Source organism: Canis lupus, chromosome 13 (genome assembly GCF_048164855.1).
Source record: "Canis lupus baileyi chromosome 13, mCanLup2.hap1, whole genome shotgun sequence".
Classification (NCBI taxonomy): Eukaryota; Metazoa; Chordata; class Mammalia; order Carnivora; family Canidae; genus Canis; species Canis lupus.
In genome coordinates this window covers 18367144-18428091 of record NC_132850.1, presented here as the reverse complement: position 1 = coordinate 18428091, position 60948 = coordinate 18367144, and the positions used below count along the sequence as shown (strand labels likewise).

The 60948-nt window shown below is 40.4% G+C and overlaps 1 protein-coding gene and 2 long non-coding RNA genes across 5 annotated transcripts; 1 reads left to right on the top strand and 2 right to left on the bottom strand.

Annotated features, from left to right (window-relative positions):
* Positions 1-9069: 9069 nt before the first annotated feature.
* Positions 9070-25213, top strand: LOC140602702 (uncharacterized). Its single transcript, XR_012005604.1, has 3 exons — positions 9070-9301; positions 21525-21581; positions 24631-25213. It is a non-coding gene; the product is annotated as an uncharacterized lncRNA (long non-coding RNA).
* On the bottom strand, positions 9823-11675 carry LOC140602146 (uncharacterized). Its single transcript, XM_072771546.1, has 2 exons — positions 10799-11675; positions 9823-10664 (listed from the first exon to the last, which is right to left on the bottom strand). The coding sequence occupies exons 1-2, from the start codon at positions 10937-10939 to the stop codon at positions 9858-9860; spliced, it is 948 nt and encodes a 315-aa protein (XP_072627647.1). The 5' UTR covers positions 10940-11675; the 3' UTR covers positions 9823-9857.
* A 7261-nt stretch (positions 25214-32474) lies between the features above and the next one.
* LOC140602701 (uncharacterized) lies at positions 32475-35020 on the bottom strand. Of its 3 annotated transcripts, none has more exons than XR_012005602.1 (4): positions 34330-35020; positions 34034-34105; positions 33502-33577; positions 32481-33069 (listed from the first exon to the last, which is right to left on the bottom strand). It is a non-coding gene; the product is annotated as an uncharacterized lncRNA (long non-coding RNA). The 3 variants fall into 3 exon arrangements; XR_012005603.1 differs by having other exon boundaries at positions 32485-32775; XR_012005601.1 differs by having other exon boundaries at positions 32475-33577.
* Between the last annotated feature and the right edge of the window lie 25928 nt (positions 35021-60948).

Sequence of the window (60948 nt, the reverse complement as noted above, 5' to 3'; positions counted from 1 at the left end):
AAGAGAGAGAGAGCGAGAGAGAGAGCAAGCGAGAGCATGTGCAGTGGGAGAGCTGCAGAGGGAGAAGGAGAAGCAGACTCTCTGCTCACCATGGAGCCCGATGTGGGGCTCAAAGTCAGGACCCCGGAATCATGACCTAAGCCGAAGGCCAATGCTGAACCGAGTGAGCCACCCAGGCTCCCTCAAGTAATTTCATTATCTCCTCCTGATACCCTCTGTCCTAAGAGAATCCTTAGGATGAATCAATCCTTAGGTTGATTTTCCTTTTTCTTTCTCCTCCCATTTCCTAACTCCAGTCTTGGTGGGAGAGTTACACTGTTAGAATATAAACAAAAACCTATTTTGTGTTTAGGTTTATAAACTATCAATGCAGTTGCACCTGTCTTTGTATCATTTATTATTGTTTATTAGATCACAGCAAGGAAGTTCCTCCGCTATGGAGGGAACCTCAGCTCACACGTGGGTAATCTATGAAAGGGTTTGGTACCAGATTTCCCAGTGACTGTACATGTGTGTGTTTGCTGGGCTGACTGTTGAGAACTCATGTCACCGTGTTGTCATTCAGCCTGGGTGGGATTCGGACATAGAGGAGTGCAGTCATAATCCCACAAATGCTAGCCTGTCACCGTTACCTCCTCAGCCAGTCACATAAAGGGATCACATGCATTCTATCAGCAAGAAAAGGGACACTGGAAACTATCACCGGACTGCATTCTTTATTCAAGACTGTTGTAAGTAGCTTTACTGAGGAGATAGTTAGCTGGCAGCATTCTGACATTCATTTTTATTTTTTTATTTTTTTTATGATAGTCACAGAGAGAGAGAGAAAGAGGCAGAGACACAGGCAGAGGGAGAAGCAGGCTCCATTCCCCGGGAGCCCGATGTGGGATTCGATCCGGAGTCTCCAGGATCGCGCCCTGGGCCAAAGGCAGGCGCCAAACCACTGCGCCACCCAGGGATCCCTGACATTCATTTTTTTTATTTTTTTAATTTATTTATGATAGTCACAGAGAGAGAAAGAGAGAGAGGCAGAGACATAGGCAGAGGGAGAAGCAGGCTCCATGCACTGGGAGCCCGATGTGGGATTCGATCCCGGGTCTCCAGGATCGCGCCCTGGGCCAAAGGCAGGCGTCAAACCGCTGCGCCACCCAGGGATCCCCCATTTTTAAATTGAAGTATAGCAGACATACAAGATTATTTTGATTTCAAAGGTACAACATCATGATTTGACAATTTCATAGTGTCATGAAATGCTCACCTTCATAAGTGTAATTACCCTCTGTCACCAAAGTTAGGATGATATTACTATATTTTCTGCGTAGTACTTTTTATCCCTGTGACTTACTTACTTTATACCTGGAAGTCTATACCTCTTTTTTTTTTTATGATAGTCACAGAGAGAGAGAGAGGCAGAGACACAGGCAGAGGGAGAAGCAGGCTCCATGCACCGGGAGCCCGATGTGGGATTCGATCCCGGGTCTCCAGGATCGCGCCCTGGGCCAAAGGCAGGCGGCGCTGCGCCACCCAGGGATCCCTGGAAGTCTATACCTCTTAAAGCTCTTCACCTGTTTTATCCAATATCCTTTGACCCTCTTCCCATCTGGCAATTACTAGTTTATTCTCTGTATTTTTATGGGTCTGTTTCTGTTTTGTGTTTTAGATTCCCCAAAGAAGTGAAATCATATGTATGGAATTTTTCTTTTTCTGACTTATTTTACTTAGCACGATGCCCTCTGGGTCCATCCATATTATCACAAATGGCAAAATCTTTCTACAACTGAGTAATAATCCTGCGTGTGTGTGTGTGTGTATGTGTGTGTGTGTGTGTGTGTGTGTGTGTGTTAGCGACATCTTCTTTATCCGTTCATCTATTGATGGATACTTGAGTTGCTCCCATACCTTGGCTATTGTAAATAATGCTGCAGTCAACATGGAGGATGCATATCTTTTTGAATTAGTATTTTCATTTTCTTTGAATAAATACCCAGCCATTGGGATGGCTGAATCACATGGTATTTCTGTTTTTAATTTTTGGAGGAACTTTCATACTATTTTCCATAGGGCCTGCACCAATTTACACTCCCACCCAACAGTGCACAAGTGTTCCTTTTTCTCCACATCCTCACCAACACTGTTTCCTGTGTTTTTTATTTTAGCCATTCTGATGGGTATGAGGTGATATCTCATTTTGGTTTTGATTTGCATTTTCATAATGAGGATTGTGTGGTACATCTCTTCATGGGTCTCTTGGCTCTCTGTAGGTCATCTTTGGAGAAATGTCTGTTCATGCCTTCTTTCCATTTTTCAGTTGGACTGAGTTATTTTTACTGTTGTGTTTTAGGAGTTCTTTGTATATTTTGGATATTAACACCTTTTGCGTATAGGACGTATTTATACCTTAATTTATATAGTAGATTCCTGTTTTATTTTGTTGATGTTTTCCATCGCGGTGCAAAAGCCATTTGATTTCATGAACTCCCAATTGTTTACTTTAGCTGTGGTTTCCTTTGCCTAAGGAGACAGATCTAGAAGAATACTGCTAAGGCCAGAGTCCAAGAGATTATTGCTCCTTTTTTCTTCTAGGAGTTTTATGCTTTCAGGACTTCTATTTAGGTCTTTCATTGGTTTTGAGTTTATTTTTGTTTATGCTGAAAGCATGTGGTCTAGTTTCATTCTTCTGCATGTAGGCTTCCAGTTTTTCTAATACTGTTTACTGCAGATATAAGTTTTTCTTATTATATCTTCTTGCCCCTTTGTCATAGATTAGTTGACTATATAAGTGTGGGTTTATTTCTGGACTTTCTATCTGTTCCTTCAATCTTTGTTAAATTTTGTGCCAGTACAATACCTGTTTCTTCTTTCTTTCTTTCTTTCTTTCTTTCTTTCTTTCTTTCTTTCTTTCTTTCTTTCTTTCTTCTTTCTTTCTTTCTTTCTTTCTCTTTCTCTTTCTTTCTTTCTTTCTTCTTTCTTTCTTTCTTTCTTTCTCTTTCTTTCTTCTTTCTTTCTTTCTTTCTTTCTCTCTCTCTCTTGCTTCCTTTCCTTTCCTTTCCTTTCCTTTCCTTTCCTTTCCTTTCCTTTCCTTTCCTTTCCTTTCCTTTCCTTTTCTTTTTTAAATTTTCAAGTATTCTTGATACCTAACATAGGGCTTGAACTCACAACCCTGAGATCCAGGGTCTCATGCTCTACTTGAGCTAGCTGGTTGTCCTGTAACTGTTTTGATTAGTATGCTTTGTAGCATAGTTTGAAATCCGGCATGGTAATATGTCTAGCTTTTTAAAAAATTTATTGTTTTAAATTAAATTCAGTTAATTAACATATGTTATTAGTTTCAGAAGTAGATACAGTTTATCAGTCGTATATCCCGTGCTCATTATATCACATACCCTCCTTAATGTCCATCATCCAGTTACCACATCCCACCACCTCTCTTCCCTCCAGCAACCCTCAGTTTGTTTCCTATGATTAAATTTCTTATGGTTTGTTTCCATCTCGGATTTCATCTTGTTTTGTATTTTCCTCTCTTCCCCTATGATCCTCTGTTTTGTGTCTTAAATTTCCCTCTATGAGTGAGATTTTATGATACTTATCTTTCTTTCATTGACTTACTTCACTCAGCATGATACCCTCTAGCTCTATCCATGTCTTGCAAATGACAAAATTTCTTCTTTTAAGATCTTATTTATTTATTCATGAAAGAGAGAGAGAGGCAGGCAGAGACACAGGCAGTGGGAGAAACAGGCCCCATGCAGGAAGACTGACGAGGGACTCTATCCTGGGTCTCCAGGATCACACCCTGGGCTGAAGGTGACACTAAACTGCTGAGCCCCCCAGGCTGCCCTCACATTATGGCTAAGGAGGGTTCCATTGTGTATGTCTATATGACATCTTTATCCATTCATCTGTTGATGGACATCTGGTCTCTCATAGTTTGGCTCTTGTGAACATTGATGGTATCAATATTGGGATGCAGGTGCCCCTTTGGATCACAGTACATTTATCTTTGGGGTAAATACTTAGGAATGCAATGGCTGGGTCATAGGGTAGCTGTCTTTTCAACTTTTTGAGGAACCTCCATCCTGTTTTCCAGAACGGCTCCACCAGCTTGCATTCCCAGCAACAGTTATAAGAGGGATCCCCTCTCTTCGCATCTTCACCAACCTCTGTTGTTTCCTGTTAATTTTAGCTATTCTGACTGGAGTGAGGTGCTATCTCATTGTAGTTTTGAACTGTATTTCCGAGATACCGAGTGATGGTGAACGTTTTTCCATGTGTCTGTTGGCCATTTGTCTGTCTTCCTTGGAGAAATGTCTGTTCACGTCTTCTTCCCATTTCTCAGTTGTTGGATTATTCTTTGGGTGTTGAGGTTGATACGTTCTTAATAGATTTTGGATACTAGTCTTTTAACTAATGAGACACTTGCAAATATCTTCTCGCATTCTTCGGTTGTTTTTTGGTTTTGTCGACTGTTTCCTTTGCTTTGAAAAGCATTTTATCTTGATGAAGTCCTTCCCAATAGTTCATGTTTTGCCTTTTTCCCCTTCCCTTTAGAGATGTGTCTAGCAAGACGTTGGCGCCTTTGTTCTCCTCTAGGATTTTGTTGCATTCCTGTCTCACATTAGGTCTTTCATCCATTTCCAGCTTTGTTTCTCAGGATTGAGAATCTTCTCATGATTGCTTTGGCGATTTGGAGTCTTTTGTTGTTTCCCACAAATTTTAGGATTGTTTGTTCTAGTTCTGTGAAAATTATTGGCATTTTGATCGGTCTTGCATTAAATCTCTAGATTGCTTTGGGTAGTATGGTGATTTTAACAGTATTATCCCAGTCCATGAATATGGTTTTTCTTTCCATTTATCTGCGTTGTCTTCAGTTCCTTTCATTAGTGTCTTAGAGTTTTCAAAGTATAGATCCTTTACTTCCTTGATTAAATTTATTCCTCAGTATTTTATTCTTTTTGATGCTATTGTACATAGGATTTAAAAAACATTTTTGCTACATTGTTATTAGTGTACAGAAACACAACAGAATTCTGTATATTAATTTTGTATCCTGCATCTTTACTCAGTTTATTAGTCTTAGTAGTTCTTGGTGGAATCTTAGGGTTTTCTATTTGTAGTATTATGTTATGTGCAAGTAGCGACAGTTTTTTTTTTCTTTTAGTTGGAAGATGTTTACTTCATTTCTTGCCTGATTGGTGAGCTGAGCCTTCCAATAATATGTTAAGTAAAAGTGGTGAGAATGGATATCCTTGTCTTTTTCCTGCTCTTAGAGGAAAAGCTTCTAGCTTTTCAACATTGAGTAGTATTCAGTTGTTGGTTTGTCATAGATGGTCTTTATTATGTTATATGTTCCCTCTACACCCTCTTTTAGAGACTTTTTTATCATGAATGGATATTGAGATATGGACAATATTTCTTTCTGCATCTGTTGAGATGATTGTCTGATTTTTATCCTTTATTTTGGTAATTACCTTGTTTTGGTAATTTACTTTGATTTATGAATATGGACCTACCCTTCCACATCAGGAACAAATCCCACCTGGTCATAGTAGATGATCATTTGAATGTGTTGTTGAAGTTCATTTGTTCATATTTTGTTAGCGATTTTTTGATATATTTTAATCAGGAAATGGGTCTATAATTTTGATGTCCGGTTATTGTTGGTTTTGTTGAATGAATTTGGAAATGTTACTTCTTCTAGTTGTTTTGAATTAGTTTAAGAAGAACAAGTGTTAATTCTTCCTTAAGTATTTGGTAGAATTCACCAATGAAGTCAGCTGGTCTTGTATTTTTGTTTGTTGGGAGTGTTTTGGTTACTGATTAATCAGTTAGTATTAATCAGCCTACCTAGATTCTCTATGACTTCGTGATTGAGTCATGGAGGATTGTATGTTTCTAGAAATGAATTCATTCCTTGCAGGTTGTCTAATTTGTTGGCTTATAATTTTTCATAATCTCTTATAATCCTTTGTATTTCCGTGTTGGGGTTGTAACTTCTTTCATTTCTTGTATTTCATGTATTTTATTTTATTTTTTTTTTGATTCTCTCTTTGTCTTGATAAACAAAACTGACAAACCTTTAGAAAGGCTTATCTTTTCAGAGAATCAACTCTTAGTTTCACTGATTTTTTTATTTAAATTCAATTTGCCAACATACAGTTTTTTGTTTTTCTAATCTCTATTTCACTCTGGTTCTTTTTAATTTTTGCTATTGATTCCTTTTTTCTTTAAATGGCCATTCTTTGTTTCCTTTCCTTTTCATTTTTTTTGGAATACTCCTCATTTAACTATTCAATTTATAAACTTTCTGTGTCGAGATAGTTTGAATTCTACACATTTTATTTATTTACTTATTTGGCTCAAACTATTGAAATTTATTTTCTCATATTTCTAAAAATGTCTGAAATTAAAGTTTTAGCAGGATTGGTTTCTCTTTGTGCTTTTCCCCTTGCCTTATAAATGCCTTTTTTCCTGTGTCTTCAGATGGACTTCCCTCTGTCAGTCATTAGGCATTTTAGGCTTTATGTATCTATTTTTAAAGATTTTACTTATTCATGAGAGACAGAGAGAGAGGCGGAGACATGGGCAGAGGGGGAAGCAGGCTCTCTGCAGGGAGCCTGATGGAGAACTTGATCCCGGGACCCTGGGATCACAACCTGACCTGAAGGCAGACTGTCAACCACTGAGCCATACAGTGCCCCGAATTTTACATTTTAATGTTTTTATTTGTTTCGTAGGGCTGCTAGAACAAATTGCCAAAATTTGGCAGCTTCCAACAATTGGAATTTATTCTCAAAGTTCTAGAGGCCTAAAGTTGTAAATCAAAGTATTGGAAGAGCTAAACTCCCTCCAAAGGCTCCTTTCTTCCCTCTTTCAGCATCTGGTGGGCTCCTGGTTTTCCTTAGCTTGTGCCAATTTCACTTGAATATTTACCTCCATCTTCACATGGCCTTTTTCTCAGTGTCCCTGTGTCCTACTATATCTTTTTTCTCTTATAAGGACATTGCTAATTGGGTTAAAGGCCCATTGTAAATCTAGGATGATTTTATTTCATGATCTTTACCTTAATTACATATGGAAAGACCCTTTTCCAAATAATTAGGCTCCTAAATTAAAGGACCGGTGGTTAAGTCTGATAAATGTTTAGCCCACCGGAGTGTTATACATAGATGTTATCTACTGAAGAGTATACAACTGTTCATCTGTATTCTCCTAGCACTTTTGCATCTAAATCTGTAAGCCTTCTGGAATTTATTTTGATTTAAGGTAGGATATAAGTTTATTTTTTATATAACATTATTGACAGATCACCCATTTAATAAGGATAGGATTTAAACCTATGACTTCGGGATCCCTGGGTGGCTCAGTGGTATAGTGCCTGCCTTTGGCCCAGGGCATGATCCTAGAGTCCCAGGATCAAATTCCACATCAGGCTCCCAGGGAGCCTGCTTCTCCCTCTGCCTGTGTCTCTGCCTATCTCTCTCTCTCTGTGTCTATCATGAATAAATGAATAAAATCTTTTAAAAAATAAATAAATAAACCTATGACTTCTTTTCAAAGTCAGCATCTTTACTTTTATGTATAACTACCTGTTTTTAGTACTTTAAAAAAGTTTGCCTGTGAGGCTGTTTTTGTCATCATACATCTCATAACAGAAAAGACTACTATTACAGGCTTTGTTGGTATTTGAAAGTATGATGGTAGCTAAAAATCCGAAAAGCGTTTTGTCAGCACTTGGCGCCCCAACCCCCGCCCTTCCCTTAAGCATTTGTTATTCCAGGAAAGGAGAAATGTCAATTGGAAAGTATGTGGGAGAGCATGGTTTGAGATGCTGGCTTACGTTACTGTGCCTGATGCAGTTGTGATTGGACACCTCGTGGACATCTGTAGTATATGCTGTTTAGTCCTGTTAAAAGGTATTTTGGGGTCTTTTTCAAATTTTTATTTACATTCTAGTTAGTTAATGTAGAGTGTAATTATGGTTTCAGGAGTAGAATGCAGTGATTCATCACATACGTATGACACCTGGTGCTCATGAGAAAAGTGCCCTCCTTAATACCCATCACCCAGTTAGTCCATCTGACACCCTTGTCCCTCCGTCCACTGTGTTTTTTATCTGTTGTTAAGAGGCTTTTATCGTTTGTTTCCCTCTCTCTTCTCATCTGATCATCTGTTTTGTTTCCTAAATTCCACATATGCGTGAAATTGTGTGGTATTTGTCTTTCTCTGACTTATTTCACAGAGCATAATACATTCTAGCTCTATCTCCATCAGTGCAAATAGCAGGATTTTTTTCATTGTTTTTAATGGCTGAGTATTGTATTGTGTATCTATGCACATCTTCTTTATTCATTCATCAGTCGATGGACACTTAAGCTCTTTCCATAGTTTGGCTATTGTTGATAATGCTGCTGTAAACATTGGGGTGCTTGCAGATTCAGTGTCCTTACATAGTAGTACAATTGCTGTGGGGAAGTTTTACTTTTAACTACTACTTTTCTACTTTTAATATTTTTTCCAAAGGTTTTATTTATATTGCATGGGGCAGTAAGCAGGGTGGGAGAGCAGAGGCAGAGAGTAATAGACAATCTCAAGCAGACTCCATGCTGAGCATGGAGCCCAACAGGAGGCTTAGTCCCATACCTATGAGATTGTGGTGACCTGAGCCAATATCAAGAGTTGAGCTTAACTAACTGAGCCACCCAGGAGCCCCTCTATTTTTTACTTTCTGAGGCATCTTCATACTCTTTTCCAGAGTAGCTGCACTGTTTTGCATTTCCACCAATGCTGTAAGAGGGTTCCCCTTTCTCTACATCCTTACCAACATCTGCTCTCTCCCGTATTGTTAATTTAAGCCATTCTGACACATATGAGGTGATAGCTCATCATGGATTTGATTTGCATTTCCCTAATGATGCGTCTAGTCTTTTAGTCATGTGGGTGCCTTCTTTGGAAAAGTGGCTATCCATGTCTTCAGCCCATTTCTTAACTAGATGGTTTTTCAGTGTTGAGCTTGATAAGTTCTTTATATATTTTGGATACTACCCCTTTATCTGATGTATCATTTGCAAATGTCATGTGGTATTTGTCTTTTCTCTTTCTGACTCATCTCCCATTTCTTTTTTTTCTGATTTTCTTATTTTTCTGATTTTCTTTTCTGATTCGACTCCCTTTGCATGTCTCGTTGGCTATCATGAAGCCTGTGGCGATGAAAACAGGCATGTGTGTATCGTTATCAGTTACCAGTTTCAGGCCTGGAGGACCGAACCACGTACAATGGGCAGTTATTCCTTGGTAGTAGAAGGTAAATGTCCTCTTTTCTTTCTGTTGGAATCCTCATTTAATTAAGTAAATACTGTCTGTCTGAAACCTTAAGGAACCATTTACTTTATTACCTGACACATGACATTGAGGGAACCCTATCCTGGATAATGAAAATATTTCATTTGGGGGCTTCACAGGATCTTTGTTCACTCAGGAATATGGCTTTGAAATAAAAATGATATGTTTCTTAACTACTGGGAGAAATATGAGTTGCTCTCGTGTCTCCAGCAAAGACAGGAGGCCATACCGAGGACGCCAGGCACACGTACATCCCAGAGGAGGAAAGGCAGCAGAGACAGAAAGGCAGTGGCTGCAGGGACAGCAGGGAGGAATGGTCAGTCGTCGGTTGTCCCTGTGGTGGAAATGTGGCCCATGTACCTTCTGGTCTTGCCTGTGCAACACTGGCAATGGACCTAGAGTACCACAATGTGTAATTTAAAAGCATCAGAGTTAGTTTTTGTCCAAAGTTAACTTATCCTTTATTACAAACAAAATGCATGAAGGAATTATAGAGGTTGATGACAACCACAACAAAATTAGACACAGTGCAATGAGAGGGGCGGGGAAGCCTTCCGTTGGGCTGTAGCCATGATGAGCTGCTGCTCGGTGGCAGAGGCTGGCTGCTCCAGTAAGGCAGGTGGATGCACCGGCCCTTCGATGAACTCGAGGGTGGGCACTGAGGCCTGCCTACGTTTTGGAGGGGCCAGGGGTGCAGGCAGCACCTCCAGTTGGGGACAGTGAATCAGAGGTGTGACCAACACCTGCAGTGGCTTCAACTCAACAGGTGCCATCTCAGCCCCTGGCAAGCACTCAACTCCAGCAGCCTTGACTGGCTCAATCACCTCTGGCCCTGAAGCTTCAGCAGGCCCCATAGTAGGAGCTGGGGCGGGCTCTTGAGGTGGTTTGGGATCTTGTTCAGGAGCGGAAGCTAGTTGCTCCCCTGAGATAGGTGGCTGCTGCAGCATGTGGGGGAGACGGATTGCATGCGCCAGGACGTGATCTACCTCCAGGGTGGCCAAGGTTACAGGTAGGTCCTCCTTGTCGGGATGCTGAATCAGAGGTGTGACTGCCTCATGCATTGGTTTGGACTCAGCAGCTAGCATCTTGGATCGGGCCAAGCACCCAGCTGCAGCAGCCTTGACTAGCTTGATCAACTCAGGACCTGAAGCTTCAGTAGGCCCCACAATACTAGCTGGGGCGGCTTCTTGATGTGATTCAGGGTGTTTCTCAAGGGCCGAAGCTGGGTGCTCCACTGAGGCAGGTGGCTGCTCCAGCATATTGGGTACCCTGATAGCCTGCACCATGGTGAGCTCTTCCTCCTGGGTTGCCAAGGGTGCAGATAGCTATTCAAGTCGGAACAGTGAGTCAGAGATGTTACCATCACCTGCATTGGCTTGGACTCAGCACCTGGCCTCTCTGCTCGAGCCAGGCACTCAAGTCCAGCAGCCCTGCCCAGCTTGATCACCCCTTCACTCACCTCGAGCCCGCACTGGCCTCTTTTAGCTGTGCAGGGCACTATCCCATTCCTCAAGGAGGTGGACCAGAGGTTCTGTTCCTCACACTCCTGCCCCATCTCCTGTGTGGAGTTCTGTAATGACAGTGCCCGGCAGCCAGGCATGAGGCCTCATCGCCCGGTCTGGCTGCTTTGGCTGGACCGCTACACCCAGCTGACTCCATTCCAGACACACCACACCACAGTCGGCACACATCTCCCCCAAGAAGAGAAAAGGGATGCAGCCCTAGGACCTTAGGTTAACTCGGATGGGTAAGAGGCACCTCAGGAATCCTCTTTCCACCCTGCCCACCATGACATCAGTGTGACCATGCAGGGATCACTGGGGTACCTGCTGCCCTGTAACCTCCTCCAGCCTAGGTGGGACCTGCCCACACATCCCTGGTCCCCTGAAACTGAAGAGGAGGGGATGCCTGCCCAGGATGGCTGGCACAGGTGGCCTGGCCTGCCCTGGGCTGCTCTATATTACCTTAGGGTACGTCCTGGCAAACGCCCTGAGGCATGGGCTGTGACGGTGGAACAAAAGTCTACGGCATGTGAAAGAGCCACAACCCTGGGCTTTCTGGAAGCCAGAGCCCCGGGAAGTTGGCAGGCAGCAAGAGAACATCTTTCACTAGCAGATGTCTCCAGCCAAGTGAACCTGATGTGGGGTTGCACTAGAATGTGGGTGCCTGGTTGCAGGGGTTCCAAGTTCTGTTGGGCTCTGTTGTCAAAGAAGTGACCTCACTGCCTGGGATCCCCTACCTGAGTCCACTCCTGGTTGAACCTTCGGTGTTGTCTTTTCACTTCTGTGTCTAATGGACATCTCAAATTTAACTTATGGAAACAAAATGATTCCCCTCCACCTCAGGCCCCCCGCCCCAGTGTTGCATGATAGACTTCTTTATTCCACTTGTGCTTATGTGAACCATCCACCTTGGAGATGTCCTGGGTTTCTCCCTGTCCACATCCCACATCCTGTCCATGAGATTCACAATATGAATTGTGCCCTTGTGCTATCCACATCATTCTTGCCTCGTTTCCTCTGTGCTGTCCGCATGATTCTTGCCTCGTTTCTCATGTCGTGATGTTTCTGAGCCAGCTCACACGAGGCAAGCTGATGTGAAAGTCCAAGGAAATGTTGTGAGCTGGTTGGCATCATTTTGGGAGCTTGAAATAATTAATAATTGTAGAACACTGCACTTTATGTATTTGTTTCCTATCTACTGTCTGTGTCCACCCCAGTACCTACAACAGTACCTGAGGCAGAGAAGGCCCAAAGATTTTTTTTTTCTAAAGGTACATTGTTGTTTTGGGGCCTTGTGCACAGATTTTGGGAACTTCAGTGATGAAAGTCACTAAGAAAGAGATATAGGCAGTCCTCCAGATTCCCTTTTAGATGCAAGTATCCCACATGTCACTTAAAAATGTCAGGTTCAATCGAAGCTGGGTCCTTCATTAGTTTCTCACGAGTAAATTTGCTCCCTGTTGCTAGGGCTGCAGTCCTAAACTTATAAATGTTGTTTCTCTCATCATAAAAATGTACTCCCCAGATTATAGTTGTTTATTATGTCTTGGACAAATTTCATAATTTTTCTTCATAGTCTATTGTTTTAGGAATTAGAATTCTTTAATCTCTGGGTTGTTTCATTCAGACAGTGATGCGTTACTATTTTTTGAAAAAGTTGTTTAAGATTTTTTGTTTACCTAATATGCTAAACTCTCAGCTCTTTGAGATCTTCTTTGATTCATTGTTTAATTGCCTAACCACCTAGCAAATGTGTTAGAAATTACAAGTATCTAGTAAAAGTATCCTGAATCTAATTCAATAACCAATTTTAGTTTTCTGTATTGGCCCATAAATTTACAGCCTCTTCAAAACTCCATTATATCATTGTTACATGTACTCTTTCATATTTGAAATACATTATTTCATAATTGCTTATGTAAAAAAAAGTACTGTGCCCAAGATTTAAAATTCTTTTTTACGAATGCATTCACATCATTCTTATAATGATGTACGGCATTTAATGTTGTAGTGAAATTGTTCATGTCGGTGTCTCTGGCAACTTTTCCTTCTGTACTTTTGTTGTTCCTGTTTATATCATTTGGATATCTTTTGAAAAGCAATGACATTCTTTAGACCCCTGAAGATTTCCCTGGTGTTTTTTATTTTTTTAGTGTCATTTATTTCCATCTATTTGACCTGTTGAATACATCAGTTAAACAAATGTTTGCTTATTTTACATAAATGGTTCTTTTTCTTGTTGTACAATCTCATAACTAAGTCTTAGATAGACTAAGATGGGCCTTAGATAGGAAAATTCTTCTCCCATCAGTCTACAAAGCTGAGCAAAGCGGGTGATGCTTTAAAACATAACCTGTTGGGATCCCTGGGTGGCGCAGCGGTTTGGCGCCTGCCTTTGGCCCAAGGCGCGATCCTGGAGACCCGGGATCGAGTCCCACGTCGGGCTCCCGGTGCATGGAGCCTGCTTCTCCCTCTGCCTGTGTCTCTGCCCCTCTCTCTCTCTCTGTGACTATCATAAATAAAAATAAAAAAAATTAAAAAAAAATAATTAAAACATAACCTGTTGTTTCTATAACTGTATCAGGCTCACGTGTTTTATATTTTTGCTTTTGTAGTAATTTAATTACCACTTTTGGAGCACTTGCTACTTAATCTTCATTAGAAATTAACCCTCCAGGCAGCCCCAGTGGCCCAATGTTTTAGCGTCGACTTCGGCCCAGGGTGTGGTTCTCGAGACCCGAGATGAAGTCCTACCTTGGGCTCCCTGCATGGAGCCTGCTTCTCTCTCTCTCTCTTTCTTCTCTCCATCTGTCATGAATAAATAAGTAAATAAATCTTAAGAACAAAGAGAATTTAACTCTCCACTGAGGTAAGCCAAAGAGCTTAGTAAATAAAAATAAATTCTAAAATAAATTCTAAATTCTGTATCTTTTGATCAACTTTAATTTATCAAATCGAGATTACATGGGGTTAAAAATTAATTTCCAACAGGGAGAGATATCTTTTCTGATAACAAAATTAACAAAAATAGAACATAGTCTTCCATCTTTACCTTTTTATTTGTTTAAAAATAATAATTATAAGTGTTTTATAGACTACAGTAGCCCAGCGAAGGATTTCTGTTTTCCACATTCTTCATATGCACATAACTACAAAACCTGATTTTATTTAATAGTATGGTTTACTCACAGTCTGTAAAACTATATCTACTGTGGGTGGAATAAGATTGTGCTCAAAGAATCCCAAAATCTTGCTTAGGTCTTTTTCTCCCCTTTTTCCATAACCTGGATCTGGGCTAGAACAGTTTAATAAGTGTTAAATGTCTGAACGGATGTGCAGATTTTGCCTTTTAGGGTAGTAGCAGCTCCTCAAAGAGAGAAGCTCTGTTTTTCCATTTGAGTTTACTTATACCTCAAATAATAAATGTGACATTGCCTCAGCAATTGCCTGGCCAAAAAAAAAAAGTTAATTTCATCTTTTGTTAAGTATACTGTTTAGCCTAAATGATAAAGGTAGGTCAGGAAAAAAATCAGTATAGATAGAGGTATTAGATTTCAGGAAAATGAACTTAAAATGGTTACACTCTTCATTACCCTCTCAACTCAAGTGATGGGCTAAGGAGCTTTTGTGATCTGACCTGTTTACCTCTTCATCTTCCCTTTCATTACTGTCTTTGTCCTCTCCCTGTTAGCTAGAGCCATGCTAAATTCCATCCAGTTCTCTGACTGTGTGCCTTGTTTTCTTCTACGTTCTTGCATGCCTAAATTCTGCTCATCTTCCAGAAATGCTTCTCAGAAGCCTTCCCCGAGCTTCCACAGGTGGACAAAGTGCCCGTCCAAGTGCTGAGTGTTCCTGAGTATGAGGTGTATCACCCCCTCTGCTGGGGAATGCAGTCTCTCTCTGGACCCTAGGTTACTTAAGGCACAGATGATTTCTTTTCCTCTTTCCTTCATGTAACATGCATTCATATCATTAGACACAGACAAATATTTTTGAGGAGTGACTAAATTCGTCTGGATGATACATTTAATATTTGTTTATATGTTTATCTTAGAATGAATTTTGGAATAGGTATTGCCTTATTTCTTACAGTCAACGTACGCTTCGAAAAACATGGATGTTAAATATGTTAAGTGATGGTAATCTATTTTGTAAGAAATACTGAAAACAAAATCTTAACAGGTTTTCAAAAAATTCCAATTTGTTAAAATGTGCTTAAAATTACAGATATAGAATCCTATGCTTAGAATTGTCGGCATGGGAAAGTATGAGAAAAAGCGATAAGAAGATGCTTTTTTAAGGTCCTCATTTGTAAGGAATGTGAGAGGACCCAGAAGGTACGCCTTCTGAATGAATGCTCAAAAAGCAGTTTTGAAAGTTAGCCAGTAAACATATTCAGAGTTTTGCCAACCCTGGAGGGTTGGCCCTAAAGCAATGGAGGGGAGATAGGACTAGGACAAGTCTAAGGGCATAGAGTCACAGGACTAATTGAAAGGCAAGGTCTGAAAGTGAAATACCAGAAGAAAGAAAAGCCAAGTGCTGGATGGATGACAGTGGAGTAAAGCATGTGGCTCAGGCCATCTGTGACCCATATAAAGAGAACAGGGTGCTCTACAGCCTTCAGGGGGCCAGGCTCAGAAGGCGACAAGAAGGGCAAAAGAGATCCCTGAAAGAGTGGAGGGGTTTTACTTCATTTTAGTCAACCTTCACTGTCTGCCTTGTAACTTCAAATGTCTAGTAATTGAAAAGAATCTGAGAGCCGTGAAATGAGAGTGACCTTTGGTTCTACTTATTGGGTTCATGTTGTTGTACATGTGTGTGCAGCCAACCAGCAGTGCTCATTATGTACCATATCATGTGCTAAGAAGGGTCTCTTCCTGAAAATCAGGAAAGAGGAGAAAGAACTAGTTTTGATAGCTTTCTGATTTGGAAAAGCTTTATAAAAATCATGATTTTAAAAAAATAAAAATCATGATTTTCGTTATATAGTAACATGTTTCGTTATACAGCTTCCTTTCTGTGTTCATTCTCATGAGGATTAACCATAGAGCGAGTCCTGTGAAATGAAGAATGGTTGTATTCTAATTTAATTCCTTGAATTTCTTGTTTCCTTGTTTTGAAGTGGATATTTTGGGGGTTTTTTGTTTGTATTTTTTATTGGGGTTCGATTTGCAACATATAGCATGACACCCACTGCTCATCACATCAAGTGCCATTCTCGGGGCCTGTCACCAGTCACCCCATCTCCCCACCCACTTCCCCTTTCACTACCTCTTGTTAACTTCCCAGAGTTAGGAGTCTCTCATGTTTTGTCATCCTCTCTGATTTTTCTCAGCGATGTTTTTATGTATTTATTTTAATTTTTTTAGGATTTTATTTATTCATGAGAGAGAAAGACAGAGAGAGAGAGAGAGGGAGGGAGGGAGGGAGAGGGAGAGAAATGCAGAGACACAGGCAGAAGTTGAAGCAGGGTCCATGCAGGGAGCCAGACATGGGACTCGATCCCAGGTCTCTAGGATCACAACCTGGGCTGCAGGTGTTGCTAAATGGCTGAGTCAACGGGGCTGACCCTAAGTGAAGATTTTACTTTATTTTATTTTTACCTTTTTTAACTTTTTTATTGGAGTTCAATTTGCCACATAACGCCCAGTTTTCATCCCACCATGTGTCCCCCTCAGTTCCCATCACCCAGTCACCCCAACCCTCACTCACCTCCCTTTCCACTACCCCTTGTTCATTACCCAGTGTTAGGTGTCTCTCATGTTTTGTCACCTTCACTGATATTTTCACTCACTTTCTCTCCTTCCCTTTACTCCCTTCCACTAATTTTTATATCCCCCAAATGAATAAGACCATATAATGTTTGTCCTTTTCCGATTGACTTATTTCACTCAGCATAATACCCTCCAGGTCCATCCAAGTTGAAGCAAATGGTGGGTATTTGTTGTTTCTAATGGCTGAGTAATATTCCATTGTATACATAGACCACATCTTCTTTTTTTTAATTTATTTTTTATTGGTGTTCAATTTACTAACATACAGAATAACCCCCAGTGCCCGTCACCCATTCACTCCCACCCCCCCGCCCTTCTCCCCTTCCACCACCCCTAGTTCGTTTCCCAGAGTTAGCAGTCTTTACGTTCTGTCTCCCTTTCTGATATTTTCTTTATCCATTCGTCTTTCAATGGACACCGAAGCTCCTTCCACAGTTGGCTGTAGTGGACATTGCTGCTAGAAACATCGGGGTGCAGGTGTCCTAGTGTATGACTGCATCTGTATCTTTGGGGTAAATCCCTAGCAGTGCAATTGTTGGGCCATAGGGCTGATCTTTTTATAACTCTTTGGGGAACCTCCACAGAGTTTTTCAGAGTGGCTGTACCAGTTCACATTCCCACTAAGCATTCCTACAGTGCAAGAGGGTTCCCCTTTCTTCACATCCTCTCCAACATTTGTTGCTTCCTTTCTTCTGTTTGGTTTTTACTGACATTCAAAAAATGTAAAACTTCAGGCTCATAACTTTGTTGCATTTCTAAATCCTTTCAACAACAAAAGGAAATTGTGTATTATGATTAGAAGTTTAAGTGAGTCCTAAACTATTCGAAGAAAATTCTAAAATATACATTGAGGTTCCACAAGGAAAAGATTGAGTTTAAACAAAAGAACCAGAGCTCATTCTTCCAGAAGGTTTGTTAAGTTGAATACAGAGCCCTTTTACAAGTATACTAGAAAAATAAGTAGTCCCACAGTATCAGTCAATTCATGTATAAATGACAAGAGAGCTACCTTTAGTGAAACTAACTCTAAAGTAGTTGACTGCCAAGCTGATTGTTAAATTGGTTATTAAAACAGGAGAAAAATCCCACACACTTAGAAATGAGGTCCCAGATCGAAAGAACTGGTAACTGTAGCTGCTTATAATCTAAGTTAAATAATTCCTTCACAATTTGAGTAGACATATATCAACATGGCAGTCTTATATGTAATTTATGGTGCTTCCCTAGAGCTTATTTTTGAGAGATGCTAGTGAATATGGAAGGAGAAAAATGAATGCTCAAAAAGTCCTATTGCCATCTTATACATTTGGGGAAACTAGGAATATGTCCAAAGAATATAGGTGTTCAATACTTTTATATATAGTAATAACTAACACCATAAAATAGCACCCGTTTAGATAGAATTGATGGTAGACGTGGCAGTACTACATCCTTTTCTACAATGTCTGAGCCTATGTAGTACTTAAGACCTTTCCTCCAGGCATGAACATTAAATATTGAATACTAAAAAGCGTGAAAATAATTTTGTCTTTGGAAGTAGTTTACGTGAAGTTTTCCTGCATGTCCCATTGGAGATTTGCGAGGAGCCTGCTTCTCCCTCTGCCTGTGTCTCTGCCTCTCTCTCCCTCTCTGTGTCTCTCAGTATTAAATAGATAGATGATAGATAGATAGATAGATAGATAGATAGATAGATAGATAATAGATAGGTAAACAAATAAATCTTTATAAGAACTAAATAAAATTATCATCATTATTTTATGATATTTATAAAATGCAGTAAAAGTTAAGGAAATCATCCTGAGAGGCAGGAAGCCTCTCTCAATCGGCCATCTTTTTAACATGTTTTTTTGTTTTGTTTTGTTTTGTTTTTAAAGATTTTATTTATTTATTCATGATAGTCACAGAGAGAGAGAGAGAGAGGCAGAGACATAGGCAGAGGGAGAAGCAGGCTCCATGCAGGGAGCTCGACGTGGGATTCGATCCCGGGTCTCCAGGATCGCGCCCTGGGCCAAAGGCAGGTGCTAAACCGCTGCGCCACCCAGGGATCCCTCTTTTTAACATGTTATACTTATTTTCCTCCCTTGTTTAAGGTTTTTTTTTTTTTTTTGTACGTATGCCATGACTTTTTTTTATTAGCTATACTTTTGAGGAAGAAGCTCTTCAATTTAGAGGTGCTGTATCTTTTTTTCGCCATAAATTCATTGTCTTCTAGAATCCCTTAGAGTGCAACAATCCTGAACTCCTATGGGATTTTTCACCAATGACCGATGAAAGTTGTTTTTTCAACTTCCCTGTTTTATTGAAGCAGGTCTGAAGACCAGGAAGAAAGCTGACTAGTGATGTGAATTGCAAAGTGTTGAGAACTAACCAGTGAATTGTCATGGTGCCTAATGACTCTTAAGCACAAAGGAAGTTTATTAATTATTTGAAATAAAGACAACACAGTCATTTGTAGGAGATCCTTAGCTAGAAAGTTTTGATATTCTTTGAAAAAAATTAATACAACAAAACCTTAGAAAGTTTTAGAAGAAGTTACAAAAACATCAAAACCTGAGCTGCACAAAAGAAAAGTCACTTATCTGAGGTCACAAATGTAAGGGAAGCAAGTAAGTGCAGGAAAGCTGGAAGCTTCTCGATTGGTCGTGGCCATAGAGAGTTTGGACAAGACAACAGGATGCCACTTTTATTTCATAGGGAAGTGTCGTTTGTGACTATCATTTGTAAATGGGTTTTCCGTTGGTTTTGGCGGCAACAGTGTTTGCCACTTCTCTGGTCTAACTGGACTAAGACATCCCTCACTCCTGTTACCACTGGTCCATGTTTGCAGTGCTGTTGGTTGGCTTTGGAAATGTGAACTTTGTGGAATGAACAGGGAAGTTTCTCTGGCACTGAGTGGAAAACAAGGAGCCCACACAAGGCTCTGTACGGATGGTGTGTGTGCATGCATGCATGAGATACTTTCATAACAGAATCTCTTATGAAATATATATATATATTTATATAAAATATACTGTATCTTACAATGAAGTGAACTGGGGAAGAGACAATTTTATTAAGAAAATCCTAAGGAAGAGGGGTGCCTGGGTCGCACAATCGTTGGGCTCCTGGGTGATGTAATCGGTTAAGTGTCTGACTCTTGGATTTGGCTCAGGTCATGATCTCATGATCTTTGGATCAAGCCCCGCATCAGGCTTCATGCTCAGCAGTGAGTCTACTTGGAATTCTCTCCCTCTGTCCCCCTACTCATGTGTACACACTCTCTCTCAATCTCTCTCTCTCTCAAATAAGTAACTAAATCTTCAAAAAAGGAAAATCACAAGAGTAAAGACATATATGGTACTGTACTGTATAAAGAAGTGGACCCATGCAATTCCAACACCTGTTGTTCAAGGAGCAACTGTATTCTTATCTTTATATCTCCCACTTATTAAGCCGTGATCCTTAGAAAGCCATCAGCAGTTGTCCCTAAGACTAATGACCTCTTTTTTTCTCTCTCCTACTCCTAGTCTGCATAACAGGATGCTGCCCCTGTCTACTGCATTAGTGGGAAATGATCTCTGAGGCAATTTAGAAGACCTGGTGTCTGTTTCCATGCTTGCCCTTTTCAAGCTGTGTCACCTTTCCTCACTCCGTGGGGCCTTTGTTCTTTTATGTATGCTTGAATAGTAGATGGTTGTCAAAGACTCTCATACAGTATAATCTAGTTGGAAAATTATGCATTTGCCACTCTGTATGAAGAGGTAAAACATGGGTGTGCAGTCACATATGACTTTGGATTCCTGGAGTGACCCTTGCTGTAGGCTTTGTTTTGCTAGAGCTCGTGTTCATCTCTAAGTTTCTGCCTTATAGAGGCCTGTGGGGTGTAAATGAGACCATATGTGGAAATTTCCGAGAGTGTCTACCTGGGAGGAAGTACATATGATCCCGGGTGGGGCTGTGGGACTGGTGAGGTGGTGGGGGTCTTGACAGCAGTCAGACTTGGTGCATTGAGGTTTCCTCTGCAGCAACAAGCAAAGTAGAACAACAGAGGTGCCATGGTCCCCAGTAGCCCCACTGTCCTATGTCTTCAGCATATCCCTAAATGCTACTGGGTACATACTTGGACAGTAATCATCCCAAATAGGTGGTCCTGAGCAAGCAGCTTTAGGGGTGCTCTGCAACCTTAGCATGTTTGGCGTGTTTCCCTGGGGTCATGAGTGCTATTTTCCAAAGAGAATACAAAAATGGAACCTGCTGTTTGTACCCATAAGCCGTGGCATATTGAAATTGGGTTGTATGGCATTGAGTTCCCTTTAGTGCCTATCAAGTAAGCTAACAGTCAAAACCTATTTTATTTTTACTGTTCTGGGCCTATTTCTTTAATGAATAAGTATTTTTTTTTTGTCCCTAAAGAGGCTTATCGTGAAAGAGGGAAAGGTTTTTGGCATCAACTCTTATGTTAAAATTAATGGAAAAAAGAGAGCCACATTCATGAAAGTATCTTGAAGCTGTAGAATATACAGTAAGAAATAATTTACAGAGAGATGAGACTAGTAGATTAATTAGATTTAGATACATGAAATAGCTGACTTTGTTTTTCTTATAAAAGCGAGGTTTTTTTTATTTCAAGGTAGTATTTTCCAGAGATACCCTGATTCATGCTTTATTCTATTTTGAATACCTGTTGATGGTAGTACTCAACTACACTCGTGGCTGTTTTGTTTATAAAGTCAGATGTTGAAAATAATCATCTTGGTGGACCCTTTTATTTTACAAAGAGTGTTAGGGTATGTATGTTTGTATGTATGTATTTATTTATATCTTGAGTTGTAGAATGTAGAATGTAGAATGTAGAATCATAAGTTGTAGCTTATGGTGTTTATTCTCATAGATTTTTCTTTTTCTTTTTCTTTTTCTTTTTTTCTCGCAGATTTTTCTACTGAAGCAACCAAGAAGCTACATCTCTGCTGTCCTAATGTCTTGTCTGGTAGCCCCGTTTCTGTCTTGTGTTATCTATATTTTGTATAAAAAATCATGTGGTTACCTTATGCATAGTATGTCTTCACCATAGTTCATGGCTGAATTTAGAATACTTAGAGACATCAAGGTCAGTTAGGATCTTTCTTTTAATTGTTCAGAAAATGGATGATGAAATCATTATGTAAGGGAAGAAAGATGGATGGGTAAAGGAGGAGAGACCCAGGGGATGTGGAGCTGAGACTTGCTCACTGTTGCCATGAGTGTGACTTGGCATGGTGAGGGTTGACTTTAGATTTGTCATTTGGATGCATCGTTAGAAAATGGCGTTTTATTAACCAAGATAGAGAACACAGAAGAAAGAGGAAATTACAGGGATTAGGGATTGCAGTATGGGAGAGAAGATGACACTTTCACTGTGCTGAATTTACAATGACAGTCGAGTATTCAGATTGGAGATAAATAGCAGGCAGCTGAAAACCAGAGTTGCAAACTTGAAAGATGGGTTTGTCTGTTTGTATATCATTTTTACGTGGTGTGGATTCGCCATATAGAGGAACGAATTAAAAAATGAGAACAGCATTTTTTTTTTGTCTTTGATACTCATTTTGAAGGAACATGAATGTGTTTGGTCAGGGTTTATGCTGTCATAGGAGGTGTGTGTGTGTGTGTGTGTGTGTGTGTGTGTGTGTACAAGGCATACCCATTCTTGTTGAACGTTTTGGTTAATCTTTACTTAAATGCAAGACCATATGATACTCTGAAGTTTTCATATTTATAATATAGGACATTCTCTCTGAGGTTTTAAATTACTAAATCAGATGAGGACCCTTGGAAGTTTATTGGAAGTATATAATATTCCCTTTTAGGATAGGTAGTGATAAAATCCTAATGAGTTGTCACTATTTTAAGATCTGTGAAGTTCCCTAATTGGTATTCATACAGGTATTTTTAATGCAAATAACTTCTTGCAGTCGAAAATGTTGTGAAAGAAATATTACTACACTCCTTCTGCCTTTATCTGGAACATTCTGCCTTTTTAGATATTTGTATATTATGTCTATTGCCCCTAAAAGAATAGATATGTTATGATTTATTACCTCTTCCTGCTTATAAGATACATTTTTTTCATATTTTAACATTTTTGAAATTGTGATGTGTTTACAGTCACCTGGGACATTGAGTTTTTTCACCTTTGGAAAAGATGTTAGTAAATCAATTATGTATCTCAAAATCAATACTCAGAATCAGAATCAAGTAAATACTACACACTAAATTATCATAATGCACTACCCAAGGCATTTACTATTGCCATGGGGCACTTTGATTAGTTGATTCCAATTTTGGCTCCTTAGTTATTTTGTAGTACTGAGTTTAGTGTTCAACCCCTGGCTAGAAACACTGATTTTTCTGATCTTCAGGTGATAGATTAGCACTGAGAATTTTTTAATGAACTCATGATTTCTACAACAATCTCTGTCTATCTGTCACCTACTTAGGGAAATGATCCTCCAATTGTTATGTGCTGACTTCCTTTCTGAAGCTGGGAATGTCTGTTCATCTTTGTATTTCCAGAGCGAACCTTGTGAGGTGGCACATGCTAAATGTGAGCATGGAAGTGGGCTGGTGGCTTGACTTACAACTTTGACCTGACCTATGGTTCAGTACCTGCTTTTCTTTTTGAGATCCAAGATCCTATGGACTCACTGAACCTCCACCTCTGTAGTGGACAGTGCTGGAAGGGATATCCAGAAAAATTCACTTGCTTTTATTTTTTATGCTTTTAAGATTGTTGAATTAAGACACTAATTAGAGAATATTTGGAAATTAAAGAAAATCTTTAAAATTCTAGCATAATCTTACTGCACAGCAATTGTCATGGTGAATTTTTAATTGTATATGTATTTATTAGATAATTTTGTCTACATTTACATATGGCATGAAATTGAAAAGTCATTTTTTCCAAATTATTCTGTAATGTTTCTTTAGTTCTTTTTAACTAAAACACCACATATTGATATATTCTTTCTTATAGAATTCTAATTTCACTTGTCTTTTTTTATGTGAATAATAGGTTTATATTTATTTTTATATTTTTTATTTTATTTATTTTTTTAAAGATTTATTTATTTATTTATTTATTTATTTATTCACAATAGACATAGACAGAGAGAGAGAGAGGCAGAGACACAGACAGAGGGAGAAGCAGACTCCATGCCAGGAGCCCGATGCGGGACTCGATCCTGAGACTCCAGGATCATGCCCTGGGCCAAAGGCAGGCGCCAAACCTCTGAGCCACCCAGGGATACCCTTAATTTTTTATTTTTAAAGATTTATTTATTTATTCATGAGAGATGAGAGAGAGAGAGCCAGAGGGAGTTATCAGTGAGTGTACATTATTTTGATTACGTTGTACAAAATAAAACTACTATTTCTTTCATAGAAATACAGCAGTAGGAATTATTATGAGTATTTGTAGAAGTATTGAATTATGTCTCAGTGGATTTATGTGAGTGTGACTTTTCCTAATTTAAGAATGTACATTCAAGTTATTGCTGTCCTTTTTTTACTTCTTGACTGAATGAAAAATGTTGATTTTCTTACTACAGAGTGCCAAATAAATAGGAAGATGAAGTTTTCTCTTTGGAGGGAATTCCAGTTTTACTTTGTACTTACTCCTTTTAATCTAAAAATTGAAACAAAAGTTGCGTGCTGAATCCCCATTGTTGTAATCAGTGACTAGTTACAGTATACTGTACTTGAGGCTATTAGGTCTACAAATGCCATCCTATAATTACATTATTATTATTATTATTATTAATCTTAAGGTTATGGCTTTGGAAGTTTTAACTGCTAGGTTTCTCCTTTTGAAAGTAGATGTGGAAGTCATAAAGGACTGGCCGGATTTGTTTATTGAAGAGGTACAGTTTTTTTTTTTAATTTCAGGTTTCAGAGTCAAGTAGAATTTGAGGAAAAGCATAATATATAGAATTGATCTTTTTATTCTTCTGGTGTTATTGGTGTTTCAATATAAATTAATGCTTGAATTGCTGTTACAGTCTTTCTATCTGAGTTTCCTGGGAACGTATCATCAGCTGTTCCTGCCTCCTGGCACTCGGTCATCTTCTGTGTGCTGTGGCAGGCTGCTGTTTATGGATGCCCAGCAGAGAATTACTGAGGCTCAGTTCTCCCAAACGTGGAGACCACTGTGGATTGGACAGCATGCCATCGTGTAGACTGTCCTCATCCATCCCACTGTATGCTCAGTACTGTCTGTGGAGTGGGAGGAAGTTATTTCTTCCAAAAGGTTCAAAGTTATTTCTTCCAAAGTTTAATCATTTAATATCACTTCAAATAAATTTGACTACTTGTAGGTATGTTGCCTATTGTTTGTGAGTGTATTTACACTTTGTGTAATGGAAACGTATTTGCTGTTCTTGTTTTTAGACTTATAGGTTTTTTATAGGGGAGAAAATGAGAATATGGACAAAATGGGAACACCTGGAAGTTGATACATTTAACATAGATGTTTTTTCTGCAGTAGAAACTCTTTAAAAAGCAAGATTTATGTTGAGGAATCAGGAAACATTGGAAACAACCAAAATGTCTATTTATTACCACCATATGATCCCGTTTTTGAAAAAAAAAGCCAAATTAAGAAATATAGTATTTATTGTATTATTTTATAATATTACAAAATATATTGTTACATTATAATGAGATAATATAGTATTTATTAGATTATATAAAGAATATGTACATATGTTGTAAAACTATCAAACCAACTGAAGGAATGATGAAATGATTCAGCATATATTTATCTTTCAGACAGTAGGCTATGAGATGAGATTAGGGGAAAGCACACAGCTTAGTAGTATGCTCCATACTTGCCTTGCTTACTGAATGTTCTTTACTCATTTAAAATATTATATAAAGAAAACATTTCTTAAGATCTGATTTAAAAAGGCAGCACATGGATATCCCAGGTGGCTCAGCATTTTAGCATCGCCTTTGGCCCAGGGCATGATCCTGGAGATCCGGGATGGAGCCCACTTCTTCTGTGTGTGACTCTGTGCCTCTCTGTGTGTCTCTCATGAATAAATAAAATCTTAAAAAAGGGCAACACAATAATTGGTTACTTTGTTGCCTCAGTGCTGTAACAGAATAGCAGAGAGTAGATTGGGTGGCTCATACACAGATATAGATTTTGGATGTCCATGGCCCAAGCACCTGCAGATTTGGTGTCTGGTGGAAGCCCACTTCCTGGTTCAGAGGCCACTGCTTTCTTCTTGTGTCTCCCACATGGCAGCTCTGTGGGCTGGGTTATTTTTTTACAAGGGTGAAAATCCCATTCATGAGGGCTAAACCCTTGTGACCTCATCACCTCCCAACCACCTCAGGTCCTAATACCATGAGGACTAGATTTTATCATGTGAATCTTTGGGGGGGTCACAAGGATTCAGTCTGTAACATGTTTGGAGAATCATATATGGACTACCTAGGAGGTGAGTGAAAAACTCACCTAGGAATATATGACTAATTTTGTCTTTTAGTATATTTATAAGTTATTTTAATGGTGTTACAGAAAGCATCCAATTATATGGAAATTTTTCTGATGTGGAACAGGAACTGAAAATTGCAATTCCTCACTAGCCAGTAAAAACTTTACTGTTGATCTCACAGGATAATTGTCAGAATCAGATGTAATACAGAATATCAGAAAAATTGTAAGGTTTAAATGCTATTAAAATATAACATCATTCCTATTCTGGTATTCTTTGCAAACATAATTATTTGATATTAGGAGTCACAGAACTTCTGCTTTGTTTAAAACTGTGTTCTTGTTCTCGACTGTTTCTAATAATAGAATGCACACCCTTGTTCTGTATTCATTACTTCAACACACTTTGGGTACCTTTGGGGAAAAAAAACAAGCACTGCCAGTATTGAGGAGTATCAGTTATGAATAAGTAAGCATTTAGAGTAGACAGGTGTCAGTTTTGTCTGGTTCAGGATACTAGTCTGTGGGTCTGTGTCACTTCAGATGACTACCATGCCACCTGGTTCAATCTCTTTGCTCAGGATCCTGCTTCATGGAAGGCTGGAGTTTTGCTAATTCTGTTCTTCTATAAGCATGTTAGGTTTTCTGTGTGTGTTTATCAGTTGGTGTATCCCTGCAACTGACATATATGACATACTTCTTGCTCGTAGGCCTTCCGAATGTTTTCATTCAGTTAGTAATAGAGTTGATTCTTTTCTTTACTTCTTTTTGCATAGAGAGACCTAGTATTAGCAATTGAATACTCACCCACTGAAACAGAAACCACCACCATGATTTCATTAAAGGCACCAAGCATCTGCTCATTTACTGAAGGGGATTACATAGTATTCTCTATACAGCATCTCAGTTCACACTTTGAAGACTATTTGCCTGAGGAAAGGACAGTGTATGAAATTGGGTAAATTATTTTTTCACATTTACCTCATTGATAAGAGGTTAAGTGTCGTCAAGTACAACCACTGAGTACTCTTTTATTTTTAAAGTTAGGTTCCACAAACTATAAGTTTGGCATTTTACTAGACGGCTGAAGAAAGGTATGTAGGCTTAATAGAATGAAAAACTGCCTTATATACCTAGCACATGTGTACATGCCATTGTACTCATAATCAGTTGCAAATGCACTTAAAATATAAGCAGCTCTTCTCATGGTAATCTTTTGATTATCCTTATTTTAGAAAAATTACCTGGTTGATGTCAAAGTGAAATGATATGAAGATTCATTTCTGCCCATTTGTAAATTACTGACACATCTGTTTTGATTAATAACCTTAAAATATTTTATGTATTTAGGTAAGCTGTTCAAAAATGTTTCTAAGGAAGTTTTGTATGGGGAAACATCTGGCTTATTAACTTACATAGTAGAAAATCCACACCCTTGTTACTGTTTGGCAATACAGAATACATAACAAGCACTGAATTTAGTACTCATTTGGCCACACAAAGTTGAGAATAAAGTTCATGCTTGGGAGTATTAGTTAAGTTCACGTTATCTTCCCTTTGAACCAAAATATGAATGCTTTGAATATTAACAATGACTGGAAATCTCATGGTGGGACTGAGAAAGATAGAATACATATCTGCTTTGAGGAGAAAGTAACGTAAAAGAAATCACTTCTATATTTATATACACATATATATCTGTAGGTAGAATTTTAAATAAGTTTAAGTGTAATTAATGGCTGCTAACATTGTACAGTTTGTCAAGTTTGCCACATGGGATGCCATGGAAGAAGTATTACATATTCTGGTTTTAAGGCATTAAAAATTAAATATTACTTGGTTATGTTTGAATATTTTCTTTTTAAAATATTTATTTATTCATTAATGAGAGAGACAGAGAGAGAGGCAAAGACACAGGCAGAGAGAGAGGCAGAGAGAGAGAAGCAGGCTCCATGCAGGGAGGCCAACGTGGGACTAAATCCCACGTCTCCAGGATCACACCCTGGGCCAAAGGCAGGCGCCAAACTACTGAGCCACCCGGACATCCCTGTGTTTGAATATTTTCAAACAAATCACTAGTGTACATGGGAGTATGTTGAAATATTTAAATGGTGTGAAGATTCTTTTTCAAGATTAAATTTTATTATCAGACATGAGCTAGTGTTTATAAATTATAGAGATGTTTTTCAGTAATTTTGACACAGTAAGCTTTGAGAGTTGGTCAGTTTTTTCATTGTTCCTAAATTTTAAAATTGTCTCAAAAGTTCTTCTATACAGAGTCAAAACTTTGATGATGATTTCTGTATATGTTTCGGCAGCAATTATAAGAAAAGGATGTGAAGTCTTTTGATACTGAAGACATCATTATTTGAGTATATCCTTCTTACCATCAAAAATTATACAGGACAGATTCATTGTGAAATCAGCTGATGTGTCATTGTTGCATTTTATTGATTAAAAACCATTAAACACAACTAAAGAATTTTCTGCTTAAAATAGTTTAAACTGATACAAAGAAGAGTTTGATTGCACTTCAGTTTTTATCCCTTTTTACTTGAAAAGCAAAAGAAGAAAAATTGTCCCTATGGCTTTCAATCTATAGAAGATGAAAAGAATTTTAATTTTTTGGCAGCAATCACAAAAAGTACCTGAGGTTTCCTCTAATAACGTGTACCATTAACACCTTCCTTATAGCTGTATTCTAGGGTCTTTACAACGTGGGGAGGGAACAGAGCAGAGGCTGGACTTCTCTCTGCTCCAGTGTTGGCTGCTGGATGGAGGGATCAGGGCTTTGACTCTCATGTGTCACACCTCAGCCGGGATGGCCCAGGTGACTGCTGGCTGGCTGGAGCCCAAGTCATCCAGTATAGTCCTCGGGCCCTCGATTCATCATTCTGTAGTTTTTTCCTCCCCGTGCGGTCTTCCCAGCACTGTCACCACACTGTTTATACAGCAGCTGGCTACTCCCAGAGCACCAAAATGAAAGATGCTAGGCCTCCTTTTGGCCTAAATCCAAAACCTGCACCACCTTTCCTGTCATATCCTGTTGGTGGGACTACACAGAGGCATGCTTGCACCAGGAGGCAGGTTCAGTGGGAGCCGCTTGCATTAAATCTTCCAGAGGAAGAGGGCTGGGGGCTGAGGTGGGGAGACCTATGTTTTCTTTTACTAACTTTAAAACATTGACAATGGCTATGTGTTACCTTATCATTTGTTTGAGTTTTAGAAATTCATACATTGCATGGGCCTGCCTCCACACTTTTACCCTTTCTGTTCCCTTGGCCTCAACGCCCTTCCCTTCCAACTGCAGCTGACACATGCCTGGAGAAACTTTCCCTGTGTGCCCAAGTCAAATGACTCCCTGTTTCCTCTACAACTCCCCACTGTTTGTGCATCTCTGATCTTATTCTTCCCCTAGTGGAGTCAGTTAGGCAGTGGGAAGGACAGGGAAGGCCAGCATGAGACAGGCTCGGCATCTGCCAGCCCCAGAGCCACCTCTATCCAGGTCCAGGCCCTCCTCCCTGGGGCCAGGGTTTAGGTCCCCTCATTCCATGTGCAGATCACCGCCCAGGAGGTGGTGGGCAGGGATGAGCAGCTTGCGAGTCAGACACTGGTTCCCTGAAGGTTCAGGCTTCATGAGCGGTGGGGCCAGGTTTCAACTGGGATTTATACCTTGGATGCAAGGGGTTTGAACACTTGTAAAATAATCAACGTGATCACATCAACAAGACAAAAAACAAGAACCATAGGATCCTCTCAATAGATGCAGGGAAAGCATTTGACAAAGTACAGCATCCATTCCTGATCAGTACTCTTCAGAGTTACGCACAGGGAACATTCCTCAATATCTGTAAAGCCATCTCTGAAAAGCCCACAGCAAACATCATTGTCAATGGGGAAAATGGGAGAGCCTTTCCCCTAAGATCAGGAACATGACAGGGATGTCCACTCTCACCACTGCTATTCAACACATTATCATAAGTCCTAGCCACAAGACATTCAAATTGGCAAAGGAGTCAAACTCCATTTTCACAGATGACAAGATACTTTACTTTGAAAACCCAAAGACTCCACCCCAAGATTGCTAGAACTCATCCAGCAATTCAGCAATGTGGCAGGATACGGAAATCAATGCCCAGAAATCAGTGGCATTTCTCTACACTGACAATGAGTGGGAAGAAAGAGAAATTAAGGACTCAATCCCATTTACAATTGGACCACAAACCAGAAGATACATAGGAATAAACCTAACCAAAGAGGTAAAGGATCTATACCCTAAAAACTACAGAACACTTCTGAAAGAAATTGAGGAAGAATCAAAGAAATGGAAAAACTTTTCATGCTCATGTATTGGAAGAATAAATATTATGAAAATGTCTATGCTACCCAGGGCCTTTTACAGGTTCAATGAAATCCCTATCAAAATACCATGGACTTTCTTCACAGAGTTGGAATAAATAATCTTAGGTTTTGTGTGGAATCTGAAAAGACCCCAAATAACCAGGGGAATATTGGGAAAAAAAAAAAACCTCCAGATCAGGGGGCATCACAATGCCAGATTTCAAGCTGTAGTACACTGCTGTGATCATCAAGACAGTGTGGTACTGGCACAAAAACAGACACATAGATCAATGGAACGGAATATAGACCCCAGAAATGGGCTCTCAACTCTATAGTCAACTAATATTTGACAAAGCAAGAAAGACTATCCACGGTAAAAAGGACACTCTCTTCATTAAATGGTGTTGGGACAAGTTGACAAACACGTACAAAAGACTGAAACTAGACTATTCTCTCACACCAGACACAATGATAAACTAAAAATGGATGAAAGATCTAAATGTGATGAGACAAGAATCCATCAAAATCCTAGAGGAGATGACAGGCAACACCCTTTATGAACTTGGCCACAGGAACTTCTTGCAAGATACATCTATGAAGGCAAAGGAAATGAAAGCAAAAATGAACTCTATTGGGACTTCATCAGGATAAAAGCTTCTGCACAGCAAAAGAAGCAATCAACAAAGCTAAAATACAACCTACAGAATGGGAGAAGATATTTGCAAATGACATATCAGATAAAGGGCTAGTATCCAAGATCTAATAAGAACATATCAAATTCAACACCCAAGAAAGAAACAATCCAGTCATCAAATGGGCTGAAGACATAACAGACATTTCACCAAAGAAGACATATTTGTGGCCAGGAAGCACATGAGAAAATGCTCCGCATCACCGGCCATCAGGGAAACACAAATCAAAACCACAATGAGATACCATCTCAGAATGGTGAGAACGGGGAAAATTAACAAGATGTGAAACAACAAATGTTGCAGAGGGTGTGGAGAAAGGGGAACCCTCCTGCACTGTTGGTGGGAATGTTAACTGGTGCAGCCACTCTGGAAATCTGTGTGGACATTCCTCAGAGAGTTAAAATAGATCTGTCCTATGACCCAGCAATTGCACTGCTGGGGATTTACCCAAAGATACAGATGCAGTCAAATGCCAGGACACGTGCACCCCAGTGTTTATTACAGCAATATCCACAATAGCCAAACTGTGGAAGGAGCCTCTGTGTCCTTAGACAAATTAATGGATAAAGATGATGTGGTGTAATATTAAATATTATATATATTACTATATATATTATATATATTATATATATTATATTATTATTATATTATATTATTATATATTATATATATTAGTAATATTACATATATATATAATAATATTACTCAGACATTAGAAGGACGAATACCCACCATTTACTTCAACCTGGATGGAACTGGAGAGGATTATGCTGAGTGAAGTAAGTCAATCAGAGAAGGACAAACATTATATGGTTTCATTCATATGGAGATTATAATAATAGTGAAAGGATTATTGGGGGGGAGGAGGGGAAATGAATGGGAAAAATAGAGAGGGAGACAAACTAAGAGAATCCTAACATCCTAACTCGGGAAAATGAACAAAGGGTTGGGGAAAGGGAGGTGGGGGGGGCATGGGGTGACTGGGTGATGGGAACTGAGGGGTCACCTGTCAGGATAAGTACTGGCTGTTATACTGTGGGTTGTAAATCGAATTTCAATATACATGAAACGTCAAAGATTCAGGTTACCAAAATTTTGGAAGCTATTTTAAAGGTTTATCCATAAAACTTTTTAAAAAAATTTTACATATATGCCCTTAACAATGAAAAGAAAGGTATAGGAGACAGACAAAATCGACCATTTTAAGTAGCTTTATAATTGTGCTTCTGAATTGGCTTTCTGACATTGAATTGTAATCCAAATTTTGTAACTCTGAGAGAAAGGACTGTTTCTGCTTCTTTCCTTTGAGCTGAGTTTTTCCTTCTAGTCATTTTGCTTCATGCAGAGTGGCGTAAAACAAGTTGTATTGGGAAAAGGATAAAAAAGATAGAAGAGAAAATAGAACATAAAGACTCCTAACTCTGGGAAATGAACTAGGGGTGGTGGAAGGGGTGGAGGGTGGGGGGTGGGGGTGAATGGGTGACGGCACTGAGGGGGGCACTTGACGGGATAAGCACTAAGTGTTATTCTGTATGTTGGCAAAGTCCGTGGGGCCTGGGCCAGCACACCCCAGGGGTCAGCACACCATCATAAGATGAAAGAATGGACGTTGTTGACTGGTTACACGGAGAAGCAACAGCAAGCGCTCTGATATGTCCATCTTAGAGAAGCTGTAAGATTAACTTACACAATTAACTGAATGGATACATTTTCCTCAAATTACCAGGAGGGCAGAAGTTGCAGGTGTTTGAGTGTGGCTTGCCCAGTGTCCCCACATTGGGAGTGGCATGGTCTCAAGTCCGGGGTGGGGGGGCGGAAGCTTTGCTATTGGAGTGGGGGGCAGGGGGCCCTAAATTACATTGGGGCTGATGGAGCTCTCTCAGGCTCAGCTCCCTTTGTGGAGGTTGGGCATCACCGCTGGACCCTTTGGTCTCCCAGTCTGCTCTCCACGGGGTGATGCCCCACTGGCGAAGAGAAGCTTCAGTAAATGAGGAGCTTTTTACTAAGGCGTTCCTTCCTTCCCTCTCTCCCTCCTTCCTTCCCTGCTTCCTTCCTTCCTTCCTTCCTCCCTTCCACCCTTCCTTCCTTCCTTCCTTCCTTCCTTCCTTCCTTCCTTCCTTCCTTTCCCCTCCCTCCTTCCTTCCTTCCATCCCTTGCTTCCTCCCTTTCTTTCTCTCGCCTTCGGTCGACACCTCCCTCCCTCCCTTGCTTTCTTAGAACTGAGCTCTTTACCCCAATTCCCCTGAGGCAGCCCTGTGACAGAGACACCTGCCCGGACTAGAGTTGTAGAAGGAAGTGTGAGGGCCTCGCCCCACAATAGAAAGGTAGAAAGGCAAGAGCTATGGAATTTTGGCTCTTGTGGTAAGTCTGGTATCCGATAGCAAAATTATTCTTACCAGTTCTTAAAGGAGTCATGGGTATTCTTAGCTCTTTTGCCTGTCATTGCAAAGTATCATCAGCTTCTCACGTTTCCTAAAGATATGTGTCAGAATTTTGATTGAGATTCCACTGAATCTATATATTGGTTTATGAAGACGATTTTAATATATATGTAAATAAATATATATGATATATATATAATGTGTTTATTTGATGCTATCATCTGGAAAGGATATGGATGTATACTTTCCTTCTAGGCTTTGGTGCCTGCCATTTTCTGGGATTCTGAGGTTCAAGGGTCAGAGCTTCAATGAGATCATAATGGGGGGGACCCCTTCTTTTTTGCAGGAGGCATTTCTCAAAGGCAAAAAGTCCCTAGTCCATTTCCACAAATCCTAGGGTGCAGAACAATAGAGTCTTGGAGGAACCAGACCAAAGAACCTTGAATCCTTCTATGTCTATAATAGGGGTCTTGTGCTTCTGTGGGAGTTCTTAGAGGTCACCCATTCTTGCATTCACTTTCATCCAGGGCAGATCAATAGGACTCACCCGTGTAGAGATCAGATGACATGATTTCCACTCACTCTTCTCTACCTTGTGTCCCTGGTCTTGCTGTTTGCTCTGTGGGCACAGACCAAATTCCATGGAGAAACCAGTTATAAATGTAGAATTCATTCAGGCTGGCTAATTAGGAAAGAGAGGAAATAAACTGGTTTTCTGGCTGAGACGATCTTGCTAAAGGTATCTCTGGCATCTGAAGGCGATTTACAAGGATGAAGGTAACATACAGAGAATAGTACGATAACCATGTTGTGGGTGAAAACACCATCATGGACAAGGCTTACCCTCCAAGCTAAATGTTGATTGGCATTGTCTTGAGTTCCCAACATTCACCAAGTGAAGCTCCTGGGGATCGATTGTTCTGGCAATGCTGGATGATATCAGAACCGTCCCACTCACAGGGAAATCATCTCTCCAGGATAGGATTTGTGAATCACGGAGGTCTGGATGGAGTTGGCTGGAATGCTGGGGAGGATAAGACTTTAACGTCTACTTAGAGCTGGGAGGGGGAGTAGGAGCAAAGAACAAACTGGAGTAACGGAGAACAGTAGCGAGAAAAAAGGAGCGGGGGCTGGAGGTTTTGGAAGGAATAGAGCAAGATTTGGGTGGGGAAGCCTGTATGTTAGGGCGGCAAGGAGGGACAGCACTATAAACAGGAGGGAAAGAGATAGGCTTATGAGTTGAGAGAGGTGGCCGACACTGGGGAGTGTTCTGTGGACAAAAAGAGTTACCTACAAGAGGAAACGGCCTTGGACAATGAGAGAAGGAAGGAATAGAGTAGATAGGAGGAGACCGGGGTTGAGAGGAGAAAGGAATAGAGTGGGTAGGTGGAGCTCGGGGTCCAGAGGAGGAAGGAATAGAGTGCGTAGGTGGAGCCTGGGGTTGAGAAGAAATCCGAGGCAGCTTTTTTGTCATTTCTCCAATGGCGTTTGGCTAGTTACTCATCTTGACCAAATGAGTAACTGGACATAAGCTCAGACTTACCCCATTATTTATGTCCCAAGCCAGGCTGCGCATCATCCCCTGGCTCAATGCCCATTATGATATGCGTGTGCCCCTCCCTCTGGGCACGTCAGCAGGCTCACCAGTCAGGGACACGGCCCCGGGTGCGAGGTTGGAGAGTGATCCCAGGAAATAGCAGACAGAAGAAATGTCATAGGAGTCCCTAGACCTTGGGAGAACATGTAGTGTTGCCCCTCACTAGGCAAAGATCGATCAAAGGGCTGTGCTGCAGTCAGGGGCTGGGCACCAGGAGAATGCATCGGAAGCAGGTGTGGGCAAAGTGGGAAGTGCATGCCTCCAGCTAGTTAACTTACTCCCTTCTCCAAAGCCCCCGTACATCACTTAGGTCACTCCATGAATATCAGTGATATTATTAAGAAGTCCAGGTGAATACCTGGAAAACTTCCTGTTTCCTTAGACGGTTTCATGATTTCCTGTTTCTTGAATCTCCTGGCTTTAACTCTAACCTGGATTTTCCATGAAAATACTGCTTCCTTTGCGTATGTCTTAAATAGGGACCCTTTCTCCCAAACTCTACAGTTCTTCGAGGTGGGGATGTACGGTATTTTCCTTGTTTCTTCTGACACCTTCAAGCTATTATTCCTCTTCCTCATTAGGAAATCTCTTGTTCCATAGAAACTTTGCTACTTACCATTTCCCTGGCACTCCATATCTAGATACCCGTTTTTTCTATGAAAAACTTGCGCTTATCTCAAAGTCTTAGCCTTGAGTCCATCATCTTTTTTTAAAAAAAATATTTATTAGAGAGAGTTAGCCAGAGAGAGAGAGAGAGACAAAGAATGACAGCGAGAGCAGGAGGGAGGGAGAGAGAGAGAGAGAGAGAGAGAGGGAGGAGAGGCAGTGTGTGTGAGAGAGAACAAGCTGGGGAAGGGCAGAGGGAGAAGTAGAAGGAGATGTCCCACTCAGTGTGGAGTCTGACATGTGGCTTGATCTCAGGAACCCAGGATCATGATCTGGAGCAGAGGTAGATGCTCAACGCACTGAGCAACCCTGGCACCCCTTGAGTCCCATCATCTTGAGTGATGTCAGCATCCATGTAGATGATCCCATTGAATCTACAGTGTCCATGTAGATTCAATGCTTTGGCTTCTCCTTTGATTTCTTTATCAATAATATCCACCCATCCATTCTACCTCAGCTGCTTATGGCCATACCTGGTGTTTTCCAGTACCCAAGAATTATCCCACTTCTGAAATCATGTACTCATACATTGCATTTTCTGACTGCTACTTCCTGAGCTTACAATGTAATCACTGAATTGTTCTTACTTCATGGGGACTACAACCACTGACCCTTCCTTTCTTCTTATTGATTCTGATTCCTTTTATCTTGATTTCTCTCCTCACCCACTTCAGAATCTATGATTCCTAATTTCAATGATTTTCTTACCAAAGTCTATGCTCTCTTGCCAGATCTCTTTATTCTGCTTCCTTGGGCAGAAAAATCCCCAGTATGACAGATTCCAACAATTTGACATTCTGATGTTGATGAATGCTGCTGAAAAAAAAAATGTCATACAGTGAGGAAGATACAAAATAATACCCATAATTCTCAATACCTGTAAGACTGTTCATGGTGAGATTTTTTTTTTATTAGAGTTAGAGAAATATGCGAGACAACCTTAATGCATGTCAATAAGGACTTAGGCAAATTGTGGTGCAGCCATGAGAAAATGCTCCGCATCACTTGCCATCAGGGAACTACGAATCGATCCCACAATGAGATACTGCCTCACACCAGTGAGAATGGGGAAAATTAACAAGGCGGGAAACCACAAATGTTGGAGAGGATGTGGAGAAAGGGGAACCCTCCTGCACTGTTGGTGGGAATGTAAACTCGTGCAACCACTCTAGAAAAGTTTGCAGAAGTTCCTCAAAGAGTTAAAACTAGATCTGCCCTATGACCCAGCAATTGCACTGCTGGGAATTTACCACAAAGATACAGATGCAATGAAACGCCGGGACACCTGCACCCCGATGTTTCTAGCAGCAATGTCCACAAAAGCCAAACTGTGGAAGGAGCCTCGGTGTCCATCAAAAGATGAATGGATAAAGAAGATGTGGTCTATGTATACAATGGAATATTACTCAGCCATTACAAATGACAAATACCCACCATTTGCTTCAACGTGGATGGAACTGGAGGGTATTATGCTAAGTGAAATAATTCAATCGGAGAAGGACAAACATTACAGGGTCTCATTCGTTTGTGGAATATAAAAGTAGTGAAAGGGAACAAAGTGGAAAAGAGAAAAATGAGTGGGAAATATCATAAAGGGAGACAGAACATGAGAGACTGGTAACTCTGGGAAACGAACTGAGGGGGGGAAGGGGAGGTGGGGGTGACTGGGTGAAGGGCACTGAAGGGGGCGCTTGATGGGATGAGCACTGGGTGTTGTTCTATATGTTGGCAAATTGAACACCAATAAAAAATGAATTTATATAAAAAAAACAATGACACAGCCAATCCTAGAATATGAAAAGGAAATGTGCAGATGTAAAAAATAAGGAGAGATAAGCACTTGAGGTTATGTTAAAGGCAGTCTAGGACGGGGTGGTGTGCAGATGATTAAATTCATTAACTGCTAGGGGTTTGGTTTTTGCTGCTTATCTGGAAGTAAAACAACTGTCGTCACTAAGAATTGGAAAGGTCTCTGACTGGTATCTGAGTTAAACATAATTTCCCCTGAGATACTAAAATCCTGTGCCTGGGATGCCTGGGTGGCTCAACCACTGTGCATCTGCCTTTGGATCAGGGATTGATCCTGGGGACCTGGGATTGAGTTCCGCATCAGGCACCTGGAAGGGAGTCTGCTTCTCCCTCTACCTGTGTCACTGCCTCTCTCTGTGTGTCTCTCATGGGGAAATAAATAAAATCTTAAAACCAAAATAAAAGAAATCCTGTGCCTACCGCTTGCCCTGGTTTTGAGTCCAAAATGTGAACTATGTGATATAGAAATCCACAGCCTAAAATGAAACTGGTTTTAGGTCCATGTGACCTCTGAGATGTTATTTTTTTTTTCCTCTGAGATGTTAGATACAAAATTTATCACACTGTAGGAGGTGTGTGGGGAGGTGGGCGGGGGGCATGGGGTGACTGGGTGATGGGAACTGAGGGGTCACCTGTCAGGATAAATACTGGCTGTTATACTTTGGGTGTAAATCGAATTTCAATATACATGAAACGTCAAAGATTCGGGTTACCAAAATTTTGGATGCTATTTTAAAGGTTTACCCATAAAACTTTTTTTTTAATTTTACATATATGCCCTTAACAAGGAAAAGAAAGGTATAGGAGACAGACAAAACAGACCATTTTAAGTAGTTTTTGTGCACAAACCGCAACAGGTACAATTTGCCTAATCAATTGAGGTAACAGCAAAACTGAATAGGCCCCTCCCTCGGGCCTGATTTTTTTTTGAAGAATTTCAGAAGAGCAGATATTACCACTCCTTCAGTGTTTGGTCAAAATTCCTGTGAAGCCATCTGGTCCTGAATGTTTGTTTGTTGGCAGTTATTTTTATTACTGACTCAATTTCCTTGCTGGTATTCAGTCCATTGAACTTTTCACCTACTTCCTCCTACAGTTTTTGTAGCTTCTAGACTTCTAGGAATTTATCCACTGTGTGTAGGTTGTCCAATATGTTGGCCAATAGTTTTTCATGATATTCTGTTTCAATCATTTAATGAATGTATGGAATTGGCTGTAATTTCTCCTTTATCCTTTGTGATTCTGTTTGCTTCTCCCTTCTTTCATGAGTCTAGCTACAAGATTATCATTCTGTTGAGCTTCAAGGAACTAGATAGTGGTTTCATTAATCTGTTCGACTGGTTTTTACTTTTGTTTCTGCAACATATATTTCAGCTCTAATTTTTAGTACTTGTGGCCTTCTGCTGTTTTTTGGTTTTATTTACTGTTCTTTTAAGAGTCCTTTAGTGTAGGTTTATGTGGTTTGAGATTTTTGTTTGAGGTACGTCTGTATTGCTGTAACCTTCCCTCTTTAGGATCCATTTTGCTGTATCTCAAAGATGCTGGACAATGGTCTTGCCATTTTTATTTGTTTCCATGTAATTTTTTCTGTCTTCTTTGAGTTTTCCTTCGATGCATTCATTGTTTACTAGCATGGTGTAAACCACATGTATGTATTTTTTTCCAATTTTTTTTCTCTTGGGATTGATTTCTAGTTCCACAGCATTGTGCTCAGAAAAGATGCTTGGTATGATTTCAATGTTTTTGAATTTTTGAGACTTGTTTTGTGGCCTGATCTGTGACCTATGCTGAAGAAGTTACCATGTGCACTTGAAAGGAATGAGTATTCTGCTGTTTGAACAAGTTTGAACCAGTGAATCAGTCCAAGTAATTGTTTCCTTTTTGATTTTCAGTTTGGGTCATCCCTCTATTAATGTAAGAGGGGTGTTAAAGTCTCCTACTATTGTTGTATTACTGTCAATTAGTTCCTTAATGCCTAATTGCTTTATGTATTCAGGTGATCCTATGCTGTGTGTACATATATTTATTTTTTTTTTTTTTTTTTTTTTATTGGTGTTCAATTTACTAACATACAGAATAACACCCAGTGCCCGTCACCCATTCACTCCCACCACCCGCCCTCCTCCCCTTCCACCACCCCTAGTTCGTTTCCCAGAGTTAGCAGTCTTTACGTTCTGTCTCCCTTTCTGATATTTCCCACACACTTCTTCTCCCTTCCCTTGTTTTCCCTTTCACTATTATTTATATTCCCCAAATGAATGAGAACATATAATGTTTGTCCTTCTCCGACTGACTTACTTCACTCAGCATAATACCCTCCAGTTCCATCCACGTTGAAGCAAATGGTGGGTATTTGTCATTTCTAATAGCTGAGTAATATTCCATTGTATACATAAACCACATCTTCTTTATCCATTCATCTTTCGTTGGACACCGAGGCTCCTTCCACAGTTTGGCTATCGTGGCCATTGCTGCTAGAAACATCGGGGTGCAGGTGTCCCGGCGTTTCATTGCATTTGTATCTTTGGGGTAAATCCCCAACAGTGCAATTGCTGGGTCGTAGGGCAGGTATATTTTTAACTGTTTGAGGAACCTCCACACAGTTTTCCAGAGTGGCTGCACCAGTTCACATTCCCACCAACAGTGTAGGAGGGTTCCCTTTTCTCCGCATCCTCTCCAACATTTGTTGTTTCCTGCCTTGTTAATTTTCCCCATTCTCACTGGTGTGAGGTGGTATCTCATTGTAGTTTTGATTTGTATTTCCCTGATGGCAAGTGATGCAGAGCATTTTCTCATATGCATGTTGGCCATGTCTATGTCTTCCTCTGTGAGATTTCTGTTCATGTCTTTTGCCCATTTCATGATTGGATTGTTTGTTTCTTTGGTGTTGAGTTTAATAAGTTCTTTATAGATCTTGGAAACTAGCCCTTTATCTGATATGTCATTTGTAAATATCTTCTCCCATTCTGTAGGTTGTCTTTGAGTTTTGTTGACTGTATCCTTTGCTGTGCAAAAGCTTCTTATCTTGATGAAGTCCCAATAGTTCATTTTTGCTTTTGTTTCTTTTGCCTTTGTGGATGTATCTTGCAAGAAGTTACTATGGCCGAGTTCAAAAAGGGTGTTGCCTGTGTTCTTCTCTAGGATTTTGATGGAATCTTGTCTCACATTTAGATCTTTCATCCATTTTGAGTTTATCTTTGTGTATGGTGAAAGGGAGTGGTCTAGTTTCATTCTTCTGCATGTGGATGTCCAATTTTCCCAGCACCATTTATTGAAGAGACTGTCTTTCTTCCAATGGATAGTCTTTCCTCCTTTATCGAATATTAGTTGCCCATAAAGTTCAGAGTCCACTTCTGGATTCTCTATTCTGTTCCACTGATCTATGTGTCTGTTTTTGTGCCAGTACCACACTGTCTTGATGACCACAGCTTTGTAGTACAACCTGAAATCTGGCATTGTGATGCCCCCAGATATGGTTTTCTTTTTTAAAATTCCCCTGGCTATTCGGGGTCTTTTCTGATTCCACACAAATCTTAAAATAATTTGTTCTAACTCTCTGAAGAAAGTCCATGGTATTTTGATAGGGATTGCATTAAACGTGTATATTGCCCTGGGTAACATTGACATTTTCACAATATTAATTCTGCCAATCCATGAGCATGGAATATTTTTCCATCTCTTTGTGTCTTCCTCAATTTCTTTCAGAAGTGTTCTATAGTTTTGAGGGTATAGATCCTTTACATCTTTGGTGAGGTTTATTCCTAGGTATCTTATGCTTTTGGGTGCAATTGTAAATGGGATTGACTCCTTAATTTCTCTTTCTTCTGTCTCATTGTTAGTGTATAGAAATGCCACTGACTTCTGGGCATTGATTTTGTATCCTGCCACGCTACCGAATTGCTGTATGAGTTCTAGCAATCTTGGGGTGGAGACTTTTGGGTTTTCTATGTAGAGTATCATGTCATCGGCGAAGAGAGAGAGTTTGACTTCTTCTTTGCCAATTTGAATGCCTTTAATGTCTTTTTGTTGTCTGATTGCTGAGGCTAGGACTTCCAGTACTATGTTGAATAGCAGTGGTGAGAGTGGACATCCCTGTCTTGTTCCTGATCTTAGGGGAAAGGCTCCCAGTGCTTCCCCATTGAGAATGATATTTGCTGTGGGCTTTTCATAGATGGCTTTTAAGATGTCGAGGAATGTTCCCTCTATCCCTACACTCTGAAGAGTTTTGATCAGGAATGGATGCTGTATTTTGTCAAATGCTTTCTCTGCATCCAATGAGAGGATCATATGGTTCTTGGTTTTTCTCTTGCTGATATGATGAATCACATTGATTGTTTTACGGGTGTTGAACCAGCCTTGTGTCCCAGGGATAAATCCTACTTGGTCATGGTGAATAATTTTCTTAATGTACTGTTGGATCCTATTGGCCAGTATCTTGTTGAGAATTTTTGCATCCATGTTCATCAGGGATATTGGTCTGTAATTCTCCTTTTTGGCGGGGTCTTTGTCTGGCTTTGGAATTAAGGTGATGCTGGCTTCATAGAACGAATTTGGAAGTACTCCATCTCTTTCTATCTTTCCAAACAGCTTTAGGAGAATAGGTATGATTTCTTCTTTAAACGTTTGATAAAATTCTCCTGGGAAGCCATCTGGCCCTGGACTCTTGTGTCTTGGGAGGTTTTTGATGACTGCTTCAATTTCCTCCCTGGTTATTGGCCTGTTCAGGTTTTCTATTTCTTCCTGTTCCAGTTTTGGTAGTTTGTGGCTTTCCAGGAATGCGTCCATTTCTTCTAGATTGCCTAATTTATTGGCGTAGAGCTGTTCATAATATGTTTTTAAAATCGTTTGTATTTCCTTGGTGTTGGTAGTGATCTCTCCTTTCTCATTCATGATTTTATTAATTTGAGTCTTCTCTCTCTTCTTTTTAATAAGGCTGGCTAATGGTTTATCTATCTTATTAATTCTTTCAAAGAACCAACTCCTGGTTCTGTTGATCTGTTCCACAGTTCTTCTGGTCTCGATTTCGTTGAGTTCTGCTCGAATCTTTATTATCTCCCTTCTTCTCTTGGGTGTAGGATCTATTTGCTGTTTTTTCTCTAGCTCCTTTATGTGTAAGGTTAGCTTTTGTATTTGAGTTCTTTCCAGTTTTTGAATGGATGCTTGTATTGCGATGTATTTCCCCCTTAGGACTGCTTTTGCTGCATCCCAAAGATTTTGAACGGTTGTATCTTCATTCTCATTAGTTTCCATGAATCTTTTTAATTCTTCCTTAATTTCCTGGTTGACCCTTTTATCTTTTAGCAGGATGGTCCTTAACCTCCATGTGTTTGAGGTCCTTCCAAACTTCTTGTTGTGATTTAGTTCTAATTTCAAGGCATTATGGTCCGAGAATATGCAGGGGACAATCCCAATCTTTTGGTATCGGTTCAGACCCGATTTGTGACCCAATATGTGGTCTATTCTGGAGAAAGTTCCATGTGCGCTTGAGAAGAATGTGTATTCAGTTGAGTTTGGATGTAAAGTTCTGTAGATATCTGTGAAATCCATCTGGTCCAGTGTATCATTTAAAGCTCTCGTTTCTTTGGAGATGTTTTGCTTAGAAGACCTATCAAGTATAGAAAGAGCTAGATTGAAGTCACCAAGTATAAGTGTATTATTATCTAAGTATTTCTTCACTTTGGTTAATAATTGATTTATATATTTGGCAGCTCCCACATTCGGAGCATATATATTGAGGATTGTTAAGTCCTCTTGTTGAATAGATCCTTTAAGTATGATATAGTGTCCCTCTTCATCTCTCACTACAGTCTTTGGGGTAAATTTTAGTTTATCTGATATAAGGATGGCTACCCCTGCTTTCTTTTGAGGACCATTCGAATGGTAAATGGTTCTCCAACCTTTTATTTTCAGGCTGTAGGTGTCCTTCTGTCTAAAATGAGTCTCTTGTAGACAGCAAATAGATGGGTCCTGCTTTTTTATCCAGTCTGAAACCCTGCGCCTTTTGATGGGGTCATTAAGCCCGTTCACATTCAGAGTTACTATTGAGAGATATGAGTTTAGTGTCATCATGATATCTATTCAGTCTTTGTTTTTGTGGACTGTTCCACTGAACTTCTTCTTAAAGGGGAATTTTAAGAGGCCCCCTTAAAATTTCTTGCAGAGCTGGTTTGGAGGTCACATATTCTTTTAGTTGCTGCCTGTCTTGGAAGCTCTTTATCTCTCCTTCCATTTTGAATGAGAGCCTTGCTGGATAAAGTATTCTTGGTTGCATGTTCTTCTCCTTTAGGACCCTGAATATATCCTGCCAGCCCTTTCTGGCCTGCCAGGTCTCTGTGGAGAGGTCTGCTGTTACCCTAATACTCCTCCCCATAAAAGTCAGGGATTTCTTGTCTCTTGCTGCTTTAAGGATCTTCTCCTTATCTTTGGAATTTGCAAGCTTCACAATTAAATGTCGAGGTGTTGAACGGTTTTTATTGATTTTAGGGGGGGATCTCTCTATTTCCTGGATCTGAATGCCTGTTTCCCTTCCCAGATTAGGAAAGTTTTCAGCTAGAATTTGTTCAAATACATATTCTGGCCCTCTGTCCCTTTCGGCGCCCTCGGGAACCCCAATTAAACGTAGGTTTTTCTTCCTCAGGCCGTCGTTTATTTCCCTTAATCTATCTTCATGGTCTTTTAATTGTTTGTCTCTTTTTTCCTCAGTTTCCCTCTTTGCTATCAACTTGTCTTCTAGGTCACTCACTCGTTCTTCCACCTCGTTAACCCTCGTCGTTAGGACTTCTAGTTTGGATTGCATCTCATTCAATTGATTTTTAATTTCTGCCTGATTAGCTCTAAATTCTGCAGTCATGAAGTCTCTTGAGTCCTTTATACTTTTTTCTAGAGCCACCAGTAGCTGTATTATAGTGCTTCTGAATTGGCTTTCTGACATTGAATTGTAATCCAGATTTTGTAACTCTGTGGGAGAGAGGACTGTTTCTGATTCTTTCTTTTGAGGTGAGGTTTTCCTTCTAGTCATTTTGCTCAGTGCAGAGTGGCCCAAAGCAAGTTGTATTGGGAAAAAGAGAAAAAGAGAGGAGAGAAAGAAGGAAAGAAAAAAGAGAAAAAAAAAAAAAAAAAAAGGGAAGAAAAAGAAAAAAAAAAAAAAGAAGAAAAAGAGAAAGAAAAAGAAAGGAGAAAAAAAGGGGGGTGGGGGAAGGAAACAAATCAAAAAGCAAAACAAAACAAAAACAAACAAACAAAAAAAGAACCACCGGGGAGTATCTTCTGATTCTGTGTACTTTAAGTCCCTTGGCTTCTCCTGGAAGTTGTCGGTCTAGCTGGTGTTCTGGGGGAGGGGCCTGTTGTGCTGATTTTCAGGTGTTAGCAGTTGGGGGAGCTGCTGTGCCCCTGCCTGGTGCAGGGCTCGGTGGGGGTTGTTTACCCCGTGAGGCCGCAGGAGGAACAGCCCCAGTGGCGGGGCAGCTCTGGAAACCTGGATTCAGCTCCGGCAGGAACTCCGTCTGCAGGGCCTGGAGGCTCCGGGCGGGGCCGCTGATCTGCTCAGCTCGGGGCAGGAGCGTCCTTGCTGTCCTGGGCCCTCCCGGCCTCTGCCTGTCCCGGGGGAGGCGGGATCCTGGGCTGTGTCCCGGCGCCCTGTGCTCCGGAGCCTGCGCTGGTGGATTCGCGCTCCCGCCCCGCAGCCCCCTCCGCGGAGCCGCCGCCGGAGCCCCTCCGAGCTGCTCCTGGAACCGCGCAGCCCCCTCCGCACGGAGCCTCTTCCTCTGCCCGAGCCCCTCCGAGCTGCTCCCGGGGCCGCGCAGCCCCCTCCGCGGAGCCGCCGCCCGAGCCCCTTCAGCTGCTCCGGGTCCCGCCGGGTCCCGCCGTGCGCGCTGCAGCCCTTAGGGAGCTCGGCGCACTCTCCTGGGCGCGCAGTTGCTGTTACTGTCCCCGGGAGCCCGAGGGCATCCCCGCCCTCCTGGGTCCTGCTCCAACTCCCCGCGAGCCCCTTTCCGCCCGGGAAGGTCGGTGCAGCTCCTGCGTCTCCGGGACGGGGCTCTCCTGTCCTGGGGACACTCGCCCCGGCCTCAGCCCGGCTCCTCGCGGGCCCCTCCCCCTTGGAGGCCTTTGTTTCTTTACTTCTTTTTCCCCGTCTTCCTACCTTGATAGATGCGCGAACTCTTCTCACTGTCGCATTCCAGCTGGTCTCTCTTTAAATCTCAGGCCGAATTCATAGATTTTCAGGATAATTTGAAGGTTTTCTAGGTAGTTTGGTGGAGACAGGTGATTTGGAGACCCTACTCTTCCGCCATCTTGCTCCTCCCCCTGTGTGTACATATATTTAAAACTGTTAAATCTTCTTGTTGTGAGGTCTCCACTCTTATTACATAATGTCTTTCTTTATCTCTTACTGCACTTTGCGTTTTAAGTATGTTTTGTTTGGAAGAAGTGTTCCTACTCCTGCCTTCTTCAGACAACCTCTTGAGTGATAAATATTTTTCTCCATCTGCTCACTATCATTCAGCAGGTGTCTGTAGATCTGAAATGAATCTCTAATTGTCAGCATATAAGTGAGACTTGTTTCCTTTTGTTGGTGTTGTTGCTGTTGTTGATTGAAAGAGTTTAGTTAGTTTGTTTGTTTTTTAGAGTATTGTTTGTGAATCCACCCTATCACCCAATGTCTTTTCATCAGAGTGTTTTGTCCATTTACATTCGTAGTAATTATTTTTTTATTGGAGTTCAATTTGCCAACATATAGCATAACACCCAGTGCTCATCCCATCAAGTGCCCCCCTCAGTGCCCATCACCCATTCACCCCCACCCCCTGCCCACTTCCCTTTCCACCAGCCTTTGTTCATTTCCCAGACTTAGGGGTTTCTCATGTTCTGTCTCCCTCTCTATTTCCCATTCATTTCTTCTCCTTTCCCCTTATTCCATTTCACTATTTTTTATATTCCCCAAATGAATGAGATGATATAATGTTTGTCTTTCTCCAATTGACTTATTTCACTCAGCATAATACCCTCCAGGTACATCCATCTCAAAGCAAATGATAGGTGTTTCTCCTTTCTAATGGCTGAGTAATAGTTCGTTTCCCAGAGTAAGGAACCTTTCATGTTCTGTCTCACTTTCTGATATTTCCCACTCATTTTTTCTCCTTTCCCTTTATCCCCTTTCACTATTTTTATATTCCCCAAATGAATGAGACCATATAATGCTTGTCCTTCTCCGATTGACTTATTTCACTCAGCATAATACCCTCCAGTTCCATCCACGTCGAAGCAAATGGTGGGTATTTGTCGTTTCCAATGGCTGAGTAATATTCATTGTATAGATATACCACATCTTCTTTATCCATTCATCTTTCGATGGACTCCAAGGCTCTTTCCACAGTTAGCTATTGTGGACATTGCTGCTATAAATATCAGGGTGGAGGTGTCCCAGCATTTCATTGCATCTGTATCTTTGGGGTAAATCCCCAGCAGTGCAATTGCTGGGTTGTAGAGCAGATCTCTTTTTACCTCTTTGAGGAACCTCCACACAGTTTTCCAGAGTGACTACACCAGTTCACATACCAACCAAAAGTGCAGGAGGGTTCCCCTTTCTCCACATCCTCTCCAACATTTGTGGTTTCCTGCTTTGTTAATTTTCCCCATTCTCACTGGTGTGAGGTGGCATCTCATTGTGGTTTTGATTAGTATTTCCCTGATGGCAAGTGATGCAGAGCATTTCCTCATGTGCGTATTGGCCATGTCTATGTCTTCGTCTGTGAGAGTTCTGTTCATGTCTTTTGTCCATTTCATGATTGGATTGTTTGTTTCTTTGGTGTTGAGTTGAATAAGTTCTTTATGGATCTTGGATACTAGCCCTTTATGTCATATGTCATTTGCAAATATTTTCTCCCATTCTGTAAGTTGTCTTTGAGTTTTGTTGACGGTATCTTTTGCTTTGCAAAAGCTTCTTATCTTGATGAAGTCCCAATAGTTCATTTTTGCTTTTGTTTCTTTTGCCTTCATGAATGAATCTTGGAAGAAGTTACTGTGGCCAAGTTCAAAAAGGGTGTTGTCTGTGTTCTCCTCTAGGATTTTGATGGAATCTTGTCTCACATTAAAATCTTTCACCCATTTTGAGTTTATCTTTGTGTATGGTGCAAGAGAGTGGTCTAGTTTCATTCTTCTGCATGTGGATGTCCAATTTTCCCAGCACCATTTATTGAAGAGACTGTCTTTTTTCCAGTGAACAGTATTTCCTCCTTTGTCGAATGTTAGTTCACCATAAAGTTGAGAATCCACTCCTGGATTCTCTGTTCTGTTCCACTGATCTATGTGTCTGTTTTTGTGCCAGTACCATTCTGTCTTGATGACCACAGCTTTTTAGTCCAACCTGAAATCTGGCATTGTGATGCCCCAGCTCTGGTTTTGTTTTTGAATATTCCCCTGGCTATTTGGGGTCATTTCTGATTCCACACAAATCTTAAAATAATTTATTCCAACGCTCTTAAGAAAGTCCATGGTATTTTGATAGGGATTGCATTAAATGTGTAAATTACCCTGGGTAGCTTTGACATTTTCACAATATTAATTCTTCCAATCCATGAACATGGAATATTTTTCCATTTCTTTGTGTCGTCCTCAATTTCTTTCAGAAGTGCTTTGTAGTTTTTAGGGTATAGATCCTTTACCTCTTTGGTTAGGATTATTCTTAGGTATCTTATGCTTTTGGGTGCAATTATACATGGGATTGACTCCTTAATTTCTCTTTCTTCAGTCTCATTTTTAGTGTATAGAAATGCTCCTGACTTCTGCGCATTGATTTTGTATGTTGCCACACTGCCAAATTGCTCGATGACTTCCAGCAATCTTGGGGTGGAGTCTTTTGGGTTTTCTATGTAGAGTATCATGTCATCAGTGAAGAGGGAGAGTTTGACTTCTTCTTTGCCAATTTGAATGCAATTTGTTTCTTTTTGTTGCTGATTGCTGAGGCTAGGACTTCTGGTACTATGTTGAATAGCAGTGGTGAGAGTGGACATCACTGTCTTGTTTCTGTTCTTAGGGGAAAGGTTCCCAGTGTTTCCCCACTGAGAATGATATTTGCTGTGGGCTTTTTGTAGATGGCTTTTAAGATGTTGAAGAATGTTCCCTCTATCCCTACACTCTGAAGAGTTTTGATCAGGAAGGGATGCTGTATTATGTCAAATGCTTTCTCTGCCTGTATTGGGAGGATCATATGGTTCTTGTTTTTTCTCTTGCTAAGATGATCAATCACATTGATTGCTCTTACGAGTGTTGAACCAACTTTCATCTCAGGGATAAATTCCACTTGGTCATGGTGAATCATTTTCTTAATGTATTCTTGGGTCCTATTGGCTAGTATCTTGTTGAGAATTTTTGCATCCATGTTCATCAGGGATATTGGTCTATCATTCTCCTTTTTGGTGGGGTCTTTATCTGATTTTGGAATTAAGGTGATGCTGGCCTCATAGAACGAGTTTGGAAGTATTCAATCTCTTTCTATCTTTCCAAACAGCTTTAGTAGAATAGGTATGGTATCTTCTTTAAATGTTTGATAGAATTCCCCAGGGAAGCCATCTGGCCCTGGACTTTTGTGTCTTGGGAGGTTTTAGATGACTGCTCAATTTCCTCCCTGGTTATTGGCCTGTTCAGGTTTTCTATTTCTTCCAAGTCCAGTTTTGGTAGTTTGTGGCTTTCCAGATATGCGTTCATTTCTTCTAGATTGCCTAATTTATTGGCGTATAGCTGTTCATAATATGTTTTTAAAATCGTTTGTGTTTCCTTGGGGTAGGTAGTGGTCTCTTCTTTATCATTCATGATTTTATTAAGTTGAGTCTTCTCTCTCTTCTTTTTAATAAGGCTGGCTAATGGCTTATCTATCATTAATTCTTTCAAAGAACCAACTCCTGGTTTTGTTGATCTGTTCCACAGTTCTTCTGGTCCCTATTTCATTGAGTTCTGCTTGAGTCTTTATTATTCTCTTCTTCTGCTCGGTGTAGGATCTATTTGTTGTTTTTTCTCCAGCTCCTTTAGGTGCAAGGTTAGCTTTTGTATTTGAGTTCTTTCCAGTTTTTGGATGGATGCTTGTATTGTGATGTATTTCCCCCTCAGGACTGCTTTTGCTGTATCCCAAAGATTTTGAATGGTTGTATCTTCATTCTCATTAGTTTCCATGAGTCTTTTTAATTCTTCCTTATGTTCCTGGTTGACCCCTTCATGTTTTAGCAGGATGGTCTTTAACCTCCACGTTTTTGAAATCCTTGCAAACGTCTTCCTGCAATTTAATTCTAATTTCAAAGCATTATGGTCTGAAGATATGCAGGGGACTATCCCAATCTTTTTGTATCGGTTCAGACCTGATTTGTGACCCAGTATATGGTCTATTCTGGAAAAGGTTCCATGTGCACTTGAGAAGAATGTGTATTCAGTTCTGTTTGGATGTAAAGTTCTGTAAATATCTGTGAAATTCATCTGGTACAGTGTATCATTTAAAGCTCTTGTTTCTTTGGAGATGTTGTGCTTAGAGATCTGTTGATTGTAGAAAGCACTACGAAATAACAAAACAAAACAAAACCAAAAAAAAAAAAAAAGGAAAGAAAAGAAGGCACTACGTACAAGTCACCAAGTATAAGTGTATGATTATCTAAGTATGTCTTAACTTTGGTTATTAATTGATATACTTGGCAGCTCCCACATTCAGGGCATAAATATTGATGATTGTTAGGTCATCTTGTTGGATTGATGCTTTAAGTATGATATAGTGTCCCTCTTTATCTCTCACTACAGTCTTGGGATAAACTTTAGTTTATCTGATATAAGGATGGCTACCCCTGCTTTCTTTTGAGGACCATTTGAATGGTACATGGTCCTCAACCTTTTATTTTCAGGATGTAGGTGGCCTTATGTCTAACATGAGTCTCTTGTAAACAGCAAATAGATGGGTCTTGCTTTTTCATACAGTCTGAAACCTTGCACCTTTTGATGGGGTCATTAAGCCCATTCACATTCAGAGTTACTATTGAAGGATATGAATTTAGTGTCATCATAATACCTATTCAGTCACAGTTTTTGTGGATTGTTTTCTTGGACATCCTCTTTTTATTACAGAATCCCCCTTAGTATTTCTTGCAGAGCTGGCTTGGTGGTCACATTCTTTCAGTTTGTTGCATATCTTGGAAGCCCTTTATCTCTCCTTCTTTTCTAAATGAGAGCCTTGCTGGATAAAGTATTCTTGGCTGCATATTCTTCTCCTTTGGGACCCTGAATATATCCTGTCAGCCCTTTCTGGCCTACCAGGTCTCTGTGGAGAGGTCTGCTGTTAATATAATATTTCTCCCCATAAAGATTAGATATTTCTTGTCTCTTGCTGCTTTAAGGATCTTCTCTTTATCTTTGAAATTTGCAAGCTTCACTATTAAATGTCGAGGTGCTGAATGGTTTTTATTGATTTGGGGGGAGGGGTATCTATCTATTTCCTGGATCTGAATGCCCGTTTCCCTTCTCAAGTTAGAAATGTTCTCAGCTATGATTTGTTCAAATACAATTTCTGGACCTCTTTCCCCTTCAGCGCCCTTGGGAAACCCAAGAAATGTAGATTTTTCCTTCTGAGGCTGTCATTTATTTCCCTTAATCTATCCTCATGATCTTTTTTATTGTTTTTCTCTTTTTACCTCAGTTTCCCTCTTTGCCATCAACTTGTATTCTATGTCACTCACTCATCTTCTAACTCATTAACCCTCATCATTAGGACCTCTAGTTTGGATTGCATCTCATTTAATTGATTTTTAATTTTTGTCTGATTACTTCTAAATTCTGCAGTCATGAGTCTCTTGAATCCTTTATGCTTTTTTGTAGAGCCACCAGTAGCTTTATAATTGTGCTTCTGAATTGGCTTTCTGACATTGAATTGTAATCCAAATTTTGTAACTCTGGGAGAGAGGACTGTTTCTGCTTATTTCCTTTGAGCTGAGTTTTTCCTTCTAGTCATTTTGCTCAGTGCAGAGTGGCCTAAAACAAGTTGTATTGGGAAAAGGAGAAAAAAGATAGAAGAGAAAATAGAACATAAGGACTCCTAACTCTGGGAAATGAACTAGGGGTGGTGGAAGGGGTGGAGGGTGGGGGGTGGGGGTGAATGGGTGACAGCACTGAGGGGGGCACTTGATGGGATGAACACTGGGTGTTATTCTGTATGATGGCAAATTGAACACCAATAAAAAATAAATTTATTATTAAAAAACAATTTCCCCTGAGATACTAAAATCCTGTGCCTGGGATGCCTGGGTGGCTCAACCACTGTGCATCTGCCTTTGGATCAAGGATTGATCCTGGGGACCTGGGATTGAGTTCCGCTTCGGGCACCTGGAAGGGAGTCTGCTTCTCCTTCTGCCTGTGTCACTGCCTCTCTCTGTGTGTCTCTCATGGGGAAATAAATAAAATCTTAAAACCAAAATAAAAAATCCTGTGCCTACCGCTTGCCCTGGTTTTGAGTCCAAAATGTGAACTATGTGATATAGAAATCCACAGCCTAAAATGAAACTGGTTTTAGGTCCATGTGACCTCTGAGGTGTCAGATACAAAATTTATCACACTGTAGGAGCACCACCATGGTCCAGATCAAAAGGAAAGCCCCGCTGAAGGTGAGCTCACAATCCAAAATTAGGAAACAGACAAGCAAACAATCCATGTGAGAGATGGTCAACAGGTATAAAAAAGGGCATATTTACACAAATACTTCACCAATAATTTCATGTCATGAAAGGCATAGAACAAAAACTTGAAATTCTAAGAAAAAGTACAAGACACTGAAGAACAGATGCCAAAACAAACAAACAACGAAACCAACCCCAGAAAGGAAAAATGGAGTCATTGAGATAAAGAAATCAGTGGATAGTATACACTTCAGATGGACACCACGTACTTTTTAAAGATTGTATATATTTAATCACGAGAGACACAGAGAGAGACAGGTAGAGACACAGGCAGGGGGAATGCAGGCTCCAGGCAGGGAGCCCGACGTGGGACTCGAATGCCAGGACTCCAGGATCACACCCTGGGCGGAAGGCAGGTGCTAAACCGCTGGGCCACCCAGGAATCCCCAAGGTGAAGGATTTGAACCAGTGCATGCGGGCAGAAAAATGTGAGGCTCCACAAAGGAAAGGTCCGACTGACGCATGAAAGTCATCTTTATTTATCCACGCAGCACACAGGCTGGGTTTCAGGAACGAGGCTGAGGTGGGCGCTGAACACTCCGTGTGGCAATCATCTTCTCCAAGCTCCACACTTTAGCGTTGTGGAGCGCGATATCACTGTGCACCCTGACGTGGTTCAGCCTGCGGTCATCACGTTCCGGGCTGACCCAGAGAGGAGATCGTGGGCATCAGAAGGACGCCCCAGCGGGAAGGAGGGCGACTTGGGTTCAAAGTCTGTGGGGCCTGGGCCAGCACACCCCAGGGGCTCAGCACACAATCATAGGATGAAAGAATGGACGTTGTTGACGTGGTTACACGGAGAAGCAACAGCAAGCGCTCTGACACGTCCATCTTAGAGAAGCTGTAAGATTAACTTACACAATTAACTGAATGGATACATTTTCCTCAAATTTACCAGGAGGGCAGAAGTTGCAGGTGTTTGAGTGTGGCTTGCCCAGTGTCCCCACATTGCGAATGGCATATATATATATATATATATATATATATATATATATATATATATCATGTGGCCGACGCTGGGGAGTGTTCTGTGGACAAAAAGAGTTATGTATAAGAGGAAACGGCCTTGGACAATGAGAGGAGGAAGGAATACAGTAGATAGGAGGAGAGCGGGGTCTAGAAAGGAAGGAATAGAGTGGGCAGGTGGAGCCCGGGGTGGAGTGGAGGAAGGAATAGAGTGCGTAGGTGGAGCCTGGGGTCGAGAAGAAATCCGAGGCAGCTTTTTTGTCATTTCTCCAAATGGCCTTTGGCTAGTTACTCATCTTGCCTAAATGAGTAACTGGCCATAAGCTCAGACTTACCCCATTATTTATGTCCCACGCCAGCCCTCCCATCATCCCCTGGCTCAATGCCCATTATGTAATGTGTGTGCCCCTCCCTCTGGGCACGTCAGCAGGGTACCAGCCAGGGATATGGCTCCAGGTGCGAGGTTAAAGAGTGGTCCCAGGTAATAGCAGACAGAAGAAATGTCATAGGAGTCCCTTGGCCTTGAGAATACATGCAGTTTTGCCCCTCACTAGGGAAAGTTAGGTCAAAGGGCTGTGCTGCAGTCAGGGGCTGGGCACCAACAGAATGCATCGGAAGCAGGTGTGGGTAAAGTGGGAAGTGCATGCCTCCAGCTAGTTAACTTACTCCCTTCTCCAAAGCCCTCATACATCACTTAGTTCACTCCATGAATATCAGTGATATTATTAAGAAGTCCAGGTGAGTACCTGGAAAACTTCCTGTTTCCTTAGACGGTTTCTTGATTTCCTGTGTCTTCAATCTCCTGGCTTTAACTGTAATCTGGATTTTCCATGAAAATACTGCTTCCTGATATCTATTCAGCCCTTGTTTTTGTGGATTGTTCCACTGGAATTCTTAAAGGGGAATTTTAAGAGTCCCCTTAAAATTTCTTGCAGAGCTGGTTTGCAGGTCACATATTCTTTCAGTTCCTGCCTGTCTTGGAAGCTCTCTATCTCTCCTTCCATTCTGAATGAGAGCCTTGTTGGATAAAGTATTCTTGGTTGCATTTTTTTCTCATTTAGGATCCTGAATATATCCTGCCAGTCCTGTCTGGCCTGCCAGGTCTCTGTAGAGAGGTCTGCTGTTACCCTAATACTCCTCCCCATAAAAGTCAGGGATTTCTTGTCTCTTGCTGCTTTAAGGATCTTCTCTTTATCTTTGGAATTTGCAAGCTTAACTATTAAATGTCGAGGTGTTGAATGGTTTTTATTCATTTGAGGGGGGGCTCTCTATTTCCTGGATCTGAATGCCTGTTTCCCTTCCCAGATTAGGAAAGTGTTCATCCATGATTTGTTCAAATACATATTTTGGACCTCTGTCCCTTTCGGCACCCTCGGGAACCCCAATTAAACGTAGGTTTTTCTTCCTCAGGCTGTCACTTATTTCCCTTAATCTATCCTCATGATCTTTTAATTGTTTGTCTCTTTTTTCCTCAGTTTCCCTCTTTGCCACCAACTTGTCTTCTATGTCACTCACTCGTTCTTCCTCCTCGTTAACCCTCGTCATTAGGACTTCTAGTTTGGATTGCATCTCATTCAATTTATTTTTAATTTCTGCCTGATCAGATCTAAATTCTGCAGTCATGAAGTCTCTTGAGTCCTTTATGCTTTTTTCTAGAGCTACCAGTAGCTTTACAATAGTGCTTCTGAATTGGTTTTCCGACATTGAATTGTAATCCAAACTTTGTAACTCTGTGGGAGAGAGGACTGTTTCTGATTCTTTCTTTTGAGGTGAGGTTTTCCTTATAGTCATTTTGGTCAGTGCAGAGTGGCCAAAAACAAATTGTATTGGTATAAAGATAAAAAGAGAGGAGAGAAAGAAGGAAAGAAAAGAGAAAAAAAAGAAAAAAGGAAGAAAAAAGAAAAAAAGAGTAGAAAAAGAGAAAGAAAAAGAAAGAAAGGAAAAATAGGGTGGGGCAAGCAAACAAATCAAAAAGCCAAAAACAAAAACAAAAACAAAAAACCACGGGGGAGTATCTTCTGATTCTGTATACTTTAAGTCCCTTGACTTTCCCTGGAACTTGTCAGTCTAGCTGGTTTTCTGGGGGAGGGGCCTGTTGTGCTGATTTTCAGGTTTAGCACTTGGTGGAACTGCTCTGCCCCCTCCCTGGTGTAGGGCTCAGTGGGGGTTGTTTACCCTGTGAGGCCCCAGGAGGAACAACCCCAGTGGCAGCGGCCAGCTCTGGAGCCCTGGAGTCAGCTCCCACTGTAACTATGGAGCTCTCAGTCTGCAGGGGCCTGGATGCTCCTGGGCGGGGCCGCTGATCTGCTCAGGTTGGGGCAGGAGTGTCCTTGCTGTCCTGGGCCCTCCCGGCCTCTGCCTGTCCCGGAGGGAGGCCGGATCCTGGGCTGTCCCTGGCGCCCTGTGCTCCCGGGCCTGCACTGTTGGATTCGCGCTACCGGCGGGGCAGCCTCCTCTCCGCGGAGCCTCTGCCCGAGCCCTTCCGAGCTGCTCCCGGAGCTGCGCAGCCCCCTCCGTGTGGAGCCTCCGCCGGAGCCCCTCTGAGCTGCTCCTGGGTCAAGCCGAGCTGCTCCCGGGTCCAGCCGTGTGTGCGCTGCAGCCTTTTAGGGAGCTGGGCACGGTCTCCCCGGGGCGCAGGTGTCTGTTAGTGTCCCATGGAGCCTGAGGGCATCCCCGTCCTCCTGCGGTCCTGCTCTAACTCCCTGTGAGCCCCTTTCTGTCCGGTAACATTGGTGAAGCTCCTGCTTCTCCGGGATGGTGCTTTCCTGTCCTGGGGGCACTCCCCCATCCTTAGCCCGGCTCCTCGCGGGGCCCCTCCCCCTTGGATGTCTTTTTTTTCTTTATTTCTTTTTTCCCCATCTTCCTACCTTGATAGAGGCACGAACTCTTCTCACTGTTCATTCCAGTTGTTCTCTCTTTAAATCTCAGGCCGAATTCATAGATTTTCAGGATGATTTGAATGTTATCTAGGTCATTTGGTGGGGACAGGTGACTTGGGGACCCTACTCTTTAGCCATTTTGCCCCTCCCTCCATCCAGTGACTTTGAATAACACATTAGACTGCCCCCTCCAAAACCAGCAGAATACTAATTGTTTCTATTGTCTCAGCAAATTTGACATATTACAAGTTAAAACTGGGAGAACAAACCTGCAATGACTTGGAGGCTAAATAATATGCTACTAAGAGGTCAATGAAGAAATCAAAAAACACAGAGCTGCTTTTGCTGTGTGTAAGAGGGAAGTTTTTATCAATACAAGACACAAAACCTCAACAGAAATACAATTTTCTGAAAAATTATATGGCACTAAATTAGATAATGTAGATGAAATGGATCTATTCCTAGACATGTATGATCTTCCAACACTGGATCAGAAAGAATTCGAAAATTTAAACAGACACTTTCAAACACAAGTCCAGGACCAGATGGCATCACAAGAGAAGTCTACCGGGGCGCCTGGTTGGCTCAGCGGTTGAGCACCTACCCCTGGCTTGGGCGTGATCTGCGGCCTCAGGATCGAGTCCCACATCCAGCTCCTTGCATGGAGCCTGCTTCTTCCTCTGCCTGTGTCTCTGCCTCTCTCTGTGTGTGTCTTTCATGAATAAATAAATAAAATCTTAAAAAAAAAACAAGAGAAGTCTACCAAACATTTAAAGAGTTAACAGCTATTCTACTCAAAGTATTCCTAAATAGAGAAGAGGAAGGAAAACATTAAAATCCATTCTATGAAGTCAGCATTACTCTGGATACCAAAACCATGTAAAGATGCCACACACAAAAGAAAACTACAGGCCGCAATCTCTGAAGACATACCTGCAAGAATCTTCAACAAAATATTAGTTGAGTCCAGCAATACATTAAAAATATAATTTACCAGGATCAAGTAGGATTTTTTCCAGGGATACCAAGAAATATTTGATTCCCAAATCAATCAGTGTGATACATCCCCTTAACAAGAGGAAGGATAAAAGCCTATGACAAAATACACATTTGCTTATAATAAAACTCTCAACAAAGTGAGCTCAATGGAATAAAGGCCATATATGAAAAAAGCCATCATACTTAATGGTGGGAAAAAAATGAATCTTTCCATCTCAGATCAGGAAAAACACAAGGATGTCTACTTTCACCATTTTATCCAAATAGTATTGGAAGTCCTCACTGCAGAAATCAAATAAGAAAAAGAAATAAAAGGTATCCAAATTGGAAAGGAAAAAGTAAGACTGTCATTTAGTGTAGATGACATGATACTGTATATAGAAAGCTCTAAAGACTCTACCAAAGAACTAGTACAATAAATGAATTCAGTAAAGTTGCAGGATATAAAATTAATCTATAGAAATATGTTGTGTTTCTGATCATTATTATTGTAGGTCTAGAAAGAGAAGTTAAGAGAAATTTAACCAGGGAGGTGAAAGACATACTCTATGAAAACAGTAAGCTATTGATGTAATAAATTGAAGATAATATTATTAATATCCCTACTACTCAAAGCAATCTACAGATATAGTGTAATCCCTATCAAAATACCAACATTTTCCACAGAACTAGATTACTCCTAAAACTTGTGTGGAACAAGTCCTTGAATAGCCAAAGCAATCTTCAGAAAGAAGAACAAAGCTGGAGATATGACAAGCATAGACTCAAAGAGATACTATAACGTTATAATAACCAAAACCATATGGTACTGGCACAAAAATGGATGGATTAACAGCACAGTATAGAGACTACAGAAATAAACCGCTCCTATATTGTCAATTAATATAGGACAAAGGCAAGAATATACAATGGAAAAAAGACTGTCTTTTCAATAATGCTGTTGGGAAAACTCAACTACTTTCCTATACTAAAAAAAAATATATGCAAAATTGACTAAAGACCTGAAACCATAAAACCCTGAAAGAAAACATAGTAATTTTATGGACATCGATTGAGCAAGATAATTATGGATATGAGAAACAAAAGCAAACAATTGGGACTACCCAAAATAAAAAGTTTCTGCACAATGAAGAAAACCTTATCAACAAAACAAATTGTAAATATCTTCTCACATTCGGTAGGTTGCAATCATAAATACAATAAGAGGTAATAATATCCAAAATATATAAAGGCCTTACACAACTTAATATCAAAAACAAAAACAACCTGATTGAATAATGGAAAAAGATTTAAAATAGACATTTTTTCCAAAGAAGATCAACAGATGGCCACCAGGCACATGTGAAGGTATGCAAAATCAGTAATCATCAAGAAAATGCAAATCAAAACCACAATGAGCTATCCCCTCACACTTAGTAGACTTGTTACTATCAAAAAGTCAAGAAATAGCAAGTATTGGTGAGGATATGGAAAAAAGGGACAGTTCATGCAATCTTTGTGCAGATGTACATTGATGCAACCACTATGGGAAACAGTATGGAGGTTCCTCAAAAAGTTAAAAATAGAAATGCTACATGATCCAGCAATCCTCCTTCTGGGTATTTACCCAACACAGATGAAACACTAATTCAAAGTGATACACACCCCTTTATTGCAGCATTATTTCAAATAGCCAAGAGACGGAGGCAGCCCAAGGGTCCATTTATTTTTTTTAAAGACCTGCTCCAAGGGTCTATTTATATACAAATAGCTAAAGAAGGGATCCCTGGGTGGCGCAGCGGTTTGGCGCCTGCCTTTGGCCCAGGGCCGGATCCTGGAGACCTCGGATCGAATCCCACGTTGGGCTCCCGGTGCACGGAGCCTGCTTCTCCCTCTGCCTGTGTCTCTGCCTCTCTCTTTCTGTGTGTGTGTGTGTGTGTGTGTGTGTGTGTGTGTGTGACTATCATAAAAAAAACAAATCGCTAAAGAAGATATGACATATAAATATAGAATGAATACTCATCCATAGAAAAAGAATCAAAATTTGCCATTCGTCACAACATGGATGGACCTATACAGTTTTGTGCTGGGTGAAGTTAGACTCAGAAAGCCAAATTCCATACAATTTCACTTATTAGTGGAATCTAGCAAAACAAAAGACTTTAAGGCAGAGAACAACCCTACCGGTAGTTGCTGGGGTGGGGGTGGGGGGGTCCATTATGGTGGAATGGGAGATAGGAGAACAGTAGAAGGGGATTAATGGTCTGAACTTCTAGTTATAAAATAAATAGTTTATGGAGATAAAATGTAGAACATAGGGAATATAGTCAATAATACTGTAATGATATTGCATCATGACAGACGGTGACTATACTTATCAATGATAGAGTAATGGGTATTACTGTGAAATCACAATGTTGTACACCTGAAACTAATATCATTTGTATCAAATAGATACCAACAGAGACCAACTCAACAAGGTATATTCATTTCATCAAATGTGACTTATAATTACAACAAATTTGCATGTGTTCCAATAGTTAGTATATTTTAAAAGTACCCATTATATGGGACCAGGTGCAAGGTAAGTACAGACACAGGTTATAGCCTCAAAAATTCCTTAGTAAGATTGTCAAAGGAGATGAAATATTAAGAAAAATCACAAGTTGCTACCAGGATTCAAGGAAATTATCTATTAGAATCCAGAGACTTTATGGAAGGCTTGACAGAGAAGGTTGAGTTTGTTTGATACTGAAGAATGATTACTTCTTAGATAAGGTGGAATTGATAGCAATTGCTTTTCCTCTTTTCAAAGAAAGGGCTATCTAGACACTACTGATTCACAGCATAGTTTTGAAATAATTATCACTACCATAAAAATACTTCTCTCATGGCACCAAAGTGTATTCTGCAAAACAAAAATTTTAATTGAGATTTTTTTGAAAAACACTTCTCTTTGAGTCCAAGCTGTGTTACTTACCAGGCATGAAACATTGCATTTTCTATGCAATCTCTATGTATATTAGTTTCCTCATATGCAACATGGGGTTGTATTGAGTGTTAAATAATGATGTAAAACATTTAGTGTAGCTCCTGCCACATGGTAATATTTCACAAATCTAGGTTCAAACCGTTTTATCAGGAGAAATAAAACCCTATCTTTTCCTATTCATGCAATCTTTGTGTAGATGTACGTTGATTTGTACTAATTATTTGAGTATTAATATTCTATGCTAAATGAGTATAGTGGGCAGAAAATCATATAAATAGAAATTTAAGGACAGTCCCCAAACCTCCATAAAATAGCTGATTAAGTTTGATACCTATACACACATATAAAATGATAAGCTATGAATACCTAAGAGAACTGAATGACACCAGTTGGAGTTTGTTCTTCAAAAAATGAAATAATTATAGGGGTCATTCTGATGGAAATCAATATCCTTATATAAAGCCAAAAGACCTTGGTTATTCTTGTGTATTATGATTAGATGGAAAAACTAAAGAATGGAATGAAATATTGGTAGTTCTTTTAAAAAGAATATTTTAGTGAGGATATACAATTACATTTGGCCCACTGAAATAAATGAAAATCACACTACAAGTGAATGTCATTCTAGACCTTAGAATATGTTTATAATTTTTTTTTAGAGGATCTAACTTGATTAAGGCAAGATATTGTTTTGTTGAATCTAGTATTCTCTTCGGTACCAATTCAGTGTGCAATGAATACTTATGAAAGAATGAAGATTCAAAGGAAATGGTACTTTGAAAGTACTGAATATAGGTTTTCATTTCTCCAGTACAAAATCATATTTTTGGCAGCTATTCTCACATAATGGCCCTAGGAAGATATAAGAGGGCAAAC

Coding starts and splice junctions, on each gene's coding strand:
- LOC140602146 (XM_072771546.1), bottom strand. CDS start 10,939: ATGCCTGGCTGCCGGGCACTGTCATTACAGAACTCCACACAGGAGATG. Junction 10,665..10,798: donor GAGGCCAGTGCGGGCTCGAG/GTGAGTGAAGGG, acceptor CGACTTGAATAG/CTATCTGCACCCTTGGCAAC.